General features: G+C 29.1%; 5 protein-coding genes across 8 annotated transcripts in view; 2 read left to right on the top strand and 3 right to left on the bottom strand.

The window, feature by feature from the left end:
* LOC119611774 (ETV5-related protein Ets96B) overlaps nt 1-13,010 on the bottom strand; it is a 20,489-nt gene extending 7,479 nt beyond the window's left edge. The window contains exons 1-3 of the mRNA XM_037967465.1: nt 12,984-13,010; nt 3,028-3,487; nt 2,783-2,965 (exon numbers count right to left, since the gene is read on the bottom strand). Coding sequence (XP_037823393.1) covers nt 2,783-2,965; nt 3,028-3,487; nt 12,984-13,010 — 670 coding nt within the window. The remainder of the gene's footprint in view (nt 1-2,782; nt 2,966-3,027; nt 3,488-12,983) is intronic.
* A 968-nt stretch (nt 13,011-13,978) lies between these two features.
* On the top strand, nt 13,979-18,095 carry LOC119611780. The gene is made up of 3 exons (XM_037967472.1): nt 13,979-14,250; nt 16,785-17,456; nt 17,512-18,095. The coding sequence occupies exons 1-3, from the start codon at nt 14,133-14,135 to the stop codon at nt 18,093-18,095; spliced, it is 1,374 nt and encodes a 457-aa protein (XP_037823400.1). The 5' UTR covers nt 13,979-14,132.
* Nucleotides 18,096-32,720: 14,625 nt separating this feature from the next.
* LOC119611781 (synapsin-like) lies at nt 32,721-70,018 on the bottom strand (the record flags this gene model as incomplete). The annotated part of the gene is made up of 9 exons (XM_037967473.1): nt 32,721-35,130; nt 39,653-41,117; nt 41,180-41,347; nt 41,552-41,648; nt 42,067-42,284; nt 66,986-67,090; nt 67,157-67,300; nt 69,545-69,616; nt 69,858-70,018. Coding segments are annotated over 8 exons (1,412 nt in total), but the record flags the coding sequence as incomplete, so codon positions are not given.
* On the bottom strand, nt 34,748-40,619 carry LOC119611772 (synapsin-like). Its single transcript, XM_037967464.1, has 2 exons — nt 39,653-40,619; nt 34,748-35,130 (listed from the first exon to the last, which is right to left on the bottom strand). Exons 1-2 carry the CDS (start codon nt 40,617-40,619, stop codon nt 34,748-34,750), a joined length of 1,350 nt encoding a protein of 449 aa, XP_037823392.1.
* On the top strand, nt 50,988-66,989 carry LOC119611771 (tissue inhibitor of metalloproteinase). 4 transcript variants are annotated; one of them, XM_037967459.1, is made up of 6 exons: nt 50,994-51,118; nt 51,259-51,427; nt 62,924-63,067; nt 65,864-65,949; nt 66,134-66,352; nt 66,429-66,989. In XM_037967459.1, the coding sequence occupies exons 3-6, from the start codon at nt 62,935-62,937 to the stop codon at nt 66,621-66,623; spliced, it is 633 nt and encodes a 210-aa protein (XP_037823387.1). In that variant the 5' UTR covers nt 50,994-51,118; nt 51,259-51,427; nt 62,924-62,934; the 3' UTR covers nt 66,624-66,989. The 4 variants fall into 4 exon arrangements, with proteins under 4 accessions (XP_037823390.1, XP_037823387.1, XP_037823389.1 ...); XM_037967462.1 differs by having other exon boundaries at nt 50,988-51,427; XM_037967461.1 differs by lacking the exon at nt 51,259-51,427.
* Nucleotides 70,019-72,089: the final 2,071 nt, after the last annotated feature.

Genomic DNA, 72,089 nt, shown 5'->3' with positions numbered 1-72,089 from the left:
TAGAACTGAACTAGAACTGAACTAGAACTGAACTAGAACTGAACTAGAACTGAACTAGAACTGAACTAGAACTGAACTAGAACTGAACTAGAACTGAACTAGAACTGAACTAGAACTGAACTAGAACTGAACTAGAACTGAACTAGAACTGAACTAGAACTGAACTAGAACTGAACTAGAACTGAACTAGAACTGAACTAGAACTGAACTAGAACTGAACTAGAACTGAACTAGAACTGAACTAGAACTGAACTAGAACTGAACTAGAACTGAACTAGAACTGAACTAGAACTGAACTAGAACTGAACTAGAACTGAACTAGAACTGAACTAGAACTGAACTAGAACTGAACTAGAACTGAACTAGAACTGAACTAGAACTGAACTAGAACTGAACTAGAACTGAACTAGAACTGAACTAGAACTGAACTAGAACTGAACTAGAACTGAACTAGAACTGAACTAGAACTGAACTAGAACTGAACTAGAACTGAACTAGAACTGAACTAGAACTGAACTAGAACTGAACTAGAACTGAACTAGAACTGAACTAGAACTGAACTAGAACTGAACTAGAACTGAACTAGAACTGAACTAGAACTGAACTAGAACTGAACTAGAACTGAACTAGAACTGAACTAGAACTGAACTAGAACTGAACTAGAACTGAACTAGAACTGAACTAGAACTGAACTAGAACTGACTAGAACTGAACTAGAACTGAACTAGAACTGAACTAGAACTGAACTAGAACTGAACTAGAACTAGAACTGAACTAGAACTGAACTAGAACTGAACTAGAACTGAACTAGAACTGAACTAGAACTGAACTAGAACTGAACTAGAACTGACTAGAACTGAACTAGAACTGAACTAGAACTGAACTAGAACTGAACTAGAACTGAACTAGAACTGAACTAGAACTGAACTAGAACTGAACTAGAACTGAACTAGAACTGAAACTAGAACTGAACTAGAACTGAACTAGAACTGAACTAGAACTGAACTAGAACTGAACTAGAACTGAACTAGAACTGAACTAGAACTGAACTAGAACTGAACTAGAACTGAACTAGAACTGAACTAGAACTGAACTAGAACTGAACTAGAACTGAACTAGAACTGAACTAGAACTGAACTAGAACTGAACTAGAACTGAACTGAACTAGAACTGAACAGAAGAACTAAACTGAACTAGAACTGAACTAGAACTGAACTAGAACTGAACTAGAACTAGAACTGAACTAACTGAACTAGAACTAGAACTGAACTAGAACTGAACTAGAACTGAACTAGAACTGAACTAGAACTGAACTAGAACTGAACTAGAACTGAACTAGAACTGAACTAGAACTGAACTAGAACTGAACTAGAACTGAACTAGAACTAGAACTGAATTAGAACTGAACTACTGAACTAGAACTGAACTAGAACTGAACTAGAACTGAACTAGAACTGAACTAGAACTGAACTAGAACTGAACTAGAACTGAACTAGAACTGAACTAGAACTGAACTAGAACTGAACTAGAACTGAACTAGAACTGAACTAGAACTGAACTAGAACTGAACTAGAACTGAACTAGAACTGAACTAGAACTGAACTAGAACTGAACTAGAACTGAACTAGAACTGAACTAGAACTGAACTAGAACTGAACTGAACTAGAACTGAACTAGAACTGAACTAGAACTGAACTAGAACTGAACTAGAACTGAACTAGAACTGAACTAGAACTGAACTAGAACTGAACTAGAACTGAACTAGAACTGAACTAGAACTGAACTAGAACTGAACTAGAACTGAACTAGAACTGAACTAGAACTGAACTAGAACTGAACTAGAACTGAACTAGAACTGAACTAGAACTGAACTGAACTAGAACTGAACTAGAACTGAACTAGAACTGAACTAGAACTGAACTAGAACTGAACTAGAACTGAACTAGAACTGAACTAGAACTGAACTAGAACTGAACTAGAACTGAACTAGAACTGAACTAGAACTGAACTAGAACTGAACTAGAACTGAACTAGAACTGAACTAGAACTGAACTAGAACTGAACTAGAACTGAACTAGAACTGAACTAGAACTGAACTAGAACTGAACTAGAACTGAACTAGAACTGAACTAGAACTGAACTAGAACTGAACTAGAACTGAACTAGAACTGAACTAGAACTGAACTAGAACTGAACTAGAACTGAACTAGAACTGAACTAGAACTGAACTAGAACTGAACTAGAACTGAACTAGAACTGAACTAGAACTGAACTAGAACTGAACTAGAACTGAACTAGAACTGAACTAGAACTGAACTAGAACTGAACTAGAACTGAACTAGAACTGAACTAGAACTGAACTAGAACTGAACTAGAACTGAACTAGAACTGAACTAGAACTGAACTAGAACTGAACTAGAACTGAACTAGAACTGAACTAGAACTGAACTAGAACTGAACTAGAACTGAACTAGAACTGAACTAGAACTGAACTAGAACTGAACTAGAACTGAACTAGAACTGAACTAGAACTGAACTAGAACTGAACTAGAACTGAACTAGAACTGAACTAGAACTGAACTAGAACTGAATTAGAACTGAACTAGAACTGAATTAGAACTGAACTAGAACTGAACTAGAACTGAACTAGAACTGAACTAGAACTGAACTAGAACTGAACTAGAACTGAACAAGAACTGAACTAGAACTGAACTAGAACTAGAACTGAACTGGAATTGAACTAGAACTACAACTGAGAATAAAATTGAAGTCAAAAACTCACCATTATATCTTGAATTTAAATAACTTTCCGTCGTACTTTCAATGCCAAATTTACCAATGGAAGAGGCAGAACTACTTGAGGGCAAAGCAGGAGCATACATAACAAATTCATCAGCTAATTGTTGATGAGGATGCGATGGCGTGTGATGGGCATGATGAACATACCATTGCTCTCTAGCTAGATCTAGAAAATAATACTGAAACGATCAAGAACAATTTGAAATTTAAATCTTTCCCTTCATCTACCTGTAGAAGATTGTAACGCTGTTACAGCGCTGGAAGACACTGATGATGATATCGAAATGGGTGTCATACAACAATGGGTTTTCTGTAAACTGCCATTCAAATGTAACTCATCATCATTATTGTTGTTATTGTTGCTGGTGGTCGGATCTATTAGATTGTGTCCATTTGTATTGTTATTGTTGCTGTTGGATGTTTGCAAATCAATGCATTTCTTTTTCTCTTGTGCACTGTTGTTGTTATTGTGCTGCTGCTGTTGGCTGTCTGTTGTGGAGCATATATTTTTATTAGCTGCGGCGGATGCTGAAGAGACATCACTTGTGGTATTCGATGAAAGGGTTGCTGATGATGAGGAATAGGAAGAGGCGCTGATAGGATTAACATTGTCAATGTGACGATTAAGGGTTTGATGTAAATTTTCCAGCACCAAATTGTTGTTGTTGCTCGAATTTGTATAGTCGGTCTGTGAAGGTTTTAGAAATACATTTTATTTGTTTAAACTTTAAAATTATTGATTTTTAGTGAGACATTTTATTTAGATTTTCTTTTAATTTTTAAGCAATTTGTTTGCTTTTTGTTTTAGAAAGGAAATAAATCAATTCGTAACAGGATGTAATCATAAACATAAGTAATAACATTTTCTTAAAGGATATTGTGGAATACCAAGACATTTTTTTTGGCAATTTGTGGGTAAAGTAATAGAGTTTCTATTTTTTTTAAAGGAAAACAACCCTTGCTAGTAAATTAATGCTGAAGATTTGAGTTAAAATTCTATTAAGGTGAGAAAAAAAAACTTGATTAGCGCAAAATTAGAAATAAATATTTTTTGTCGAATTAAATTTATCTTTAAATTGATAATTTATCGAAAATTTTCTAGATTTAAAAATAAAAATTTCTTGGCAAATCTTTAAATAGAGAGAATTTCTCTAAAGAGAAATTTATCAAAAATTCATTGTAAAAATATACTATTTTCAATAAAAAGAAATTTGTCTCATATTCTCCATAAAGAGATAATGTATTGAAAATTTTGTATAAAGAATCCTTTCTATTCTCATATTCTTATCAAAAAGAGTATTAATCGACCATTTTAATTAAAAAACTTTTCTTAAAAAAGAGAATGCATCGAAAATTCTCTTTAAAGAGAGGAAATTTGAAACATTTATTGAAAGAGACAATCTGTAGAATACTTTCTATAAAGAGAGAAAATATCAAAAATTCTCTTTAAGAGAAATTTTTTTGAAAATTCTCTTTAGGAGAGAATATATTAAAAACTCTAAAAATTACAAAAAAAAAATTTCATTATAAAGTGAATGCATCGAAAATTGAATTTAAAGAGAGGAATTATAGATAAATCTTTTGAAGGAGAGAATTTGTTTAACATTATCTATTGAAAGAGAGATATTAGCGAATATTCTCTTTTAAGAGAGAATTTATTGAAAAGAAAGAAAGGAATTATGGAAAATTCTATTGAAAAAGAGAATCTGTGAAACACTTTCTATAAAGAGAAAAATTATCAAAAATTTTCTTTAAAAGAGAATTCATTGAAAATTCTCTTTAGGAGAGAATTTATTAAAAACTCTAAAAAGTACAAAAAAATTCTCTTTATAAAAAGAATGCATCTAAAATTGTATTTAAGGAGAGGAATTATGGATAAATCTTTTAAAGGACAGAATTTGTTTAACATTATCTATTGAAAGAGAGAAATTTGTTCATATTATCTTTTAAGAGAGAATTTATTGAAAACTCTTTATAAAGTGAGACCGATAACTTATCGAAAAATTTTTATGGAGATAAAGTATATCAAAAATCCTCTTTGAGAAAAAATCCGTTTAAGAAAAGAATTTATAGAAATTTATTGAAAATTGTATTTGTAGAGATAGGAATTCTGGAAAAATCTCTTGAAGGAGAGAATTTCTTTAAAATTTTCTATTGAAAGAGAGAAATCAGTTCATATTCTCTTTTAAGAGAGAATTTATTGAAAACTCTTTAAAGAGACTGATAATTTATTGAAAAATTTTTATAGAAACAAAGTATATCAAAAATTATTTTTTAGAAATTTGAGAGAAATTGTTGAAAATACTTTTTAAAGAGAGCATTTATGTAAGTGGATTTACAAAAAACTTGTGGATTATTTACCAAGAGGAAGAGAATTTTTTTTATAGAGAAATTATCGAAAATTATCTTTAAAGTGAGAGTTGTTAAATTTTTTCTATAAAGAGAGAATTTATTGTAAACTTTCTTCAAAGTAAGATCGTAAATTTGTAAGAATTTCCCTACAAAGGAAAATTATGTATAAAAAGAGAGAATTTATTGAAAATTCTTATTAAAGGAAGAAAAACTAGAATTAATGAAAAATTGTCTATTGAGAGAGAGAATTTATGAAAATTTTCCATAAAGAGAGTTTTGGTCGAAAATTCTCTCTAAACTAAGAATTAGAGAGTATTCAAAAATTCTCTTCAAACAGAGAATAAAAGAGTAGTTGTGGGACAGTTCTGTCATATATTAGTAAAATTTCCTTCATTTGTATTAAATTAATTAGCACAACTTTTAGTTTTATCACTATTTTGCACATTCTCTTTCCATCTAGCTATTAGTTGTTGAAACAATGAAGGGTCACCAGATCACCTGGTGTGTGAACTAGTGTAAAACAAACTTGACGACACACATACTACTATTTATATGACATCTCGTAAACCTCCTTCTTTCTTGCTGTTACCAACAGTAGAACGCTGTTGGAAGAAATGAAAGCAAACTTGTGGAATTACTCTGGTGTTTGAGTTCAAGAAAATCGAGTTAATTAGTTTAACAGCTTTTAGATTTTCTAGAACACTACAAGTATTAAACAAATACACTACAAACAATCTGTTTATTTTTGTTAATAGTACTAAACAGACAATTGAAAGCAAAACTAAATGTTTTTGTTGTAAATTATTTGTATGACAAAGTGCTAGAAGGGCCAAAGTGTTGATATACATATATGAATGTATGTTGAGAGTGTGCGAATGCGTTTCTTTTGTTTTGACCTGTTGACGAAGAGTTGGCCAATTAAGTAATGAAGCTTAAAACAAACAATCAAGTTTAGAGTTTTTTTTGTTGTTTTTGGTATCAAGTGGTGTTGAAGAATACGAAGTGAAGTATGTATGAGAAAAGAAGTGTTTTGAAATAGTTGTATTGAAGAACTTGTATGATAAATGTTGAATGAATGAATGGAGTGTCATGTGTAGTTTTAATTGTGTCAATTTAATTGTATGTTTATATTGAGGTTTCAATATCATGACAACTATGTTATTTGTTTGTTTTTTTCTAAAAGTAATCAGGTCCAAAATAAGACGTGGTGGAAGAGTATTTATACCTATATTTTTTAGTTTAAGGGGAACATTTCACTTAACACTTAAGTGTGTGTTCGGTGAAATTTAATTCAAGAGTTAAAAACTAAAAGTAAATTGTGCTAATTATGTTTTTTAAAAAACATATTTAATTTTAATGATTGTTTTAAATTAAATACAATTGTTGTAGCTAAACAAATTAATTAAAGGCAATTGTTTTCATTAAATCTCAAATTACAATTAAATTGTCCGTCTGTGTGTCTTTTAAATTTTGTGTTAAAGACTTTGAAATATTTCATAAAAATGATTTGTTGTTTTTGTTTTAAAATCCAATCCAACCGACCAAAACTAATTCGTGATGTCACTTGATGCATGGTTAAATATTTTTTATTTGTAATTAGGGTTTTAAGTTTTTAGGTACAATTTCTCTATAAAAATACTCTATAGAGCGACTTCAAATTATTTAAAAAAGAGATTTTTTCGGAAATTCTCTATAAAGAGTGAATTTATACAAAATAAGACTTAGAATTAATCGCCAAAAATTTTCAATAAAAAAGATTTTGATTCAATTTTTTTTAATATAGAGATGATTTTTTCGAAATTTCTCTTTAAAGAGAGAATTTATAGAAAATATTCTATAAAAAGTTAATTTTCGCAATGTCTCTTTAAAAAGAGAATATATTGAAAATTAAATGAAAAAAAATTACAGAAAATTTTCTTGAAAAAATTTAAATTTCTCTTAAAAAATGTTTTAGAAATAAATTCTCTTAAAAGAGAGAAAAAAAAAATCAAAAATTTTCTTAAAATCAAGAATTGATACAAAATTCTCTAAGAAAATAGATTTGATTAAAAAATCTATAAAAGGATAGAAATAATCGAGAATTCTCTTTAATTTAACGAAAATTCTCTTAAAAGAGCAAACTTTATATACAATTTTCTTAAAAAGAGAATTATTTTAGTAGAGAGAAAAACAAAAATTCTCTTAAAAGGTAAAATTAATCGAAAATTCTCTTTAAAGAATAAAACTGATCAAAAATTTTCTGCAATCGTGAATTCTCTTTAATCGGAATTTCTCTTTAATGAAGGATTAAATATACAATTCTGTTAAAATAAAGAATTTATCCTAGTTCTTAAATTAAAATTCTCTTTAAAGGAGAAATTAATGGAAAATACTCTTAAAATAAAGAATTTTTCGCGAATTCTTTAATTAAGTTTGTTAGCAATCCTCTTTAAAAAGAGAATTGATCGAGAATTATCAAAAGGCTAGAAATTATAAATAATTTTCATCAAAGAAAGAATTGATCTTTCTCTTTATATCAAAATATCTTTTAAAAGAGAGAATTGATCGAGAATTCTCTTAAAGAAAAAAAAAAAAGCTTTTTAAGGAATTTTTTTGTAAAAGGGGAATTGATCGAACATATTAGTTTAAAGAGAGAATTGCTCGAGTATTCTCTTTTAAAAGAAAACGAATATACTCTTATAAAAGAGTGTAGATCGAGAATTCTCTTAAAAGAAAGAAAAGGAAATTCTTAAAGAGAGATTTGATTAAAATTCTCTTAAAAGGGAGAATTTATTGAAATTATTATGAATTCTCTTTAAAGAAGAAACTAAAAGAAAATTCTATTAAACCAAATAATTTATCGCGAATTTCTTTTAAAGAGGGAATTGAGAGAGAGAATTCTTTAAAAAGAGAAAGTTTATTCGAAGTTCTTGTAAATGGGAGAAATATTTTCTTAAAGAAGTGTAAGAGTAAAATTTGTTAGAAATTTTTTTTAAAGAGGTAATAAAACAAGAATAACCCTTAAGGCTAGAAGTGGTTAAAAATTTTCTTTAAATAAGAGATTGATAATTCTTTTTAAATCGAAAACTTTTTTTAAAAAGAGATTTGATTGAGCATTATCTTAAAGTCTAAAAATTATCGAAAATTTTCTTTTATGTAATCTGTAATTGAGAATTCACTTTCAAGAAGGAATTAATAAAATATTCTCTCAAAATAAGGAATTTATTGGAAATCCCTTATTAAATTTGTGATAAATTCTCTTTAAAAAAAACATTGATCGGGAATTTTTTTAAAGCTAGATATTATCGTGAAATTATTCTTTAAATAAAAATATAAATAAAAATTAATGGAATATTCTTTTAATCGAAAATTTATTGAAATTGAAAATTGATGAAGTATTCACTTTAAAAAGAAAATTAATCGAAAATTCTCTTAAAAGAGATGTTTCTCTTTAAATAAATAATTTGTCAAATATTCTCTAAAGATTTAAATTTTGATCAAAAATTTATATTTGCCTATACTATAAATATGCCGGCAAAATTTTGTTGACCCATGCTAAAAACCCTATTGACATACCAATCGTAATAATAGAAAAAACTGTAATCAAAAATTTTGCAAATTTGTTTTGAATTTTGAAAAAAATTTGCTGATTTATAGCATATTGACATTAAAGCTAATCAACATTCAATTTTTAAACTCATGTCACAAAAGAAAAAAATTAACAAACTTACATCAACTTTGCAAAATTCACTGAAAAAAAAAAACAATTTTACGCTATTGGCGGCGTATCGCAATCGTAACGTAATTTATTAAGTTAACAACTAAATTACAAATAAATACAAGTAATGTAATATTTAATACGAATGTAATACGATGATAATACAGCTTGACAGTTTGCCTGCAATTTAACAGTTACAACATTTTTCCATTTTTCTTGTTTTAAATAGAAAACCGTTTAAGTATTTTGTGGAGAGAAAATTGTTTTGACTCATAAAAAGGTCATTTTCTCACATGCTTTAAAGTTGAAAATTTTTAACCTAGTTTTCAATAAAAGTCATTTCTTTTGAAACAAATTGGTGAAGCACCCTACAACTGTAGAAGGAAGATGGTACACACAAATAAATAATTGGAGGAAGAGTGAATTGATCAAGAATTTAAGAGACAATTGATCAAGAATTCTCTTTTGATTGAGAATATTTAAAAAAAGAGAAAATTGATAGAGAATTCTCTTAAAAGAGAGATTTGATTGAGAATTATGTTTTAAAAGAGATAATTGATCAAGAATTTTGGTTAAAGAGAAAATGTTTAAAGTTTTTTTTTTAAAGAAGAGTTTTAATCGAGATTTTTATTTAAAAAAGGAATTGTCGAGATTTCTTTTAAAAAAAGATCATTGATCAAGAATTTGGCTTAAAGTGACAACTGTTGAGATTTCTTTTAAAATAGAACATTGATTAAGAGAGATTTGATCAAGAATTGTGGTTAAAGAGAAAATGTTTAAAGTTTTTCTTAAAGGAGAGTTTTAATCGAGATTTTTATTTAAAGAAATAATTATCGAGATTTCTTTTAAAATAGATCATTGATCGAGAATTTGGCTTAAAGAAAGAACTGTTGGGAGATAATTGATCAAGAGAGAGAATAGATCAAGAATTGTGTTTAAAGAGAAAATGTTTAAAGTTTTTCTTAAATGAAAGTTTTAATCGAGATATATTTTTAATGAAAAAAATTATAGAAATTTCTTTTAAAATAGATCATTGGTCAAGAATTTGGCTTAAAGAGAGAACTGTTGAGATTTCTTTCAAAAAAGAACATTGATCAAGAGAGAATTGATCAAGAATTCTGGTTAAAGAAAAAATGTTTAAAGTTTTTCTTAAAGGAGAGTTTTAATCGAGATATATTTTTAAAGAAAAAAATTATAGAAATTTCTTTTAAAATAGATCATTGATCGAGATTTTGGCTTAAAGAGAGAACTGTTGAGATTTCTTTCAAAATAGATCATTGATCGAAAATTCTTTTAAAATATACAATTAATCGTAAAATTGAGAATTGGCCTCAAATTATTTATAATCGAATTTTTAATCAAAAATTTTCTTTAAAATGTTTGAAATTAATCCAAAAATATAAGTAGTGGGGTTCGGATCCTGCTATATCTGTCTAGATTTCTAAGATTTGGTGAAGTAAGTGTTTTTTTTTTATTTTTTTTTTTTTTAGAAATAAACCCAGTTTTAAACAAATAATTTTTCACTTAGTCACTTGCATGTATATAAACAATTAAGGGTTTATTATAAAATTTGTATCAAAATGCGTGTGCAAAAAACTATTAACTTTTATTTAGCACTCACTGTAACTGAAGATCTGTATATTTAAGTTTTTCACTTACCTACATGGGAAATTTACCATCTCAGATTGAAGATAATATTACAATGTCTAAAGTTTAGTTTAACTTTTTTTTGGTTTTCTCTCTTTAATGAATTTAATGCAATCATTAAAAACAAAAACATGATTTAATTTTTTTGGCAAAGATTTGCTAAGATTAAGTAGATTTCTCTTATAATGAAATGGAGTAATTATTGTGCAAGTATTAAATATTTTTAAGATCAATTTAAATTAAATCATATTTTACTACTAATCAACCGAAAATAGCAAAAATTTAAAGCTCGAAGGACCTTAACTATTATTTAAAGTTAATTGCTTGGTCAGTTCAACTTCAAGCTAAAAAGTCATCCTAAAGTTGCAAATGTCATTAACGTACGTGCTGCTAAGAGAAACTTCTCCATATATTTTACGAGTGGGAAACGAATTGTATGTAAAACATTACATTATCATTATAATCTTAGCTTAGGTGTATTATGTAGTTTTGCTACTGGTATTTAATATTCATATTTGTATCACTAAGTACAAATTCATATAGTACGCATTGATTACAAAATTCATCACCTTAAAAATTATCCAATAAAACAAAAAAAGACTATTTATTTGGTGAGAGAGTACTACATACACAGACTAATTATAATTTTTATAACTTACACATGTTAGTACAACAATATTTCATTATATTCACATGGAATAATTATTTTTTAAAAATATACACAAACAGAAAATAATGAAGAAAACACAAATGCAAAATAACGTTAAATTTAACAGTTAGAGATGAGTTTAAGGGGGACCCTTAAATGAGGAATTTCTGAAGACAATAATAGTCAATATTCTGAAGTACCGGTAAGGCTTCACATTAGAATATAGTTCGTTCTATACTATACTATATACTACATGTTAGTGTTCAATATACTTAAGGCTATAGTCTGGCCTATTTACTCTACACTATAGTTCTGCGACTATACTCTAGACTATATTCCAGGTTTTAGATATGACAATATCCTAGACTTTGTTGTAGACTGAACTCCAAATTGTAATTTAGATAATATTCTCATAGATCCAAACTATAACCCATAGTTAGAAGTTCTGACCACTAACTAAAAAACGAAAAAAGAACGAACGAACGAACGAAAAAAGAACGAAAAACGAAACGAACGAAAACGAAACGAACGAAATAAGAACGAAAGAACGAAACGAAAGAACGAACGAACGAAACGAACGAACGAACGAAACGAACGAACGAAACGAACGAACGAAAACAACGAAACGAACGAAAGAACGAAACGAACGAACGAACGAACGAAACGAACGAACGAACGAACGAACGAACGAACAACGAACGAACGAACGAACGAACGAACGAACGAACGAACGAACGAACGAACGAACGAACGAACGAACGAAACGAACGAACGAACGAGAACGAACGAACGAAACGAACGAACGAAACGAACGAACGAACGAACGAACGAACGAACAACGAACAACGAAACGAACGAAACGAACGAAAACGAACGAACGAACGAACGAAACGAACGAACGAACGAACGAACGAACGAACGAACGAACGAAAGAACGAACGAACGAACTAACTAACTAACTAACTAACTAACTAACTACTAACTAACTACGAACTAACTAACTAACTAACTACTAACTAACTACTAACTAACTAACTAATAACTAACTAACTAACTACTAACTAACTAACTAACTACTAACTAACAACTAACTAACTAACTACTAACTAACTAACTAACTAACTAACTAACGACTAACTAACTAACTAACTAACTAACTAACTACACTAACTAACTAACTAACTAACTAACCTAACTAAACTAACTAACTAACTAACTAACTAACTAACTAACTAACTAACTAACTAACTAACTAACTACTAACTAACTAACTAACTAACTAACTAACTAACTAACTAACGAACTAACTAACTAACTACTAACTACTAACTAACTACTAATCTACTAACTAACTAACTAACTAACTACTAACTAACTAACTAACTAACTAACTAACTAACTAACTAACTAAACTAACTAACTAACTACTAACTAACTAACTACTAACTAACTAACTAACTAACTAACTAACTACTAAACTAACTAACTAACTAACTAACTAACTAACTACACTAACTAACTAACTACTAACTAACTAACTAACTAACTAACTAACTAACTAACTACTAACTAACTAACTAACTACTACTACTAACTAACTAACTACTAACTAACTAACTAACTAACTACTAACTAACTAATAACTAACTAACTAACTAACCTAACTAACTAACTAACTAACTAACTAACTACTAACCTAACTAACTAACGAACTAACTAACTAACTACTAACTACTAACTAACTAACTAACTAACTAACTACTAACTAACTACTAACTACTAACTAACTAACTAACTAACTAACAACTAACTAACTAGACTACTAACTAACTAACTAACTTGGACATTTTCCCAAAAGGACACCATTTAGTTTTTAAAAATTCTCTTTCACTTGAAAGTTAAAAAGTAAAAATTGATCCAGAATTCCCTTAAAAGGAAGGAGTAATGGAGAATGTTCTTTAAAGAGAGATTTAATAAAAATTATCTGAAAAGATAGAATTTGTTGAGAATTGTCTTTAAGGAGGGATTATTTCTCTAAATTCTGAAGAGAAATTTTGCTAAAATTCTTATTAACTTACTAACTAAAAACTACATTAATATCCAAAATTAATTAATAATGGCCTTTGGTTAGTGTTCTAGTCTATGAGACCGGAGGTGGTGGGTTCGATTCCCACCTGAGGCACTGGTTAAGATGCGAACAACAGGCCCAATAGAGGCCTTGGTGTATTTCTTCGGATTTGATGTATGTATGTACATCCTCCTCTTAATCTAACATTAAATTAATACCCAATTCATCTTCCATTTAAATAAAAACGCTCTAAGAGCCTTCCATGGCTGTTCGTTAGTATTCACCCTTGTTGATAAACTGTAGCAGTAACAGCGATATGGATTGCTATAAATAGGTCAAACCTTAGCGTACGCTGCTGGTTAATAAGTTTTTAAAATATTTAAATTTTAAAAACTTTGAGCTAACAATAAGAAATAAATGCAAATATAAATACTCTGCCCTGGGACACCCTTCTTGCAAATCACTCATGTATGGAAAAACACTTTCACTGACGAACATTCAAATGACACGCTGGGGTTCACCAAGAAAACAGGTGAAGAAGAAGAAAAAAAAACGAAGACAAAGTACTAAAACTAAAACGTCTGTCTTACATTTGTAATGTAAAAGCGTAAAAAAAGAGACGAACAAAAAAACCAAAAACCAAAAAAGAAAACGATCAAAGAAAAGCGGTATGATCATCATTATCATTGTGCTGCCAACAATGATGAACCACTTTGAGGCGCTGGTGTAACAAATGATTTTGTACCCCCAAAACATTCCAACTATAGATGCAGTTGAAGACGGTTTAACTTGGTTGAAAGCTTTTTTTAAAAAAAATACACTACAAATTTTTAACGGAAAGATAATATAAAAGAGCATTTATAAAGTGTTTATATTTTGTTTAACGGAATTTGTTTTTTAGTAATTGTTGTACATGGAAAATGTTTTGTTTAAAAGAATATCGAAAAAATTGTTGTATTTGTAGTAACAATTTTAAATTGTGTTCTGTGAAAAGTGTGTATTTGGTGTTAACGTTGTTATTAATACAAGTTTTTAAAGGTAAAGGGAATAAAAAATAAAATTAAATTAAAGAAAAAAATTTCTGGAAATTTCCTGGAGTGAAAGTTGTTTTTTTGGAACAACAATAACAGTGTGGTTTAAAACTGGTTTTATAAAAGGATACAAAGTAACAAATTTAAGAAAAGAGTTTAAAAGCAGAGATTCTTAAATAATTTAATAACTATGTTGATCGCACATTACTTTATTCCTGAAAAAATTGGTTATCGGTAATATTTACAGCAATTTGGTACCTAAGTGAGCCAAATCCAGACTTTGGGCAGACTTAACTGAAGCATAAATATATAGTTTATATACGATGGCCTCCGTTGGATTAGTGCTTAGTGTTGTAGTCTGTTAGACCGGAGGTGGAGTGCTCGATTTCCACCTGAGGCACTGGTTAAGGTGCGCACAAGAGGCCCGATAGAGACCTAAGTGTATTCTTCGGATTTGATGTATATATATCCTATTTTCAAACAAGCTAACTTACTACGTTATTATTTCAATCTAAAATAGTCTTAAATAATATCTGACCTTTGACCCAAAATGGCCAAAGAGAAATTTCATTCTAAATCGCACTTATACTAAATCATATCTATAATATGAAAGCACAAATCGGCATTAAACAAATCCTTTAGAAATATTGAAAATTCTGAAATTTAGTAAATTTAATTTCGATCATCTTGTGATTTCTGAAAGTAAGTGTTTAAATAAACACGTTTTGTGATTAATTTCATACGATCTTACATCAAATCGGTAATTCTAGAAACGAGAAGATGTAGCCAAAGTCCAGGCATCGGCAAAGATACCTTCTATTTGGTTTTGTTTTATTTTTGTACCCTGCCGGTTACTATCATATAATTATGATGTTTGCAACGTCCAAAATATTGAAGCTACACCCACCTTAGTATACCAATTGTCCATATCTGTTCGTCTTCCCGTTCATCCATTCAACCATGTATTTTTTAAGATAATTGTTTCTCAAATCGAAATATTGGAATCATATCCACTTTCCGCAGAAACGGGAAAAATAGTAGATAAAAAAAGTCCACAGATATTCTCTATTGATGAGTTTTGTTTGGAAAATGACAGCCCACCATTTCACCTTGTTCCCATAGATGTGGTCCACGGTTTAAACTGTTATACCCCAATCGTAAAATATAGCGAAAATTAGGCCAAATTTATCTTTAACATAAATATGTTTCATAAGAATATAAATCTCCCTATAAAATTTCAAAAGAATATTGATCCATATCAGACCTACCCCTTTTACAAAAATTGTGAATAAATCTTTCAAAAATACCCTATTCCGTAAATCACCCTGATATATACCCATTATGCTTTGCTATCCAAAACAAATATAAATAAACACTTTACGATTTTAAAGTTTCTAACTATAATAGTTCACAAATACACGGAATTTTGAATTTAATTCATATGGGAGAAGCGACATCCTCCGCCCATTGAAATACCGCCCATTTTCCTCAAAATGTTCACATGAATGTCAATGTTCTTCAAGTAAGATTTGTAGATTCTTTCTGTAATAGCTTCTCAGATATACGAATTTTTGTATTTAATTCATATATGAGAGGTTTTAAAGAAGACCCCCCCCAAATTGAAATACCACCCATTTTCACCAAAGTGTTCAGAAGGATGTTAAAGTTTTTCGTGCAAAAATTGAGCATTTTAGCTCTGATGTACGACTTGAGCACTTTAGCCCAGATATAAGCCACCCAAATGAAAGTCCTCCATTTTTCACCAAAATGTTCAGATTAATATTAAAGATCTTCGTGTAAAATTTAAAGAATTTAGCTCTATTAGTTTCCCAGATAAACGAATTTTTGTATTTAATTTATATGGGAAGTGCCACGCCTGCATTTTCATCCGCCAATTTATTACCCAAAATGTTTACATGGAGGTTAAAGTTCTTCGTGCAAAATTTAAAGAATTACTATTAGTTTCCCAGATAAACAAATTTTTGTATTTAATTCATATGGGAGGTGCCACGCCCTCTACTGCTAGCCCACCCAATTTTTTTCTTAAATAATCATATTGACACTAAAGTGGTTATGACAAAACATGAGAACTCAGTTATAATTTCTCTGATAAGCTGATTTAATATTTTTTCATATGGAAGATGCAGTGAGCGTTGCATAAGCAGTACTTACGTTCATTTTATCCCCAAATGTTCACACGGATGTAAAGATTGTCCATATAAATTTTGAGAACTCTAGGTGTTGCGGTTTCTAAGATATGTAAATTTTTATATTTATTTTGTATGTGGGCGTGGCATCTTGCCCACAAGTATCCTTTAATTCCTTCCAGACATTTCAACAATATTGGTTCAATCGTTCAAGGCGTCTAATTTAGACTTCAAACTCACTCACAAACAAACAAAGCAGAGTCGGCCGAATACAACTCTTTTCTAAATATTTGAAATTTCTAAATATTAACCTTTCACTCCAGAAAAATCATCAAAAAAAGGAAATTTTACAATTAAAAAATTATTCTATTAATAATCCCTTTAAAATTCGCAGTTTCCTTAGCTCAACCCTATCGCAATACACAGCGCTGTTCACATCGTTTGGAAAATGCACTCGAACACATGAGACGACGTAGTATACAAACGAAATCATCACGATCCTATGTACCACAAACACCCTATTCTCTCTATCACTCTTTATACGGACAACCCGAGGAGCCCGAAGAGGATTTTTATCATCCCTCCAATGATCGTGGTTATTATGCCAAAAATATCAATCGTAATTATAATCAACCCTATTCAAGACTGGATTTTGAAGCTGCTCTATCGCAAACTCAGAATCAGTATCAGAACCAAAGACAGCCACATCGTTTAGCGGTGGCCCGGGTGGATGTTGAGGATTTAAAAGTGAGATTACCCAATGAAAATGCTGCCCGTTGGGTGGAGGTGGATAAATGTAAATTTAGTTCGGAAAATTCTACACTCGATACGAGACTTATATTTCCGGATTTGACTTTAAGCGGTAAAGTAGTATTGCAGCCTGCAGGAGGCAAATGTAATATGATTTTGAGATTACGGCATGCGGGCATAGAGTTTCGCACTATTCCCATAGGTTTTGAGAAAATAAGTGGGGAGGAGTCGAGACGTATAGGAGCTGCCTCGGTACGAACAGATTCTCATTTTGCAGAGCCGGGTTTTATATCAGTGTTTGCCCATGGCTGTCAAGGTGTGTAGAGTTTTATAAAAGTTAAAGAATTCTTTATTTTTAATGATACTTTTAGGACCAACAGGTATAAAAGTAAGGCAAAACTCCAAAAGACGTTATAGTTTTGTGGATGAACAGCAGCCGTCAGCTGCAGCACAAACTCCATTGCCACCAGAGGTTTTATTCGATATACGCAGCGAGGGTTATATACCGCCCAATATGAGAGACCAAGAACTCGAGTGGACTGATAGCAGTTCCCAGGAATTCTACGATCCCAATGGTGATAATTTCTATCGACAAAAATTCCGTTTTAAACGTAGCAATCCCTATCGTCAGGGACGCCAAACTGTGAATCCAGAACGTTTTAATGATGAAATGAATTTCGATGATGATGTACTCAATGTGGCGGATGATAAACTACAAGATATGATGCAACCCGATGCCAGAGCATTTGCAGATATATTCTCCGCTAATACAGGCACCGGCGGTAATATGTTTAATGATCATGAGGAGGTTAATGATGCTATGAGAAATGAATTGGAGAAATTATTTTCCATGGGTGTAAGGGGTCTCTTGACCACTTATATGCAAAGAGCTTTACAGCCAGCCATCAAAGAAACTTTAATGGAGAACATGGGCTATACCATTAGTTATGGTTAAACTTAGTTATTAGTTTTTTGATTCCAAATATTTGTAAATTTATTTTTAAACAATTATTTATTTTAAAATAATAAAAAAAAACACTCTAAAAACCGTACCATTTTTTAAAAACTATTTTTTTAATATTTTTTATATAAATTACACTTTTAATTATTTTTTTTCTGTTAATTTAAAACAATATTTTCAAAATCGAACCGTTATAAGAAAAATCCACGCCGCTACTAAAGTCTTTGAAAAATTCTTGTAGTGTTTTTAGTCTTGCTAAGATTTATTGCATACTTTTGCTTGTTTTAAGATTTATAGCATACATTTGGGAGGCGTTTCTTATTTTAGATGAATTGCCTATTGCGCAGGCTTTAATATGCTGGGGTAGCTGTTATTGGTTGAAAACGTTTAAAACTGAAAGGAGTTGGTATTATATAAACCTTTATATACTGCTTTATATAAAAATTTCGTTATATTGTTGCTTTCAAGTGTTTGTTTTGCATTTCCCTGTCTATAGTTATTTAAATTTCTATCACTTTTTTGTGCAAAATTTTAATTAAATTTTTCATTTAGTTAAATTGTTTATTTTTTTCCCTTTTTATCACAAAAATATTGTTTACATTTTGATGTTGAATTCATCATTGATTTTATCTTTGATTTTGTGCAAAAATAAAAACCAAAGCTGTCCTGGCTACTTGTTGTATTCAAGGTCAGTTCAATGTTCAATCCAAAATCTACGGATATCCGTTTCCGCTAGAAAAATAGGTTAGTTACAGTTATAGCTGCTGTTATTGTGGTTATCACAAAAATTTAAATTCGGTTTTGTGTTAAAGTATTATAAATATAAATAAGTGTTTTTATGTTATTGCTAAAATATTAAGATTTTAAAATTTTTCACAGTAATTTAAATAAGTAAGATTGTTATGGTATTTGTGGACGATTATTGTCCATTTTTAATGCCAAACAAACTAAAAATATTTGTGCAGACAGACAGACGGACGGAAGGAAATCGTCTTAGAATCTAATAGGAATCCAAACGGAATGACAAAAGGAATCAAACGAAATTGTACTTTTTACACCCATTAGTAGTGATATAGGGTGTATATAAGTTTGCCATTTCGTGCGTAACACCAAGAATTATTTTTTATCTGAGACCCAACAAAGTCCGTCTGTCTGTGTAAAACACGCTCACGAATAAACGTGCTCATAGAATTTACCCAAATTCACCCAAAATGTTCTTCATTTTCCTAAATTGTGTGGTACTGAAAATGAGCAAAATCAGTTTACATTAGGAAGAGTTATAAATCCAAATTAAAAAAAAAAAACATTGAAAAATTAAGCTTTTTTTACATATTATAATACAATTTTCACAAAAGCTATGCAGTATAATTCCATGAAAATCAGCACACAATTGTTTCTATACGAAATCTTGACTCCTGTTAAAAATTGTCCCCTTAACTTAACACTGAAACTCACATACATAACTCATTTCCAAAAAAAAAATCCATATTTGGTCATAGTTCCCAAACAACAACCCTTCCCGAAAATCACATAAAAGCACATAACTCATTACTAAATAATAATATATGTACATAAAAATTTTGGAACATATATTCTTTTTATATACAGAAAATACTGTATTTTTCTAAGATCGATCCATAATTGGTCGTAGCTTTCATCCAATTTAGAACCGCTAAATGAAACAAGAAGCATACTGATTGATTGAAAATCTATAAATGTGGACATTCTGGTACTTTTTCGTCATTCAATTGATACTTTTTTGATTTTCTTTTTTATTAAATCTGGATCCTGATAAAATTTGTAAGAGTGAAGTTTTTGGTACTTTTTCACCTTTACCCTTCACCACTATAGTGGGGAGAGTATTATGCGTTTATGCTGATGTTCGTTACGCACAAAAATATTGGTCCTTAAATCACAGAATCACTTTCTGAGTCGATTAAGACAAGTCCGTCCGTCTGTCCGGCTGGCTGTCCATGTAAACCTAGTGTGCAAGCTACAGGCCACAATTTCCAAGATATTTTGAGATGAAATTCAGCATAACTAACCTAATAATAAATCCCTGCTCCCAATTTATTGAGTATCGGCCCATATTTGACCCTAACTCCCATATAAAGCCTCTTTTAGAAATATAGTTTTTAATCAATAAATTCAACATAAAAGTTTCTTTATGAAAAACACATAATTTTTAAAATATACTCATGGTGTAGGGCCATACCCGACTAGACTTTCCTACTTGTTGAATATTAAACATAGAATTAAACACGTATAAATCTATAAAAGTGGACTTTCTGGTACATTTTCGTTTTCCAATTGGTATTTTAAAACCATAATACACTATAGTGGATAGGGTATTGTGCGTTTTTGCTGATGTTTTTAACACCCTACACCTTAAAGTATACAAATCAGCTCAAAATCACTTTCGGAGTCGATTTAGCTTCGTCCGTACGTCTGCCTGTCTGCCTGTGAGCCCATGTAAACCTTGTGCGCACGCTACAGTTCGAAATTTGATGAAATTTGTCAAAATCGGTCCATTATTTCGTATAGCCACCCTAGCTTTCGTATAGCCCCTATAGCTACCGAATACATATTATTACAGTTTTCTCCATTATTAAAGGCGCTACAGCCGATTTTAATTTTCTGAGCTAAAAATCTATTTTTGATGGAAAATTTAAATGATCACAGATTTCCGATATTTTCTCAATTGAAGCGTTATTTAAGGATTTACAGTAGATTCTAGATAGCAGCATTATTTAAAAGTTCTGCAGCCGATTTTTTTCATTTTAATCCAGTTTTTATTAAAGAAAATCTAAGTTATCATAAATTTTTACTATTTTCTCTATTGGACCGCTATTTAAGAATCTACAACTGATGTTACTGGCAGTGTTACCAATTTGACGTTTTGGAAATGACAATTGCGGGAAAAAATACGTTTTAGCGGTTAGCGGGAAATTTGGCGAAAATGGAGTATTTACAAATGTCTATAGCGTATTCTATATTCCAGTCGTGTAGTCTAGTCTAGTCTTGTCTATAGTCTAGTCTAGTCTAGTCTAGACTAGTCTATATAGTCTAGTCTAGTCTAGTCTAGTCTAGTCTAGTCTAGTCTAGTCTATAGTCTAGTCTATAGTCTAGTCTATAGTCTAGTCTATAGTCTAGTCTATAGTCTAGTCTATAGTCTAGTCTATAGTCTAGTCTATAGTCTAGTCTATAGTCTAGTCTATAGTCTAGTCTATAGTCTAGTCTATAGTCTAGTCTATAGTCTAGTCTATAGTCTAGTCTATAGTCTAGTCTATAGTCTAGTCTATAGTCTAGTCTATAGTCTAGTCTATAGTCTAGTCTATAGTCTAGTCTATAGTCTAGTCTATAGTCTAGTCTATAGTCTAGTCTATAGTCTAGTCTATAGTCTAGTCTATAGTCTAGTCTATAGTCTAGTCTATAGTCTAGTCTATAGTCTAGTCTATAGTCTAGTCTATAGTCTAGTCTATAGTCTAGTCTATAGTCTAGTCTATAGTCTAGTCTATAGTCTAGTCTATAGTCTAGTCTATAGTCTAGTCTATAGTCTAGTCTATAGTCTAGTCTATAGTCTAGTCTATAGTCTAGTCTATAGTCTAGTCTATAGTCTAGTCTATAGTCTAGTCTATAGTCTAGTCTATAGTCTAGTCTATAGTCTAGTCTATAGTCTAGTCTATAGTCTAGTCTATAGTCTAGTCTATAGTCTAGTCTATAGTCTAGTCTATAGTCCTAGTCTATAGTCTAGTCTATAGTCTAGTCTATAGTCCTAGTCTATAGTCTAGTCTATAGTCTAGTCTATAGCCTAGTCTATAGTCTAGTCTATAGCCTAGTCTTAGTCTAGTCTAGCTGTCTATAGTCTAGTCTATAGCCTAGTCTATAGTCTAGTCTATAGCCTAGTCTATAGTCTAGTCTATAGTCCTAGTCTATAGTCTAGTCTATAGTCTAGTCTATAGTCTAGTCTATAGTCTAGTCTATAGTCTAGTCTATAGTCTAGTCTATAGTCTAGTCTATAGTCTAGTCTATAGTCTAGTCTATAGTCTAGTCTATAGTCTAGTCTATAGTCTAGTCTATAGTCTAGTCTATAGTCTAGTCTATAGTCTAGTCTATAGTCTAGTCTATAGTCTAGTCTATAGTCTAGTCTATAGTCTAGTCTATAGTCTAGTCTATAGTCTAGTCTATAGTCTAGTCTATAGTCTAGTCTATAGTCTAGTCTATAGTCTAGTCTATAGTCTAGTCTATAGTCTAGTCTATAGTCTAGTCTATAGTCTAGTCTATAGTCTAGTCCATAGTCTAGTCTATAGTCTAGTCTATAGTCTAGTCTATAGTCTAGTCTATAGTCTAGTCTATAGTCTAGTCTATAGTCTAGTCTATAGTCTGTCTATAGTCTAGTCTATAGTCTAGTCTATAGTCTAGTCTATAGTCTAGTCTATAGTCTAGTCTATAGTCTAGTCTATAGTCTAGTCTATAGTCTAGTCTATAGTATAGTCTAGTCTATAGTCTAGTCTATAGTCTAGTCTATAGTCTAGTCTATAGTCTAGTCTATAGTCTAGTCTATAGTCTAGTCTATAGTCTAGTCTATAGTCTAGTCTATAGTCTAGTCTATAGTCTAGTCTATAGTCTAGTCTATAGTCTAGTCTATAGTCTAGTCTATAGTCTAGTCTATAGTCTAGTCTATAGTCTAGTCTATAGTCTAGTCTATAGTCTGTCTATAGTCTAGTCCATAGTCTAGTCTATAGTCCAGTCTATAGTCTAGTCTTAGTCTAGTCTATAGTCTAGTCTATAGTCTAGTCTATAGTCTAGTCTATAGTTTAGTCTATAGTCTAGTCTATAGTCTAGTCTATAGTCTAGTCTATAGTCTAGTCTATAGTCTAGTCTATAGTCTAGTCTATAGTCTAGTCTATAGTCTAGTCTATAGTCTAGTCTATAGTCTAGTCTATAGTCTAGTCTATAGTGAAGTCTATAGTCTAGTCTATAGTCTAGTCTATAGCCTAGTCTATAGTCTAGTCTATAGTCTAGTCTATAGTCTAGTCTATAGTGAAGTCTATAGTCTAGTCTATAGTCTAGTCTATAGCCTAGTCTATAGTCTTGTCTATAGCCTAGTCTATAGTCTAATCTATAGCCTAGTCTATAGTCTAGTCTATAGTCTTGTCTATAGCCTAGTCTATAGTCTAGTCTATAGTCTAGTCTATAGTCTAGTCTATAGTCTAGTCTATAGTCTAGTCTATAGTCTAGTCTATAGTCTAGTCTATAGTCTAGTCTATAGTCTAGTCTATAGTCTAGTCTATAGTCTAGTCTATAGTCTAGTCTATAGTCTAGTCTATAGTCTAGTCTATAGTCTAGTCTATAGTCTAGTCTATAGTCTAGTCTATAGTCTAGTCTATAGTCTAGTCTATAGTCTAGTCTATAGTCTAGTCTATAGTCTAGTCTATAGTCTAGTCTATAGTCTAGTCTATAGTCTAGTCTATAGTCTAGTCTATAGTCTAGTCTATAGTCTAGTCTATAGTCTAGTCTATAGTCTAGTCTATAGTCTAGTCTATAGTCTAGTCTATAGTCTAGTCTATAGTCTAGTCTATAGTCTAGTCTATAGCCTAGTCTATAGTCTTGTCTATAGCCTAGTCTATAGTCTAATCTATAGCCTAGTCTATAGTCTAGTCTATAGTCTTGTCTATAGCCTAGTCTATAGTCTAGTCTATAGTCTAGTCTATAGTCTAGTCTATAGTCTAGTCTATAGTCTAGTCTATAGTCTAGTCTATAGTCTAGTCTATAGTCTAGTCTATAGTCTAGTCTATAGTCTAGTCTATAGTCTAGTCTATAGTCTAGTCTATAGTCTAGTCTATAGTCTAGTCTATAGTCTAGTCTATAGTCTAGTCTATAGTCTAGTCTATAGTCTAGTCTATAGTCTAGTCTATAGTCTAGTCTATAGTCTAGTCTATCTAGTCTATAGTCTAGTCTATAGTCTAGTCTATAGTCTAGTCTATAGTCAGTCTATAGGTCTAGTCTATAGTCTAGTCTATAGTCTAGTCTATAGTCTAGTCTATAGTCTAGTCTATAGTCTAGTCTATAGTCTAGTCTATAGTCTAGTCTATAGTCTAGTCTATAGTCTAGTCTATAGTCTAGTCTATAGTCTAGTCTATAGTCTAGTCTATAGTCTAGTCTATAGTCTAGTCTATAGTCTAGTCTATAGTCTAGTCTATAGTCAGTCTATGTCTAGTCTATAGTCTAGTATAGTCTAGTCTATAGTCTAGTCTAGTCTAGTCTATAGTCTAGTCTATAGTCTAGTCTATAGTCTTGTCTATAGTCTATAGTCTAGTCTATAGTCTGGTCTATAGTCTGGTTAGTCTAGTTGTATAGTCTAGTCTATAGTCTAGTCTATAGTCTGGTCTATAGTCTTAGTCTATAGTCTAGTCTATAGTCTAGTCTATAGTCTAGTCTTATAGTCTAGTCTATAGTCTAGTCTATAGTCTAGTCTATAGTCTAGTCTATAGTCTAGTCTATAGTCTAGTCTATCGTCTAGTCTATAGTCTAGTCTATAGTCTAGTCTATAGTCTAGTCTATAGTCTAGTCTATAGTCTAGTCTATAGGCTAGTCTATAGTCTAGTCTATAGTCTAGTCTATAGTCTAGTCTATAGTCAGTCTAAGTCTAGTCTATAGTCTAGTCTATAGTCTAGTCTATAGTCTAGTCTATAGTCTAGTCTAAAGTCTAGTCTATAGTCTAGTCTATAGTCTAGTCTATAGTCTAGTCTATAGTCTAGTCTATAGTCTAGTCTATAGTATAGTCTAGTCTATAGTCTAGTCTATAGTCTAGTCTATAGTCTAGTCTATAGTCTAGTCTATAGTCTAGTCTATAGTCTAGTCTATAGTCTAGTCTATAGTCTAGTCTATAGTCTAGTCTATAGTCTAGTCTATAGTCTAGTCTATAGTCTAGTCTATAGTCTAGTCTATAGTCTAGTCTATAGTCTAGTCTATAGTCTCGTTTAGAAAATGGTGGAAAATATTGACAACACTGGCTACTGGACTACTTTTTAAGAATGTTAAAAATAAAAACACATTTTTTTATTATTTTTATATTTTAACACTTTATTTTTTATAATATTTTTTAGGTTAGTACATATTTTATTTTGTTTATTTTTCTTTCCTTCTTTTTTTTTTTGTTGTTGTATAATAAATATGATTATTTGAGAAGTTTGTTTATAATAATTTGAGTGAAATACAAAAAGAATCTTTTAAGTAGTAGAAGGAAAAACAGAAATGTGATGATTAGTAAATATCTAGAAGAATAGTAATAGTTTTAAAAAGAAGAGCTTAATGTGCAGAAAATTTAATCAGTTGCAAATGTTTAGTTTTCTTCAACGATTAAATTACATCAAGTTGATTAAAAAAAGACATTGCCCTAAGTGGCTGTCTAACTGTCTAAAAAGATAAGAAATGTTGCAACATTTTTTTTTTTTAAGATTCTGGGAAACTGCCAACTAAGCTTTTCTTTTTTTAATGAAATTGTAATGAATCATATGTTTAGGAATTTGAATAAAAGTCTGTTTTCATTTAAATATAATTTTAGATTTTTGTTGTTTTAGTAAGAATAATAAGAATAATAATAATAATGATGATGATAGTTAATTGTTACATTTGTTTAATAATAATGATGATGATGATTATGTATGATTTTCATTTTATAAGTACGAGTAGTTTGGTTGGGTTTTTTTTTTTTGGTCAATGATATAAATTATTCATTTAAACTATAATTAGAATATAATGACGATCATGATCATGTTGAAAAAACTGTTTGTTTTTGTATATAAGTTTTGTTTGTCGGTTGTTATTTCATATATATTTTTATATGCAGAAATTTTGCATTTTTGTTTTGTCTGTTTTAAGAACAATTAACATAGATTTAGTAGAAGATAAACATTAAAAAGTTTATATATTTATTTTTGTTTTTTTTTTAATATAAATATAGTTTTGTTAGTTACATATAATTTTTTTTCTGTTTAAGACTTTTTTCTTTGTATATCTTTATTAATATTTATGTATTTGTTATAATATATTAATAATTTATTTATTTTGTTTATAACATTTCATATCTAAATATTTAGTTATATAATAATATATATTTTTTTTTGTTTTTATTTTTATGGAAAATAATTTCTTTTTAATAAAATTTAACTAAGCAAAAAAACTTTGTAGAAAAACTTAAACAACATAACAAAATTTATTAAATATATTTTTTGTTAAATTAGTATTTAATGAATATGTTTGTTTTCATATGTGTGCTTTAGTTTTTTTTTTTTTCTTAAAAATTAATAATATTTGATTTTTGCAGTAGTTTGTTTAATTATGTTTAAATTTAGTTTATAATATTTATATTTTTAATGTAAAACAATATTGATTTTAAAGCATCTTTAGTTTAATTAATATTAGAAGCATTTCGTTGTCATTATGATGCTATTGCTTTTAATTTTCACTTTTTTTAAAATTTGAGTTTTTAGCAGGAATTAAAAGGTTTTTATTTTTGAAAATTTTTGAATTTTTAGAAATTTTAAACTGTTTTCAGATTATTATTTCATTTTTTAGGTTTTAACCCTAAAAAACATATTTTTTATAGAAAATTGGAATGATCAGAGATTTTTACATTTTTCTCTATTAGAGCCTTAATTAAGGATCTAGAATCGATTTTATGTTTTTCTAATGATGGATTTTTGATCAATATTTTTTACTATTTTCACAATTAGAATGTTTTTGAATGATTTTAGATTTTTCATATAAAACCATTTTTTGATTAGAGCGTTAAGGTTCTAAAGTTTATTTTAGGGGTTTCATGTAAAATTTTAAAATTGAAGGTGATTTTTGATTTTTCACAAAATCTTATTTTTTATACAAAATTTAAGTGATCACAGATTTTCGATATTTTCTCAATTGTAGCGTTATTTAAGGAATTGAAGCTTTTCACATAAAAACCATACGGATTTTCACTATTTTCTCAATTGATACGTTATTTAAGGATAAACACAGAGGGATAAAACCGGTTGAAAAGTACCGAAATTGATACAATCCGTAGTCAAAAGTGAGCTTATCACGTTTGTTAACATTTTGACAATGGAAGTGTAAAAAATTTAAATAACACCCAGTTATCATTTTGACAACCTCAGTTGTTATTTTGACAACGCAATGTTGTCATTTCGATTGCGCTTTGTGTTATTTCAGCAATGCATTGTTGTGATTTCGACAACGAATCGTTGTCATTTCGACAACGCAACGTTCTGTTTGACAACATAGAGTTGTCATATTGGTAACACATTTTTATTTTTTGTTGATTTGATAACACTGAGAGAAAGATATCAAGACAGAATAGGAATTTAAGCACATACTATTAAATTTTTTTGTTATCGCAGTCCCACCACGAAATATTTAGTAGTTTTTGTATATTATCGACTTTTGCTAAAAAAAAACGTACATGAAATGGTCCGTAAATCAGTCAATAGACTATGAATATTAGCCTAAAGTATTGACAATATGTATGGACCATTGACATAAAGTTGTCAATAGTCTAGTCTTTACACCCGACCACATACTTATTCTTAGACTATTCCAAAGACTAATTCATAGCCTAGAACTTAGACTAGTTATTAGATCCGACCATAGAAAAGTACATTTAATGTAATAATTAGTAATTTGTATTTCAAAAATTCAGTTTTCCATTATTGAGGCAAAATGTGTTCCCGTTTTACCCATTTTAATAAAGCCATTTGAACAGCTGATTGACAATCGAAGTTTTCAAACGACATATGAAACAAAACTCTTTCATAACCCAACGCTGTCAAAATGCCCATAAAAGTATAAATATAACGAATTCCACTTACTTTTGTGAATTACCTTATACACAATCGCCTTGAAGTTACTATGTTGATTCGTCTTTGGATGAAATTTGTACCAAGGTTAGTACTATTGCATAGTAGGCTATCTAAAGTCCTTTCGACAATTTTTGCTAAGACCAATAAGTGAAAAGTTACACTTATTTGAAAAGAGACCCTGTATGACAAAAATGTCCAACTTTGACCCCCTCTAACTTCGACAGTTCTTGACCAATAGATCTGTGTCTGGCCTACTATACAATAGTACTAACCTTGGTGCAAATTTCAACAAAATCGATATTTTAAGTTGAGTGGGACTCAATTTTTGATCTCAGATGGGAATTCAATGTAAGAATGTCGATCAATGTCGGGTGATGACCAATGCTAAGAGACTTTTATGAAGATTGAGTCCATGCAGTTTTATTTCAGTATATGAAATATCAAATGCACTATATACGATTGTAATAGATCTGTGGAATATTGTTTTCGCACTTTGAGAAGGTCCCAGTTGTTGATCTCAAATAAGAACTAAGTGAGTGTAAACACAGCTTAAGTTTCAGATTAGAACTATGATGAACATCGTGTTCTATTTGCGAATTTCTTAGGGATTAAGTTAATGCCGTTTTATCTATTTAATATCAAATACACCATCATAGGATGACATTAATATTGGATATAACAGTTTGGGTACTACCTAAATTATAAAAAAATACATTTTTGGATTTTGGAAAACTTTTAAAAGCCACTTGCTAGTAACAATTAACTTGAATGTTATTCGACATCATTTAAATGTTCAACGGTCTATCAAATATTTGATCATTTTCTTACAAAGTTTAAACATTATTTTTTGGTTTTCGGGATATGATAATTGGTGGCCAGAGATCTGAAGTTAAAATTAAAATTGCATCTTTTTATACCAACCATCTACAAAGGTTTTGTCGTTCCCTTTGTAATACATTGATATTTATTAGTCTAAGACCCCCAAAAGTATATATACATAAATTCTGGGTGACCCATATTAGATTCTAAGACGAACTAGCCATGTCTGTGCGTCCGTTAATCGTCTGTTGAAAACAACGAAAAGAACTAGAGGACTGAAATTTTCCAAAAATATTTTGGTATTGAAAATCGGCCAATGATTTACCTGGACCTTATACAAGTGCTCACCCACACAGAGGGAGAAATAAATATACACGCTTGGTACCAAATAGACACCAAACTGTTTATAATTTTTCAATACCATCCACAATTCGTTGTCGAAATCTAAATTTTATTCACATCCATTGTCAAAATGTTAACAAACGTGGTAAGCTCACTATTGACAAACAATCCGTGAGCTTACCACGTTTGTTAACATTTAGACATATACTTTGACAACGAATGTTATTGAAAAATTATAAACTCTTTGGTGTCAATTTGGTACCAGGCGTGTATAATTCCTTTTTCCTCTGTGCAGGATACAGTTTAAAGTCATACATATAACTGGCTTAAAAATATCAGTTCAGCGATGAAATTCAACAGAAACAAGTTTAATAGGAATCCAAAACTTTTTACAAATTTTATTAAGATCAGTGAATAACTTACCCCCTATTTAAGACCCCCTTCAGAATAGTATTTCAACGCTCATTACTGGCTTAAAAATGCCGCCATAGCTATGAAATTCTCAATAAATAAGTTTTACAGGAAGCAAAATCTCCTTACTTCATTTTATAAGGATCGGTCCCTACTGGGAAGGCCCTCCCTGCATTATAAAGTCACCTTCTGACTAACACTCATTAATGACTTCAAAATGCTGTTATAGCAGTGAATTCGATAAAAATGTATTGCGGATCGGTTCTTAATTGTCCAAATATATAATAATCCCAATATTCCTTTTTTTATACAAAAGTTAAATTTCCTATGTATGGCATACTCTTAACCTACAAAATTTTGAAAAAGTTTAAACAATTAAAAAAAAGAAATCTCCATTTTAATTCCTGTTTTAAAACCAATAAGTATATATTTTAATAGATATTTTTTAATGTTTGTTTATAATACTTTTTTTTTGTTAACAAATATATTTAACTAAAATTTAAAAATAATTTATTTATGTTTGTATGTATGTAATTTTTTGCTTTAAAAAAATAAGCTGAGGAAAAAGAATTTGCTAACAAATATAACAAAAAAACAATTACAACACATAGCCATATAATTTATTTATTTATGTTATACAATAATAATAATAATAATATTTGTAATATAGTTTAATATAATTAATATTTAAGTATAATAAATTTAATTAAAAATTATTATATTACTTTGTTTACCTTTAGTTTCATATGTTTTTTTTTTAAATTACAAATTAGTTAGATGTTAGAAATTATTAAACATTGCTTCGGTTTTTGTTTTGTTTAATTAATGTTTAATAATTTATTTTGTTTTAAATTAATTAATATTATTATTGTTTGTCTAATATATTTTTATTAAATTAGTTTTTAAATATATTTTAAAGATTTTTCTTTTTTTCAGCATTTTTTATTTATATTTTAATCATATTTTGTTGTTGTTTATAATCGTTTTTTTGTCTTTTTTTTAGAGTATATTGTCATGGTATTTTGTTGTTGTTTAATTTTTTTTTTGTTTTAATTTTAAATAGTTGTGTCTCATGTTGAAGTATAATTTGTTGTTAACAATTAAGTGTTTGTATATAATAAGTTTTTGTTGTTGTTGTTTTATTATATAATTATTATGTTTTTAAACTTATGTATGTAGTATTTAGTATATAATGTATTATTGTTTATAATGTTTGTTTGCTTTTAGTTGTTGTTTTATGTTTTTTAATATTTAATATTTAATTAAGGAAATTAATTAGTTTAAAATTTAGCTTGTTAAACGTATTGGTTGAGTTAAGGAATTCATAAAATGTGGCATATTTTTAGGCTTCATAATAAATAAATTTAATTTGTTGAAATGTTAAAAAAAACTTTTAAAAAAGAAAGTTTTTGAATGCCATACAGTGGGACTGGCTAATCAAAAAAATTGTAAAGAAACAAATTCATAAATATTTTCCAGTTTTAGCAGCTGATTTAGAAAAAGATTTTATTTTTTATAATGTGTAAATTATTCTAATGGAACATGATCACAGGGTCAAATTTAGATAGATTTAAGAAAAAGCTTTTTAGTAGTAAAGAGAAGTCGTGTCAAGTCGTGTTTGGGAACTCAGACTACTTTGAATAGATTCCTTAATATTGAAAGGGTTAAGAATCTTTTGCTTTATACTTTGAGTTCCTGTTAACGTGGCTGCTGTGATCGATGTATGTAACTAAATCCAGGGCCATAGAAACGCCATTTTGGTTAATGATTTTATATAGAGAGTAATGCGATTACTGTCTTTCTATAAGCAGAGATAGTTTATATACATTTTGAATAATGTTTGTCAAGTACTTGATCTGTCTTTTTACTATGTCAGAATCTTAAAACGATTATCGTGATCTTTGTTACAGGATGACTTCGTAGCTGATGAGTTGATCCTGATCATATGCTGCAATGATCCTGTGATATGATTCCGTAAAACCTAATGGTATAGTTCGGTTGCTGTATGATAATTCAGATCCTATTTAAATCCTATAAATGGAAATCTTTTTATACGTTGGAAAACTTTAGGAATGACTTGATTTTAGCAATGAACTAGAATGACATTTGACATCAAGGGAACTTCAAATACACCATCAAACACTTGATTATATGTTCCCAAAGTTTGAGAGTTGATTTGAATCCTATTAGCCCCATAAGTATACGTTTGCAAGGACTATAATCTTCTGATTCTTTTTTAAAAATTCTCTAGACTTTTGTACTTGTGGCTAATTCAGATCTCCGAGAGTTTGGGAGGAATATATTGAAGTTAAACTATAGAAATACGGGAATAAAATTTAGGATACTGATATTGATAAAATATGATCTTATTACAGACTTTTCGGAGCATAACTTTTTCCGTTTCAAAGAAAAGAGATAAAGTCAAACATCGAATGCAGGAATTTGCGATTTGACTGCAGATACTGACTCCTTAAAGTGCAAATCTTTCCAGCCGTTTAAAAGCTTTTTAAAAGGCTTGCGACTGGACCGAGAAAATCTGCTATTGAGGTTTGAAATATCCAATATAATCTCGTAATATGAAAATGTCCGTATTGTAATTTAGCTTTTATTGTTTAAACAAAGTGTGAAAAAACTCCATAAACGGAAGCTTGGGATTTGCGATTTGACTGCGACAAACTTAAAGTGTATTGCGGTTAAAGTTCAATACTTCGCGGATAATTCAGATACTATCTAGGTCTTAAAATGTAATTCTTTCTAGCCGTTGGAAAGCTTTTAAAAAACTTTTACTAGTACTTACTAGACTTGGTATGTCTAGTGACTTCATGTCTGACTTTTTACGGCTTGTAATTTACCTTGTTTCGTTTAAACAAAGTGTGAAAAACTCCATAATCGGAATCAAGGGATTTGTGATTTCTCTGTGACAAACTTAATAGAGTATTGCGGTTAAAGTTCAATAATTTGAGGATTCACATACTATGTAAGTCCTTCAATAGCAAAACTTTCTAAACATTGTAAAGCTTTTGAAAAAGACTTCCTAATGGACTGAAAAAATAGGTTACAGAAATTGAAATATGTACCATAACCTCAAAATATTGAAAAATCCTGATGACTTTTTCGTTTTAAGAAAATGTAAAAAAAATAACATCGAATACCAGGGGATTGTGTTTTGACTCGTTTAAACTTATTAATGGATTGGGGTTAAAGATTTATGCATTGCGGACTATTTAGTTACTGTGTATGTTCTTAAAATGCAAGTCTTCTTGCTGAGGCAAAGCTTTTACAGAATACTTGTTGTTAAAGTGCAAAGCTTTCTAGCCGTTAGCAAGCATTTAAAAAGAGACTTACTTGTGGACCCATAATATGACTACTGAGATTGAAATTATGCGATATACACCCTTAATATGGAAAAGTTATTTGCGTCTAAGTAATTGCTCAGATTGAACGCTTTGCAGACGTTTTGTATTCTATAATTTAGAATATAAATCTGGCCAATCTTGGATGTTATCAAGAATGTTAGACATGCTTTAAATTAATAAATCTTTAGATTCTAAAGTTCGATGGCAAACTTGTCAAACTTATTATTTAACTGAGATTAAAGCTTAAGCTGTGAGGTTGATTCAAAAACAAGAATCCTAGATATCTATAAACCAGAAAACCTTGAAGTTTATGAAGTTCCTGAACATTTTATGTGTAAACGAGATACTCTATTGAGAACCTTCTCGAGAAAATGCTTGTTCTTAGTTAAATTAAAGAATATATTGTATTGTAATGTCTATTTTTATAACATATTTAGCTGTTAAACTTAAGATAATTATATTTAAACTTTTAATAAGCCATTTTAAGAAAATTATTACTTAATTTATTGTGACATTTTATGAATTCCTTGGTAATTGTTTTTCTTTTAAATTATATATAAGTTTTATTAAGATTTATTTTAAATTAGTTTCACTTTATTTCAATTTAATTATTTGTTTAAAATAACATTGTCAGGGATAGATTTTTTATTAGTTTTTTTAATGCTAAACACAAAATATTTAATGCTCAACTTAATTATCGCAGTTTTTTTTTTATTAATTATTTAATTATTTTGTGCAGTTCGAGCTAAGTGCGTTTACATTTTTTTGATATTGGTGGTGATTTAAAAACACAATTAAAGCAACGGCCAACAAAATTGTTAGAAACCTAATTTTGTATTTAAATTTAGTTTTAGAAAATGGGCATAAAATGGAGAGGAGATATTTTTTCGGATTAAGAGAATTTGAACATTGAAACATAGTTAAAATTTTAAAGTTTTCGAAAAAAGTTTTTCTTTGCGTTTTTGTTGCTTGTCGCCTTAATTGTGTTAAGCGCTTGGGGGTTTTTGTTTAAGCCAACATTTAGTTTAAGTTGCTTCTTTAAAGAACGCTTTATTTTCTTCTTATTTAGCACAATGATTCCCATTATTTAAGCCAGGATTTTATATAATAAAATATAAAATCCTTAACGTTTTATGTTTCTTTTTTTTATTAATTAATTATATTTTTTTTTCACTATTGTATAACAATTATAAAGTGCAATATTTAACTAAGTTGTTTTTGTCGTTATTCATCAACAATTAATTAAATTATTATGTTATTTATATTTAAATAATTAATACATATACATAAATATTTGTTAAGTTATTAACTCAAGATATAACAAAACATAAAGTTTAAGTATTTTTGCATGAACAAATGTTTCATGAAACCAGGAAACTTTAGAGGCGATGAGTAGTTGCTTCCGTATGAGTTCGAGGGGTAGAGAGAGAGTGAGTGAGTGAGAGAGAAAGAGAGTATATAAAAAAGTAAATAAAACTCTCTTTTAACCAGCAAACAGTAGTAGTTAAGTTGCACAATGAGTTCTCTTTATTTCTGCTTTTAGTTGTACGTGAGTGCATTACTCTTTGCTTTTGGCTGTTTTAGCATTAGTGCTTAAGTGTTGCTTTTACTCTGTTTGCTTGGTAGTTGTTATTGTTTACTCTTTTAAATATATTAGTGTAAGTATGTATATGCATAATAGAGATGTCTATGTTTATGTATGTATTTTTTCGCTTGTAATTATTATTAATGACATTAACAGTAACAATAAAACATTATTTTAATTAATTTTCTTTACTTTTAAATACGCTTAATATTGGTTTGTGTAACATTTCTTTCTTTTTGTTTTTAAACTATTTTTTTATGTTTAATATTTGTATGTTTATTTTAAATCTAAATCATCTTCTTCCTCTAAATGTTTGTTGCTATTTCTCCAACTGTTATACGCTGGTATACTGCTCTGGCTGTCGGTTTTCTTAGCATCACTAAAATCACTAAAGGCAGCATTTTGTATGCCCTCATAGATTTTATAGTTGTTAGCACTGCTATTCGGTTGGCCATAACTGCTGCTGCGATCAGATGTTACACTCATACTCTTGGAAGTACCAAAACGATCGGTCTTGTAGGCGGAACTAGGAGTGCCGAAAATCAATTCAGCATCGGAGAGTGAACCGCCAGAACGGGTAAATTTGCCATTGCCCAAGGCAGGCTGGCTATCGCCAAATATTATATCCAAATCTGAGCTTTTATTCAAGTTGTTGGAACCTTAAAATCGTTGCATAAAAAAAAGAAAAATATTTTAAATTGTTAAGATTTAATAGAAAATTTTAAAATACATTTAAAACATGCTTGTTGTAGGTGCATTGCTTTTTGTTGTTTTTGTTTTATGTTTTATTCTAAAAATTTAGTTCTTTAAATTAAAAAAAAAGTAAATAATTCCCGATTAACTGTTCGCTCTGAGCCTTTTAAGTGAATGAAATATGAGTGAAGGTGAGTGAAAAAAGGCCTCTTGTTAAACTGCTGTTAAGTGTTTTTTTTTTTGGAGCATAATTAATTTTTTGAGTAAGGTGCTTATTTTTTAAATACTCTTTATTTGTTTTGTTAAGCTTTTAAGCTCTTACAGTAAAAGCTCTCATATCAGGACCCTGTACTTACATATCGTACATTTTTTGTAAGAGCGTGCTTGTGTAAGTTCTATTCTATTCACACGTACATCTTCCAGCCATCAACATTTTGCCAACAATATCTGTAGTTTCTGTTTTTTTTAGGTTTATTAATAAATTGTCTTGTTATGAGAGCTTTCACTGTAGGAATATGAATGCATTCAACATAGATACAAGTAAACACGCATACATACACACAACTGTAAGAAATAGTAGACAAAGTTTTGTTGATATTTCTTAAAATTTATTATAGAGTTATTAAATTTAATTGAAATCATATGCATAGGAAGGTTCAGTTGAAAGTTGAGGGGAATTTTTCGCTTCTATACTTGTTCAGAGCGTTAGTAATAGAGGAAGAGTAATGACGGAAGATAAGTCATTAGCGGTATAAGTTTGGATTTAAAAGTTTTGAAATTAATCTAAAATCAATGGAGAATTACGAAAGTTCTTTTAAGTATTTTAGTCCCGACTAAAAAGCTTTTCAGCTACTTCAGACAGTAATAATATCTGAAAAGTATGCATTGGAACTGAACTCCAATGCATATAAAGACAATTAAATTAATATAAGATATTTTCTATATATATTACTGATCTAGCGATGTATGTATATAAAAATCTTAAGTAGACACCAAATATCATTAAACACGTATCTTTTAAATTCAATACAATCATCATGCATCCATAATTTGTATAATAAGAATAAACGAAACTAATGATTTTTAAAGAGGACCCAGAGAAGAAAGCTATAGAAATTTGCTTAGAAAGTAATGGCAATATCATTAGTTCCAAGTTTGCTATACAATAATCTGAAGTGGATATATTTTGCACTCCTTCTAAAGGTACTTAATTTAGAACATCATCAGCCTAATATCTGACGAAAAAAAGTTCTATTTAGGAATACATTTTTCTCTAACAAAATTCAATTTAAAACTCATGCAAAATATATAATCACAGCGCTGATCCTTTTTTGAAATTGAAATGGGGGTCGCTCTAACTTATTTCTTCAGCTTTAGCTTTTAAAAGCTTTAACTACTAAAGTTTGATTATTAGATTCAAAATTATTTTACTTATTAGTGCCGCAGTTTCTACGCCAATTTGTGCTTTAGTTTTAAAATATTTTGATTTTTATATCTTAAGTGCAAAATACAAAAGCATAAATATTTAAAGAAATAGAATAATGAAAAAAATATTGAGATGAGATGAAAGCTTTTTGGTGAATGGGCGGTGAAGTATAAAAGAAATAAAAGCGATTAAATGATAATTTTAATAATAAAAAATAATAAATATCCTAAACAATAGGTATCTCTAAAGATGAAGTGATTAAGTGGTAACCAGTTGAAAATGTCAGATACTTCAGTTTTTAGATGAATGCTTAAAGTTTGCTCCAAAATTAAGTGATCAAATGAGAAGAACTTTCGAACATTGAGTTCTATATATGAATCTAGTATGTGGGAAGCATCAGTAGAGGATTGACACCTTGCATCAACGTTACTTAAAAATATCTTATAATTTGTATTTGTAATAATACCAAACCAATTATAACTGATTGGATATAAAACTGAATTTTCCGAAAATGATTTGTAGTAATGTTTTAAAGTGATCAAAAGTCTCAAAATCAGAACGGACTCTAACATTACATCAACAAAGCTGAACAGCTTTTTTCTCTTCGGTACCCGGACGAAATTCTTGAAAATATGTCTTGAATTACCGATATATATCTAAGAGATGGAAACATTCGAAAGTGATTGAATTATCAATTTAAATTCTTTAATTCCAGGGACAAATCACGTATTTACGATCGTATTTGATTGGTGTTTATAGTAAGAAAATCCCACGCCGTTTTAAAGAACCGAAACCTTTGAATGCTAAGAGCCGACCATCGACAGCTATAATTTCTTAAAAATAAAGCAACATTTCCTATTCTACTTTTGTGTTTTACGGCATTGATCAAGTCTCTTTTGATGATCATTTACTTCAGAACCAATCTGGAATTCGTTTGATTAGATTTAATTTACAAAAACTCTTATAGAACGAGAAAGTACGATAAATTAGTTAACTACACCAAAAGTTATCAAGCTTTGATCGAGTTATCAAACTTTGATCAAGTCTATTTTGATGATCATTTACTTCAGAACTAATCTTGAATTTGTTTGATTATATCTCTTATAGAATTCCGAGAAAACACGATAAAGTTGATGACGACACCAGCGAGTGATCAAGTCTTGGTATATTTAGACTTAGATGATCATTTAAAAACGAAGGACTTATGTGGACTAAAGAAGATAACTATCTATATTGACTTTAATAGAATGATCTTTGCAAAAGCACCTTGAAGTAGTTAATGAGACTGATGTGTTATAAAGATTTGATAGAATTAGACTTGGATAGCTTAGAAACGAATATCTTTATCTTGAGGAAATGATCATAGGTAAATCATTTATGGAGGAGATATCATTAAAAAAGGAATTGATCAAGTAGAAGAAAGAGCAGAACTTTTCGGTACCTTAGGATGACGGATCAGATTACGTATGTGTGAAAGTAAGAGAGCAAGAGGACTCATGGGAGAGCCATATTTTATGATATTGATCTAGTATCGTTTGATGATCATTTAGAAAAGAAAGATGTATGAGATACCGCAAAGTTTTGTTCATTCTTCTTGAATTCGTTTGATAAGACCTCATATTCAACTCTTATAGAACGATCTCGAAGAAAATATTATACAAATTGATAGTAGTAATTGAATGAATAAGAAGTAACTTCGATGTTGAAGATCATTTAGTAAAAGAAGGAATAATGTAGAAGTGGTGTACCTCGGAAACAATCTTGAATTAGTTTGATGAGGTTACATCCCATGCAGCAATCTTCAAGAAAGATCTTTATAAATCTAAAAAAAAAATAAATACTCTCTAAGTAGACAGTCGAGAGCTAAAGCATAGATCCAATTTTTATGAAAATTCCAGACAAACTATTTTATTGCTTAATCTCCAAATAAATTATTTCGATTTTTCCCCTAAATCTAATTGAGATCTTGAACTAATACGTTTAAGTTCTTTTATTTTTTTTATAGTTCTTTATAAATACTTATAAATTTATACATTAAAAGCAGTGATTTAGTGTGATTTCTCATCCCAACGTGCAATGTTTGCAAATGTTATTATAAATATTTTATATAAGTACTATATAATTTAATGTTGTTGTAGTATTTATTGTCTTAAATACATACTGTTTACATATTTTGTTTTTTATTTAAATTTGGATGCAATAATTTTGTATTAAATGCTGTTTTGATTTGCTTTTAAGAACAAATAAAAAAAAATTGATTGAGAGCAATTGTTACAAAAAAAAATTCAATGAACTTACAAAAAATTGAACTAAACACAGTGGATCATCGTTTAACCACTTGTATATATTGTCTGTCTATTGGTCTTTTTAGATATTTGTTTGTTCAAATACTCAATACATGACACTTGACCTTCTACACTTGAGTTCTAAATATTTACGATTTTTCTCTCTTTACAAAAAAACAATTAAAAAATACAATATAGACAAAATTTCAAAATAACGACGCACTCATTGACAATTTAACGAAAATATGTTATGTAAAGAAATGGGGAGTAACAGAATATGATGAATGGCAGGCAGGCTGATCGGTTGGTTAATTGTCACCATTAATTAATTGATTTATTAGTAACACGATTTGGGAATTTTCTTTCATGCGATTTTTACAAAGAAACACATTCTTTTTTTTTAGGTTAACAAAGACATTTTCAAGGTTCATGCGTTGGAATAAAACGTTTTGAAGACTTTGCTTTAAAAAAGAGGAACTATTATACGCGATTTTTTTATACTCCAATTAAAGGAGCTATTGAGCTATTGAGATTGTATGGTTCGGAAATGAAAAAATTTAAAACAGAAACAAGGATGGATGGTTTTCGTTTATGGATCAATGCGAATGATGTTGTATAATAATGGTGATGATGATCGTGATGATGGTGGTGGATGTTGAAACGCTGGTTGAGGGTTGAAATGAAGATGTGGACCTATATATTTGAAGTTATGGATGAACATTTAGGATTTTCGTAGTGTAAGGCTGACCAGCAATACACCCACGGCTAGATAATTACCATTGCTTTCGGATCTTGAGTACGAGGGTCGTGTGTACGACGGCAAGTCCGTAGCGGCATTATAACCATTCGAAGCGGCCGCAGTAGATTGAGTATCTTCGCTGCCGGTAGCTGGTACGGTGACCGCAGCTGGTGCACTGTAGACACTGGCCGAGCGGGTGCCAGTATTCAATGGAGCTGTTATAGCAGTTCTCCAGTCTGTGGTGGTGTTTGCTGTATCATTTCTTAATTTGGTGTTTGCCGTACCCTGACTGCTCTGGCCCAGGCTGGTGGAGGCTGTGGCATTGCTTACCGTATTACCGGTAGCCGTGGTAGTGTCCATGCGTGTTATGGTTTCGATGGAAGTGGAACTGCCATAGATATAGCTGGTCTTGTCCTTGTTAGAAGCAGTCGAACTCTGATAGGTGGTACTGGAGTTGGTAGCAATCGAGGCATTTTGAGGAGGTGGTGGCGGTGGTCTAGATGGTGGTGGCGGCGATTTAAAAGTACTGTCCGTACGAGCATTTATACGCGAAGAAATAGATGACGAAGAAATCGAAGATGAAGATGTGGTGGACACACCTCCAATGGTTGTGGTGGTCGTGCTGGTTTTCATGGCTCCCTTATCGAAGGGATTGACACGCTCTTGTGGTTCAAAATTGGTGACTGGTTTGTATTTAGACTCTTGATCGTAGGTGTCTAAAACGCTGGAAGAGGGCTTGCTGCTGGAACTAACACTGCCGGCGGTCAGTGTGGAAGTGGACGAGGTGTCCGATCGAGCATCAACCGGTTTCTCGGCGGGTTTCGGAGAGGGTTGTGTGGAGATCACAGAATCACCTAGACCCGAAGAGGCAGAAGTGCTCGATTTGCCAGATGTAAACGAGAATTGTTTGCCCAAGAACGAGCTACCGGCACTGGTGAGTCCACTGACGCTTATGCCACCTACGCCTGTGGTGGGGGCACTGCCACTACCGCTCTCACCAGTCATGCTATGACCCGATTCGCTCGCTGTTCTTCCGCGTTTTTTGTTGGCTAATTCCTACATGTCACCAAATATGCCCGCAAAGGTCTTTCTAAGGTTCTTCATGGTGTCCTCCGCATCCTCAACTACTGAACTCTGAGTTTGCGGAGGACGTTGAGTGCTCCTGGAAGCCGATGAAATATTTGAAGCCTGTGATGTTTGAGAATCACGTCGTGGCAGACCACCAGCCGGTGCACTAGTGGTAGAAGCACCATTCTCTTCGGGCACTTCGGAAATACTGCTGCGGCTGCTGAGACGTCCAATAGAGCCGACAGCTGGTGAAGTGCGTTCGGGTATTGGTGGTGGACCGCCCATGGGAGCTGGCCTTGGTCCAGTGGGTGCTATGGGTGGAGGACCCATTTCATCGGTAGGACTTTGGCCACGAGAAGACACCGATGAGCGTGAGGGTAATTTACCATAGTTACCTCCAGTTGTTTGCTGATTCATGCCTGGGCGACAGACATTCTAAAAGGATTTGAAAATGATGTCAAAACAATTTTTAAATTAATATAATTTGCTAGAATCACCTGCATGCGTGAAGTAACTAGATCAGCAATTTGTCTGCGATCATCTTCTTGAGAATCTCCCATCAAAGCAAAGGTGCTGTCTGAGGCTTTGATTATATACTCGCGACCATCTTTGCCCACAACAACGGAGACACCGCACACTTCCATGCCACCAAAGAGTTCAGAGATCTAACAAGAAAATGGAATTGAATTATTGAAAATATATTCGTAAAACTCCTGTTGAAAGATAAAAATCTGATTTTTACAAAAAAGATAATTTAATCATAATTTTCAAAAATATCTGAAAAATTAGTTTAGGTAATGAGTGAGGTAATCACCATTCATTACTAAAGAATATATATTGCAATGTGAAGTTGTAAAAGTTCTACATACCTCATCTACCCAGGTTTTGTATTTTTCAGTTAGGGTAATTTGCTCCAGCATGGCTGAACCCTGATTAGTTTTCCAATTACCAGTAATAGATTTGCGCCTAAAAGATAACGAAATGAAAGGATAAGAAACGGAATCTTTTGGCATTTCCAATAAAATGTATTATGAAGGGTATAAGAAGGTACGACTTGAATTTACCACTGACATTTTAGTAAATATGTTTGTGGACAAGTAAGATCAATCAACATGTTATTTGAAAGTGACTAAAGCAAAAGGATTAAGTCACATGTAATTAAGTGATTACTTTAAGATTCTATTGACATTATTAAGTGCACTGCCATTGTATATTTGTCTACTCTTCATTAGATTAAGTATCTCGGCCAAATGTCAAAAACGTTTAAGACCAAACAAGTAATAACAAATTGTTCTTTCTATTCATCTTAACAACAAATAAGGGAAAATTATCTATATAGTATTTTAAATGTGTCTTACACATTCATTACTCATATCCAACTTACATAAATGCCTTGTAATTGTTGCCAATCTTTTGAATGTGCACATCGAACTTTGCATCAATGTATGGTTCAATAGTGCAATAGCAATGGCCTTCAAAACCGGTGCCAGTTACAAGGCCGGCTGCATCTTGCAGACCCATTTGATTTTCAAAACGTGCCGTAGCCATACCGCCATGACAATGGCCTGCCTTCAAAACACACGGGAATTTTGTCCAATTTAGCTGGAAATAGATAAGAAAGAAATGTTGTAAAAAACATTATGGCTGATAAAAAGGGAGCAATTAGTTCAACTTTTGTTTAAAAATTACACTCGCTCCAAAGAGTACACACTTAGTTTTTTTGTTGCTTTTAGTTCTATTTTATGGTTATTAATATTTTGGCTAAAAGCCAAAATAAATCCTAGCAAGTGCAACCGAATATAAACAAGAAAATCCAAACAGCAAACAATAATCGAGTACATCATCATCATTATTATTGAATGAGCTGGTTGTTGGTAAGAAATTGTATTGTTAATTATTCACCATCATGGAATGATGGGACGATAGATGGATGGGTGATGGTACGGTTATGGAATTTAGTGTTTGCCAATAAAATAATTATTTCCATTATTTCTATTACAACCGAGTCAACAAAACAACACCAGGGACCTATTATTTCACACAAGTGTTTTAAATAATGTTAAAAAAAAAATTATTATAAAGCTGTAATTTATATAATGGAATTTAGAAAAACCTAAGTAAATATTGAACTTATAGTCGGTGTTGGGAATATTAGAATTAGATATTAGATCTAGTCTATGTCTAGTCTAATCTAGTCTAGTCTATGTCTAGTCTATTTCTAGTCTATGTCTAGTCTATGTCTAGTCTATGTCTAGTCTATGTCAAGTCTATGTCTAGTCTATGTCTAGTCTATGTCTAGTCTATGTCTAGTCTATGTCTAGTCTATGTCTAGTCTATGTCTAGTCTATGTCTAGTCTATGTCTAGTCATGTCTAGTCTATGTCTAGTCTATGTCTAGTCTATGTCTAGTCTATGTCTAGTCTATGGTCTAGTCTATGTCTAGTCTATGTCTAGTCTATGTCTAGTCTATGTCTAGTCTATGTCTAGTCTATGTCTAGTCTATGTCTAGTCTATGTCTAGTCTATGTCTAGTCTATGTCTAGTCTATGTCTAGTCTATGTCTAGTCTATGTCTAGTCTATGTCTAGTCTATGTCTAGTTCTATGTCTAGTCTATGTCTAGTCTATGTCTAGTCTATGTCTAGTCTATGTCTAGTCTATGTCTAGTCTATGTCTAGTCTATGTCTAGTCTATGTCTAGTCTATGTCTAGTCTATGTCTAGTCTATGTCTAGTCTATGTCTAGTCTATGTCTAGTCTATGTCTAGTCTATGTCTAGTCTATGTCTAGTCTATGTCTAGTTGTCTAGTCTATGTCTAGTCTATGTCTAGTCTATGTCTAGTCTATGTCTAGTATGTCTAGTCTATGTCTAGTCTATGTCTAGTCTATGTCTAGTCTATGTCTAGTCTATGTCTAGTCTATGTCTAGTCTATGTCTAGTCTATGTCTAGTCTATGTCTAGTCTATGTCTAGTCTATGTCTAGTCTATGTCTAGTCTATGTCTAGTCTATGTCTAGTCTATGTCTAGTCTATGTCTAGTCTATGTCTAGTCTATGTCTAGTCTATGTCTAGTCTCTAGTCTCTGTCTAGTCTATGTTCTATTCTAGTCTATGTCTAGTCTATTCTAGTCTATGTCTAGTCTGTGTCTAGTCTATGTCTAGTCTATGTCTAGTCTATGTCTAGTCTATGTCTAGTCTATGTCTAGTCTATGTCTAGTCTATGTCTAGTCTATGTCTAGTCTATGTCTAGTCTATGTCTAGTCTATGTCTAGTCTATGTCTAGTCTATGTCTGGTCTATGTCTAGTCTATGTCTAGTCTATGTCTAGTCTATGTCTAGTCTATGTCTAGTCTATGTCTAGTCTATGTCTAGTCTATGTCTAGTCTATGTCTAGTCTATGTCTAGTCTATGTCTAGTCTATGTCTAGTCTATGTCTAGTCTATGTCTAGTCTATGTCTAGTCTATGTCTAGTCTATGTCTAGTCTATGTCTAGTCTATGTCTAGTCTATGTCTAGTCTATGTCTAGTCTATGTCTAGTCTATGTCTAGTCTATGTCTAGTCTATGTCTAGTCTATGTCTAGTCTATGTCTAGTCTATGTCTAGTCTATGTCTAGTCTATGTCTAGTCTATGTCTAGTCTATGTCTAGTCTATGTCTAGTCTATGTCTAGTCTATGTCTAGTCTATGTCTAGTTCTATGTCTAGTCTATGTCTAGTCTATGTCTAGTATATGTCTACTCTATGTCTAATCTATGTCTCATATAGCTCTATTCCATAATATTTCCTTTTTAATGTTTTCAACAATTTCATACATAATTTACATAAAATGACTCAATAAAATGCAATGAACTGAATTAAATTTATTTAAAATTTATGCCTCAAATAAATAACCCATTATTAGTATTTTTGTCACCATTCAGTGCACACCCATAGTGCATTTGAAAAACGTGTGAAACAACTATAAATTTTATTTATATTTTTAATTAGATGGCGTTCTGAGAATGTGTCGGCGGTGTATACGCCGCCGCCACTTAATAATTTTAATATTGTGTTCAATTAATTACTTTTAAAATTTTTTTTATTGATTTAGTTAAGTGCTGAAAATATATTTTAACATATTTTTATAATTTTCTTAAGTATTTATTTTTTTAATGTTGTTGTTTTTTGCTCTTATTATTTTGTATATTTCAATAGAATTTCCTCGAAGTAAAATTGATTCATATTTCAAAAATAACGTCAGTGTGTAAAATTAAATATTATTTTTACGTTTTTCGCAAAGAACACACACAACTGAGATGAATTTTATTCAATGAATAGCAATTTCAAAAAAGGAAATTTTTCTTTTTATTTTCTTTAACACATCATCATATCGCAAATATGTAAGTGAAAATGTATGAATGTATATAAAAATGTGTGTGTAGGTATTCCTACGATCTTGGCAATGAAATTCCACTTAGATGGAAGGAATGCAAATATAGACATACATTCATTTAGAAATATTTACAAATTTGAAATAATAAATTTAACCTTAAGAAACCAATACCACTATTAATAAAAAATATGTTAAGTAGTCAGAATTTTACCAGGAAACGAAATTTTTTTTAAATAAAATTTAATTGTGAAAACCTGCAGATTCAATTTGTTTTATAATTAAAGGAGAAAAAGGATACGTGGTGCTATCTTAGTACCTTTTGTAGCTTATTAACCGTTTGTGGTTTAAAATTTAAAACATACACATTCCTTTAAATCAAACGCATTTGTCATTTTTTTTGTTCTGTGCCCACATTCATAATCTAAATATCCATTTACGAGACTGTAGACGGACTGACGGACAGACTGGTGTGATTCGTATGTGTTACGTTTCTGTTTTATTTTCATATTTGATGATGTCATTAAATTGCTTATAAACATTGCATTTTGTATTTTGATATCAATAAGTAAACTATGACGCTAAAGCAGTGGGGCAAAGGTGGGAAAAAATATGATAAAATTGTATTTTTAATCTACTTTCAATATTAAAAGAAAATAATTTTGAGAATCATCTATGTCTTGTCTATGTCTTGTCTATGTCTTGTCTATGTCTTGTCTATGTCTTGTCTATGTCTTGTCTATGTCTTGTCTATGTCTTGTCTATGTCTTGTCTATGTCTTGTCTATTTTGTCTTGTCTTGTCTATGTCTTGTCTATGTCTTGTCTATGTCTTGTCTATGTCTTGTCTATGTCTTGTCTATGTCTTGTCTATGTCTTGTCTATGTCTTGTCTATGTCTTGTCTATGTCTTGTCTATGTCTTGTCTATGTCTTGTCTATGTCTTGTCTATGTCTTGTCTATGTCTTGTCTATGTCTTGTCTATGTCTTGTCTATGTCTTGTCTATGTCTTGTCTATGTCTTGTCTATGTCTTGTCTATGTCTTGTCTATGTCTTGTCTATGTCTTGTCTATGTCTTGTCTATGTCTTGTCTATGTCTTGTCTATGTCTTGTCTATGTCTTGTCTATGTCTTGTCTATGTCTTGTCTATGTCTTGTCTATGTCTTGTCTATGTCTTGTCTATGTCTTGTCTATGTCTTGTCTATGTCTTGTCTATGTCTTGTCTATGTCTTGTCTATGTCTTGTCTATGTCTTGTCTATGTCTTGTCTATGTCTTGTCTATGTCTTGTCTATGTCTTGTCTATGTCTTGTCTATGTCTTGTCTATGTCTATGTCTTGTCTATGTCTTGTCTATGTCTTGTCTATGTCTTGTCTATGTCTTGTCTATGTCTTGTCTATGTCTTGTCTATGTCTTGTCTATGTCTTGTCTATGTCTTGTCTATGTCTTGTCTATGTCTTGTCTATGTCTTGTCTATGTCTTGTCTATGTCTTGTCTATGTCTTGTCTATGTCTTGTCTATGTCTTGTCTATGTCTTGTCTATGTCTTGTCTATGTCTTGTCTATGTCTTGTCTATGTCTTGTCTATGTCTTGTCTATGTCTTGTCTATGTCTTGTCTATGTCTTGTCTATGTCTTGTCTATGTCTTGTCTATGTCTTGTCTATGTCTTGTCTATGTCTTGTCTATGTCTTGTCTATGTCTTGTCTATGTCTTGTCTATGTCTTGTCTATGTCTTGTCTATGTCTTGTCTATGTCTTGTCTATGTCTTGTCTATGTCTTGTCTATGTCTTGTCTATGTCTTGTCTATGTCTGTCTATGTCTTGTCTATGTCTTGTCTATGTCTTGTCTATGTCTTGTCTATGTCTTGTCTATGTCTTGTCTATGTCTTGTCTATGTCTTGTCTATGTCTTGTCTATGTCTTGTCTATGTCTTGTCTATGTCTTGTCTATGTCTTGTCTATGTCTTGTCTATGTCTTGTCTATGTCTTGTCTATGTCTTGTCTATGTCTTGTCTATGTCTTGTCTATTTGTCTATGTCTTGTCTATGTCTTGTCTATGTCTTGTCTATGTCTTGTCTATGTCTTGTCTATGTCTTGTCTTGTCTATGTATGTCTAGTTGTCTATGTCTTGTCTATGTCTTGTCTATGTCTTGTCTATGTCTTGTCTATGTCTTGTCTATGTCTTGTCTATGTCTTGTCTATGTCTTGTCTGTCTTGTCTATGTCTTGTATGTCTTGTCTATGTCTTGTCTATGTCTTGTCTATGTCTTGTCTATGTCTGTCATGTCTTGTCTGTGTCTATGTCTTGTCTATGTCTTGTCTATGTCTTGTCTATGTCTTGTCTATGTTGTCTATGTCTTGTCTATGTCTTGTCTATGTCTTGTCTATGTCTTGTCTATTCTTGTCTATGTCTTGTCTATGTCTTGTCTATGTCTTGTCTATGTCTTGTCTATGTCTTGTCTATGTCTTGTCTATGTCTTGTCTATGTCTTGTCTATGTCTTGTCTATGTCTTGTCTATGTCTTGTCTATGTCTTGTCTATGTCTTGTCTATGTCTTGTCTATGTCTGTCTATGTCTGTCTATGTCTTGTCTATGTCTTGTCTATGTCTTGTCTATGTCTTGTCTATGTCTTGTCTATGTCTTGTCTATGTCTTGTCTATGTCTTGTCTATGTCTTGTCTATGTCTTGTCTATGTCTTCTGTCTATGTCTTGTCTATGTCTTGTCTATGTCTTTAGATCTATAGCTTAGTGTATGACTGAGTCTATGTGTTAATATTAATACCTATGTCAAAATATATATCGATGTCAAAAGAGAAATTATTCCTAAATTAAATATTTTTTTAAATACCGAATTTAATGCCATCAAAGGACACTGTTGTTTTCTCAACACCCCACTGATCTCCCTATTTGTTTGTACTTTGTAGGTGATAAAAATTGAGAAAACAAACAACAAAGTGATGATGACAGCAGAACGTTATTCTCGCAAATTATCGGCCATAAAAATAAAGCAAAACAAAAAACTCAGAAAATCCGCTTAATGTGACAACACACATGCTCAAAATTGGCAAAACAAAATATCTTAATACGACAATAAACATACGAACAAATGCATAATGATTATGATCATTTAGAAAAACAAAATACAACCAGTGTCAGAATCGACGACTATCAGTAAGATAGACTGGCAGTTTCAAAGACTTTTTTGTCCATTAGTCAGTCACTGTTTAGGCAGACAGTATTTACAAACAATTTTCATTTTACTCACGAAATGAGAGTGAATGTTGTTGCTGTTTTTGATACTAGAATAAATGCAGTTTGTTGTATACTGAATGCATAAATATACACTTTGAAAAAATAGCTTTGCTACTTTAACAGTACCTGCATATGGTCTCTTCAAACTATGATAGTCTTGATCAATTTATAAAACTGTTAGAATCAAAGTTATTAAATGTAGGATTCCAGTTTTGATATGAATATTCTAAAGATATCTATTGAGTAGATTTTCTCAGTGTATTTCTATTACGAGAAAAAAAAAAAACACAACAACTGCAACTTCTATAAAAATGCATCAATTAGCTATTAAAGCTTTTATGCATATTTGCTTTTTTTATTTATGTTGTTGATTTTTTTTTATTTGCTCAAAGTAGCAAATCAACTATTAGTTTCACTCACTGAAATCGGCAGATTTTGTTTGTGTTTATGCCGATTTCTATTTAATAACAAATCGTTTTGATGGTGATGATGATCATAATCTTCGGTGAGTTTGTCGTCGACGATCAATGCTAACGACAAGCATTTGAAAATGTATATATTATTTTTCTTATGTTGTGCTCTGCTCTGCTCAATTCGATCATTTCGTACTCTTAGAAGTGATTTTTTTTGTATGACATGTGAGAAAAAACAAAATCATTTAATTGCGTACGACGCTAGTTGGCAGACGGATGTTTGTTATTGGTTTGTCTCCCCTTTTGATTTGGGGAGAAATTATAGGAGGCATAGCTTCAAAGGTGTTTTTTTTTAAAGAATTTCACAAATATTTAGAATAATCTTAAATTTTCAAGAAAATTTTATTCTAGTTTTCGAGATTTTTGAGATTTTTAAAAATTCTTGTAAGACAATTTTCTATAATTGTATTTTTATGAAAATATTCAATAAAATTCTTTTATTGTAAAGAGTTTTTTATAAAATTCACTTTTTATAAAGAACTTTGATAAAAATTTACATTTTGTATGAAGAAAATTCACGATCAATTCTCTATTTAGAGAAAATTCGCGAGATCTTTACGTTATAGAGAAAGTAGAGAAAATTATCCATCAATTTTCTATAAAGCGAAAGTTGACAATCAATTTTCTATCAAGTATAAAGAAAATTAACGATCAATTCTCTAAAAGAGAAAATTATCGATCAATATTCTTTAATAAGAAAAAAATTACGACTAAATCTCTGTATAAAGACAATTCACGATCGAATCTCTATATAGAGAAATATATATATTTCTATATATTTTCTATAAAATAATAATAAATATTTCAATAAATTTGTTAATAAAAAAATCTCGATCTATTTTCTATATAAAGAAAACTCACGATCAATTTTCTATAAAGGAAAATTTCTCGATACATTTTCTATGAAAAGATAATAATAACGATCAATTTTATTTAAAGAAAGAAATCACGATCAATTAATTTTAAAGAAAAAATTCTTGATCAATTTTCTATATAGAAAAATTCACGATCAATATTCTTTAAAATGAAAAAATGACGATTAAATCTCTATATAAAGAAAATTCACGATCAATTCTCTATATAGAGAAAATCTTCGATACCTTCTCTATAAAATAAAATTCACGATAAATTTGTTTATAAAAAAATTTCGATCTATTTTCAATGAATAGAAGACTCACGATCAGTTTTCTAATTCACGATTAGTTTTCTTTAAAGAAAGAAATCACGATTAATTATTTTTAAATAAAAAATTCTTGATCAATTTTCTATAAAAAGAAAATTCAGGATCACTTCGCTATATAGAGAAAATATACAATAAATTTTATGATCTCTATAGAGAAAATCCATAATACTCTTTTATGAAAAAGAAAATTCACGATCACTTCTCTATACAGAGAAAACTTACGATCAATTCCCTATATAAAGAAAATCCATAATACTTTTTCTATAAAAATAAAATTTACGATCAGTTTTCTATAAAGTAAATTGACAATATGTTTCTATAGAAATAATTCTAGATCCATTTCTATAGAGAAAAAATCACGATCAATTTTTTGTAAAACGAAAATTCATGATCAATGTACGATCAATTTTCTATAAAGAGAAATTTTACGATCAATTCTCTATATAGAGAAATATTACTTACTCTATAAAAAGAAAATTCACGATCACTTCGCTATATAGAGAAAATCCATAATACTCTATCTATAAAAAGAGAAAATTCACGATCACTTCTCTATACAGAGAAAATTTACGATCAATTCCCTATGAAGAGAAAATCCATAATACTTTTTCTATAGAAATTAAATTTACGATCAGTTTTCTATAAAGTAAATTGACAATATGATTTTATAGAAATAATTCTCGATCCATTTCTATAGAGAAAAAATGATCATGATCAATTTACGATAAATTTTCTATAAGAGAATAATCACTATGAATTTTCTATATAAAGAACAGTTTTTGATAAATTTTTTCTATATAAAGAAAAATTTGGATTAAGTTTTTATTTAAAAAAAAATTCTCAATTAAGTTTAAAAATTAGAATTAAAGAAATTTTCAATAAATTTTTATTTCATTACTCCCTAAAAACTTTTCAGACTGCCCTCATTTAAATGAGTAAATAAAATTGTCTTTGGTAGCTTGTAAGAATTTTTTGTTTTTATATTTTTTTTTCAATTTTTTTTAACCAATATGAGTATAAACAATGAAACAGTTCATAATTTCATTCAGTCGTGAATTTCTTATAAAACGGTCAAGTCTTCGCGAACACAACAACATTTTGAGGTTGTTGCTGCCGCAAAAGTTTTTTTTTTTTTCAATATTTCGCTCTTCGGTTTTCCTTGCTGCTGTATTGCGTGTGTATGTGTTTTTTTTTTTTTTTGAAAATCTATAAAATATTTATTAGATTTTCTTTTAAATATTGAAATTATCTATTTCTAAATTGAAAATTTAAATAAATGTGCATACAGTGAGTGTTTGTTGTGTCTTGTCAATTTTAGTGTTTAAATTGGGGGAGAAAAGCTGCCTTCAAAATAAATGAATGGATTTAAATTGATTTAAGAGTGATTTAAAAATAAACCAGAAACAAAATAAAACATTTTTTAAAAACATATAAAAAATAATAAAACAAAACAACAAATCGAAAACTATTAATTTTGTTTGATTGGGGTAAGTTGTTGTAGAGTGAAAACACACACTCACTTTTTTTTGCGTTAAAGTGCGTGTGTTTTATTTCATTTGGTTTGAACTGTGAAATTGAAAGTGTTGTTGCTTTGATGAATGTTTGTTGTGGGTGATTTGAAGGAGTGTTTTCATTTGTATGAGAAATAATTGAAAATATGTATGAGTGTTCTTTTTGTAATTCAAAAAAAAAAAAAAAAAAATTCTTTTTTCGAAGATAAGAATTTGTATATTAAACAAATTGTATGTTTTTTTTGGCGTTATTAACAATATGACTAATTTTTTTAAATTTTCGACTCAAAAAGTGTTTTTATGTAATATATTTTTAAATTAAAAAAAATATATATTTTATTTATTAAATTTTTACCACTATATAAACAAAATTATCGATCAATTTTCTGTAGAGAGACAATTTATGATCTATTTATATTATTAAACTTTCACTATTTCACTATATAGACAAAATTATCGATCATCGATCAGGGAAGTTTTTCATCAATTTTCTATTTCTATTCAATATAAATTTTCCATATCGTGAAAATTTTCGATAATTTTTGCAGAAATTTATAAATTTTCAATAAAGAAAAACTTCTCGATCTGTTTTCTGCATAGAAAAAACACACGATCAATATTCAACATAGAAGAATGTTCACGAAATATTTTTTGTTATAAATAAATTTCAAGATTTTCACGATCAATTTTTATATAGCAAAAAAATTTTTGATCAATTTTCTTTATATGGAAATGTCAAGATCAATAGCCAATATAAAGATATTTATATAGAGAAGATTAACGAAACATAATTCTCGATCAATTTTCTGTATAGAGAAAACTCACGAAGAATTTTTAGTATTGTGACAGATCTCGATAATTTGTTTTTTATATAAAATATTCATGATCAATTTTTTAAAAGGAGAAGATTCAGGAAATTATTTTTCTGTAGAGGAAATTTGTGATCAATTTCTCATAAACAGATATAAATTACAATGAATTATTCTTATAGAGAAATTTAGTGACAGTTCTCCTTTAATATTCTTTATAGAAAAAATTCACGATCAATTTTCTTTATAGAGAAAATTCACGACACGTTTTTAATATGGAGAAGATCACTATAACATATTTTGTAGACAAAATAGATGATCAATTTATCATATTTACCGTTTAATTTTCTATATAAAGTTTTTCACATATGGAAAGTTCTCGATCAATTATCTTTATAAAAGAAATTAACGATTAATTTTCTTTGCAGAGAAAGTATACGATTACTTTTTAATATGAATGCTTAAGTAAATTTATGATTTTTCATACAAATATAATTTGCGATCAATTATTTGAATAGAGAAAACTCACGATCATTTACAAATATAGTTAAAGTTCACCATCGATATTCTTTAAAGAGAAAATTAACGATAAATGTTTAATATAGAGATCACTATAAAGTATTTTTAAAGAAAATTGAGGGTCAATTGCCAGATACGATCAATTCTCAAGATAAATTTTCCACATAGAGAAAGTCCTCGTTCAAGTATCTTTTATAGAAGAAATTCCCGATTAATTCTCTATATAGGGAAAGTATACGATAAATTTATATTATTGTGTAGAGAAAAATCCATGATTGATTTCTCATAAAGTCATAATTCACGATCAATTATTCGTATAGAAAAAAGTTATAATCAATATTCAATATAATGACAGTTTCCAAAAGAATTTTATTTTTAGAGAAAATTCGCGATCAATTTTCTATATAGAGAAAATTCACAATATTTTTTTTTGTATTAAAAACATTTGCGATCAATTTTAAGTATTGAAAAAATTCACAAACGAATTTCTATATAAGGAAAATTCTAGAAATTCGAGATAAATTTTTAATATAAAGTTCTCGATCAAATTTTTTTATAGAGAAAATTCAATGTTAATTTTCTTTACAGTGAAAATTCAAGATCACTTCATGTTCATTTTATATAGAAACAATATACAATAACTTTTTAGAAAACTCACGATCATTTATCAATATAGTGAAAGTTCACCATCAATATTCTTTATAGAGAAAATTCACAATAAATTTTCTATATAGAGAAGATCATTATAAAATATTTTGAAAGAAATACATGTAGGTAGACACACATGATCAATTTCTCATAAAGTCATAATTCACGATCAATTATTTGTATAGAAAAAAGTTACGATAAATTTTCAATATAAAGGCAGTTTCCAAAAAGATTTTATTTTTAGAGAAAATTCACGATCAATTTTCTTTATAGAGAAAATTCACAATAATTTTTTTGTATTAAGAAAATTTGCTATCAATTCTCAGTTTTGAAAACAATTCACGACCAAATTTCCATATAAAGAAAATGCTCGAAATTTGGGATAAACTTTTAATAGAAATAACATTGCTAGCTGTCAAAACTAAAATTTGCAACATTTGACCTTTTTTTCTATGTGCATTGCACTTGTTGCAATTGCATTATAAACGATAGAATTCTATTAAAAACTGTCTGTCTGTAAGTGTTAGGAAATATGTATGGGAGTGTATGCAAACCAATGTGTGTTCGACTATACATGATGTGTGCCTACATCTATATGTCAATGGTCACCGAAATTCTTGTTCTTGTAATTTGTTACTCATCTTCATTTAGCTTTTTTTCTTCTTCTTCTTTTGTACAGATTTTGAGTGATTAGTCGTCGTCAAACTTTTTGAAAAAAATGTTCGTTCGGCCATACAAAGGGCGGTTGTTGACGTTGTGTTTGTGTTGTAGCTTGTTCACTTTTCTTTTTTACATCATGTGTCTGTCTAATATATATTTTTTTGTCCAAATTCAAAACAGCCGAAGAAGACAACCTCGAAATGGCTCATAAATTTGCCACTCAAACAAATGTGCTGTTTTGTATCTGTTTCAGTTGTTGTGGATTTTTTCTGTGTTTTCCAATTTGATTCTTAAACATTTTCATAGTAAAGTATTGAATATTATTGTTATGGTTGAGTTTTTATAGACAAACATACATATAAACATGCAGTGAGAAGGAAAAATAAAAAGGGAATTTTTAAAAATTTTGAATTTTTTTTTTTTATAAAAGTGTTTATAAGAAAACTCCCGATCAATTTTCAATATGCATAGTGAAAACACTCCTTTAAATTTCTTTATTGAGAAAACTTGCGATTTAGTTTCTTTTTAGACTAAATTATCTATATAGAGATATAGATTCTTGATCAATTTACTTTTAGTATAGAACTGTCGATCAGTAAATTTTTTTTTTTTTAAGAAAAATTTCAAAGATTTCTCTTTTTAATAGAAAAGAATATTCCGTTTTTAGAGAAAATTTTACAAAAATTTATTTTTTTATAGAAGATTGCGAAAAATTTTTCTTTTTAAAAATTAATTTTTTGAAAATTTAACTTTTTTATATTTCTATAAAATGAAAATTTTTCATTTTATAGAAAATTTCTCCTTTAGAAAATGTTTAAAAATGTTTTTATTGACAATTTTCTCAATTTTTTCATAGAAAATTTTCGATAATTTCACTATTTTTATAAAAATTTTTAGAAAAATTTATTCTCTGTTTTTCAAAATTTTCCATTTTTTTTATAGAAAATTTTTAAAAATTTTTCTTTCTTAAGAAAATTTTTCTTTTTTTATAAAAATTTATCTTCTGTATAGAAATTTTCCTTTTTTTATAGAAAATACTTCAAAATTTTCTCTTTTTTACAGAAAATCTTTCGAAAATTTTTAAAAATTATTCTTATAGAAAATTTTCATTTTTTTATAGAAAATTTTCGAAAATTCCTTTTTTTATAGAAACAATTTCCAAATTTTCTCTTTTTTAGGTCAGTTCTAGTTTAGTTCTAATTCAGTTCTTGTTCAGTTCTAGTTCAGTTCTAGTTCAGTTCTAGTTCAGTTCTAGTTCAGTTCTAGTTCAGTTCTAGTTCAGTTCTAGTTCAGTTCTAGTTCAGTTCTAGTTCAGTTCTAGTTCTAGTTCAGTTCTAGTTCAGTTCTAGTTCAGTTCTAGTTCAGTTCTAGTTCAGTTCTAGTTCAGTTCTAGTTCAGTTCTAGTTCAGTTCTAGTTCAGTTCTAGTTCAGTTCTAGAGTTCTAGTTCAGTTCTAGTTCAGTTCTAGTTCAGTTCAGTTCTAGTTCAGTTTTCTCTTTTCATCAAAAATTTTGAAAATTTCTCTTTTTTATAAAAAATCAATCGAAAATTTATCATTTATTTAGAAATTGCCTTTTTTTTAGAAAATATTTCGAAAATTTATCTTTTTTATAGAAAATCTTTCGTAAATTTTTAATTTTTTTAAAAAAAAAAATTTCAAAAACTTTATTTTTTTATAAAAAATTTCTGTTTTTAATAAAAAATTCAGGAAAATTTTACTTTTAATAGAAAATCTAAAAAATGTATCATTTTTTAAAGAAAATTCTCAATTTTTTTTTTAATTATTATAGAAAATATCCCTTTTTATAGAAATTTGCCTTTATTAAAAAAATTTCGAAAATTTACTTTTTTAAAGAAAATTTTTGAAAATCTCTTTTATAGAAAATTTTAAGTTTTTTTCCATATTTAAAGAAGTTTTTCGAATATGTAAATTTTGTAATATTTTCGTTACGCTCTCTTTTATTCTGATAGACACTGTACAATAAAGCTCCACATAAACTGCCAATAATTAATTGTCTATTTTTAGTGTAAAAACATTTGTTGTTGCTGCTGTTGTTGTTTTTTTTTTTATAGGATTAGCAACAATTTGTATAAAAAAGCAAAAAGCACACAGTTTGTGTTCGTTGTTTATTATTTTGCTGTGACAATATTTCTTTTGGTTTGTTTGTTTTTTTTAACGTAATTTTCGGCGTAAATAAAAGAATGACGAAGAAATGAAAAAGTAAACATTATGGTTTAATTTAAATGAATTAAAAAAGAAAATTATTATAGCAAAATAAAAATAAATATTTACACACCAGCAACATGCCAGAAAACCGCAAAATTTTTAACATTTATCTTAAAAAATTTTAAAGAAATTTTAAATATTTGCTTGTTACTCATACGTCTTGGTGGCGGTTATTTTCAAAATACAATAAAATAAAACAAATTCAAATATGTAAATGTTTGTGAATGTGTGCGCGTGTGATTCTATATGTTGTTTTTTTTAAGTGTTGACTCAATTTTGTTGCCAATTTTGAATAAATTTTGTTTTATTGAGCTTACGTTTTAATTTGGAACGATTTGTATTATTTATTTATCTGTTTTATTTGTCTAAAATTTTATTTATTCATTTATTTATTCAAGTGTTTTTCTCATTGCTATTTAGTAATCGTTTGTATTTGCAATTTTTTTATTTATTTTTTTTTTGTTTTGTCTTGGTTATTGGTTTTATATTTATGTTTTTATATACAATTTGTTTTCCTTTTTTATGGTTTTTTCTTCTTTTTTTCTTTCTTTAGTTTACATAATAAATCATATTCATAATTAGTCAAGCCTTAATTGCTTTTGTGCTTAAACAATTTATGGTGTAGCCAGCATTTGAATTTGAATTTTTATTTGTAAAAAGAGAAGAAGGTATTTTTTAAATTAATTATATTTTAAATTAAGCACATGTTCTTTACACATACGTAGTATGTCTGTTTCAATATTTAACTTTCTAGTGAAATTGTTAATGCAGTTTATGGAATGAATCATTATTGTATCTTTAATTATTACAATTTTCTTTAAATATTTATTGTACATACACAAATTACTTATTTCCTTTAAATAATGGATTTTCTGAATTTTTAGTATTAATTCATTAAAGCAAATATTTGAAATTATTTCTGGGAATTTTTCTGAACTAGAACTGAATTAGAACTGAACTAGAACTGAACTAGAACTGAACTAGAACTGAACTAGAACTGAACTAGAACTGAACTAGAACTGAACTAGAACTGAACTAGAACTGAACTAGAACTGAACTAGAACTGAACTAGAACTGAACTAGAACTGAACTAGAACTGAACTGAACTAGAACTGAACTAGAACTGAACTAGAACTGAACTAGAACTGAATTAGAACTGAACTAGAACTGAACTAGAACTGAACTAGAACTGAACTAGAACTGAACTAGAACTGAACTAGAACTGAACTAGAACTGAACTAGAACTGAACTAGAACTGAACTAGAACTGAACTAGAACTGAACTAGAACTGAACTAGAACTGAACTAGAACTGAACTAGAACTGAACTAGAACTGAACTAGAACTGAACTAGAACTGAACTAGAACTGAACTAGAACTGAACTAGAACTGAACTAGAACTGAACTAGAACTGAACTAGAACTGAACTAGAACTGAACTAGAACTGAACTAGAACTGAACTAGAACTAGAACTGAACTAGAACTGAACTAGAACTGAACTAGAACTGAACTAGAACTGAACTGGAGCTGAACTAGAATTGAAAATTCGAATAAAATTTTAGAAAATTTCTCATATTTATGAAAAATTTATAAAAAATTTTGTTTTTCTTTTGTTGGGAAAATTTTCATTTAGTTTTATAGATGTTTTTCAAAAATTATATTCTTTAAATGTATGCACCTCCAAAAATTTTCCATTTTTCGAAAGTTTTATAATTAAAACCACCCATTACTTGACAACTTCTGTGTAATACATGTCTTTATAAAATGGTTGCTGTTTTTCTTTTCTCTTCGTTTCCATCACAATAAAATTAATTTCCTTAGAAATCAAGTTTTTTTTTTTTTAATGCTTACATGTTTCATAACTTTATTCTCTAAAGGCTCATAAATGTACAATTAGCTGCTCCTTTAAATTAAATTTGAAACAATTTACTTCATTAAAAACTGCTTACAAATCTTTAACATTTTAACTGACATCGTAAAAGCCTACAATATTAATGAATTTTTAGCAGCTAATGTAAATTATATTTTACATTCTCCTGTTCCTCCCACTAAACACATACATAAATACCAACATAATGGAACCAACCAAAAAAAAAAAAAAAAAACAGCCACCAATTATGTTTTCCAGCTTAATTATTTAATATGAAAACATTATTTATAATTTCCTACACAACAATAACAACAACAATTTAGTGCCATTCATAGATCAAATTACCACAATTAGGAGGCTCATAAAGTTATAAAAAAAGAACATGAACTGAACTTGAATATTTTTATAATACATTTACTAATTTTGTGATAAATATAAAAGAGAAAAACATTAAATGAAACCAAAAAAAAAAAAAAAACATTGATAAACAGCATAAACAATAATCAATAAATATCATTGGCAAAATTAAATAGCCACAAAACTACGACTGCTCCCCTTTTTAAATGCTGACCAGGAGCTGCTATATAAAAGTATCATATGGCGTTTTAATGTTCATTTATTTGGTTAAACAGCCCCCGTTGTTAATTGTGCAAATTCTGTTTATGTTGGGGACAATATTTTAAACAAAAAACACATGCAGACATTTTGTTTATTTTTTGTTTAATAAAAAGTTTTTGCTTATAGAATTAAAAATATTAAATTTTAATAGACTTTTGTTTATTTATATTTTGTTTTGGGAATTATTTTTTATTGGTTTTGTTCTTTAAACGAGCTGCCAAAAACACCAAACAACACGTTTAATCGTTTATAAAAAAAAAAACTGTCATAAAACAATCAAAATATTTGCCAGATTTTAATAAAAGATTTCTGGTTTAATTTTTTTTTTTTTTTTGGCTTTAAAGTCTTATTAATTGTTGTAAAACAACTAGGGTTTTCATAGCAGGAATTAATGGAACAAAATTTCCCATTTGGTTAACATTTACATTTAGTAAAAATGTTTAAAGAAGTTTTTAAGACAAAATTTTCCTTTTTATAAAAGTATCGTTAAAAATTTAGTTTTCAAACATTTCTTTATTTAAGAGAATTTATTTTCTATTCTATTTTTTATAGAATATTTCCAAAAATTAATCATTTTTTCTAGAAAATTGTTATAAAACTTCACTTTTTATAGAAAATTTTAAAAAAATTCTATTTTTAATAGAAAATTTTCAAAACATTCACATAAAAAAAATCCACTTTGTATAAAACTTATTCAAAAATTACTTTTTTTATAGAAAATGTACAAAAAATTCTTTATTTTATATTTTTTTTTAAATTTTTAAAAAATTTTTTTTATAGAAATTTTTTTTCGAAATTTTCTCTTTTTTATATTTTTAGAGAAAATTATTGAAAATTTATCTTTTTTATAGAAACTAGAACTGAACTGAACTAGAACTGAACTAGAACTGAACTAGAACTGAACTAGAACTGAACTAGAACTGAACTAGAGCTGAACTAAAACTAAACTAGAACTGAACTAGAACTGAACTAGAACTGAACTAGAACTGAACTAGAACTGAACTAGAACTGAACTAGAACTGAACTAGAACTGAACTAGAACTGAACTAGAACTGAACTAGAACTGAACTAGAACTAGAACTGAACTAGAACTGAACTAGAACTGAACTAGAACTGAACTAGAACTGAACTAGAACTGAACTAGAACTGAACTAGAACTGAACTAGAACTGAACTAGAACTGAACTAGAACTGAACTAGAACTGAACTAGAACTGAACTAGAACTGAACTAGAACTAGAACTGAACTAGAACTGAACTAGAACTGAACTAGAACTGAACTAGAACTGAACTAGAACTGAACTAGAACTGAACTAGAACTGAACTAGAACTGAACTAGAACTGAACTAGAACTGAACTAGAACTGAACTAGAACTGAACTAGAACTGAACTAGAACTGAACTAGAACTGAACTAGAACTGAACTAGAACTGAACTAGAACTGAACTAGAACTGAACTAGAACTGAACTAGAACTGAACTAGAACTGAACTAGAACTGAACTAGAACTGAACTAGAACTGAACTAGAACTGAACTAGAACTGAACTAGAACTGAACTAGAACTGAACTAGAACTGAACTAGAACTGAACTAGAACTGAATTAGAACTGAACTAAAACTGAACTAGAACTGAACTAGAACTGAACTAGAACTGAACTAGAACTGAACTAAAACTGAACTAAAACTAAACTAGAACTGAACTAAAACTGAACTAGAATTGAACTAGAATTGAACTAGAATTGAACTAGAATTGAACTAGAACTGAACTAGACCTGAACTAAAACTGAACTAAAACTGAACTAGAACTCAACTAGAACTGAACTAGAACTGAACTAGAACTGAACTAGAACTGAACTAGAACTGAACTAGAACTGAACTAGAACTAAACTAGAACTGAACTAGAACTGAACTAGAACTGAACTAGAACTGAACTATAACTGAACTAGAACTGAACTAGAACTGAACTAGAACTGAACTAGAACTGAACTAGAACTGAACTAGAACTGAACTAGAACTGAACTAGAACTGAACTAGAACTGAACTAGAACTGAACTAGAACTGAACTAGAACTGAACTAGAACTGAACTAGAACTGAACTAGAACTGAACTAGAACTGAACTAGAACTGAACTAGAACTGAACTAGAACTGAACTAGAACTGAACTAGAACTGAACTAGAACTGAACTAGAACTGAACTAGAACTGAACTAGAACTGAACTAGAACTGAACTAGAACTAGAACTGAATTAAAACTGAACTAGAACTGAACTAGAACTGAACTAGAACTGAACTAAAACTGAACTTAAACTAAACTAGAACTGAACTAAAACTGAACTAGAATTGAACTAGAATTGAACTAGAATTGAACTAGAACTGAACTAGAACTGAACTAGAATTTAACTAAAACTGAACTAGAACTTAATTGGAATTGAACTAGAACTGAACTAGAATAGAACTAGAATAGAACTAGAATAGAACTAGAACTGAACTAGAACTGCATTTTTGAAATTTACAAAAAATTCTCTTTTTACAAAAAGTCATTGAAAATTTCTCTATAAAAAAATTGAAATTTAAATGTCTTTATTTATAGTTTTTGGATTGATCTGCTGAATTTTAGAAAATAACCATTTGTATTATTTTAAAAGGGTATTTAGTAACTTTATAAGATTTTTTAAAAAAGATGAACTAATGTAAAAATTTTGCTCAAATTGTTTAGTAATCTAAACATTCTTATCATTTAAATAATATAAAAATAAAAACAAAAAGGAAACTAATCTATTTGTTTAAATGTAATCTTTACTAAACATTGCACATTTAAAATTCTTGATAATTGTAAATATTAAATGACATCATGTAAATTAAATATGAAAATGTTAAAGTTAATTTTATTTGAGTGCAGTTTTAGTTTTGGTTTATTAGTAACACATATTTTATGTGGAAATTATATTGCAGAAGGTAATTATTATTATTATTATATTTATTCATCAACATTATTAATCATGCAAATTACATGTTTTGAAAAAAAATCATACAAATTGTTAACAAGTCAGTGTGTTATAAATTTATTTTGTGTTTTCAAATCTTTAGCATTTGTAAGAGATTTATCATTTGGTTTGTATTTTATGGTGGGTGTTTGAAATATTAAACAGATTTGTAATGTTTTTTTCAACTTTGGGGCATTGAGCTTTTTATTAAAAAAAAAAAACAACTGATTTATAATTAATTATTGTTATAAATTAAAATATGTTTAAAGACAGTTTCAAACATGTTTTAATAAATAATGAAACAAGTTGTGTATATTTTTACTGTTAACCAGATAAAGGTCAAGAACATGTAATAAACGGGTTAGTTGGGAGACCTGTTACAAAATGCCAATAAATCCCTACCAAACTTTAGCTTGATTAATGAACGGTAGAACTTCTTTATGTAAAATGTTTGAATGAGAGGGGGTGGAGTAACCCCCAAGAACTAGTTATAGAACTAGTTCTGTAATATCAGCTAAATCTGTTATAAAAATTTAATTCATTAGAAAATTGTCCTCTTCTGGGAATTTATGTCATAAAATTTAATGATTCCACTGATTAAAATAACAACCAACTATTTCTCATAAAACCCTTACGTTACACTGTGCTAATGTAACTCTTAAAACCTCACTACACACGTGAATTTCTCAAATAGATTTTAAATATTTTCCGTCATTTGATTTTTGCTCATTTAAAAACCAAAAGTGTCACAATTTTTATTATTATTCGTTTTTTTTTTACATTATTTGCATTTTTTTACAATTTTTGTTTTCTTGTTAAGTGATGTGAGAAGATGCTTTTAGAAAACTACAAATAATAAATGAACTAAAACTAAATGTTGTTTGTTAATAATTTAGTGCAAAATACATTTTTTGTTTTAAACAAACAGCCAGACGGACAAGTTAAGTTTACAAGTGCATTTGAATTATTTTAAACAGTTTAATTAACACAGTTTTTCTGTTTTCTGCTAACAAGTTTGTGTGGGTTGATAAATTTATACAAAAAATATTAAATTTCTTTAGCATTTTGTTATTGTTGTACTAAACAAAAAATCTTAAATTTAATTTAAAAAATAATATAATTTCTCTTATTTCCTTTTTTTGTAGTTGCTGCCATTATGCATTTTTCCAAATATTTAAGCTTTTTAACTTTGGCCTGTCTGGCCGTTTTGACATTTTATTCTACCCCCTCTATGGCCTGCTCCTGTATGCCGGCTCATCCTCAAACCAGCTATTGTAATGCAGATTATGGTGAGTAATATTAAACTGTTTTATTTTATTTATTTATATTGAAATTCAAAATTTTGATTGATGTACTTTTTATATGATTGAATAATTATATTAAATATTAATTTATTACTATAAATCGTTTAAACATATAATTGATTAAGAGTAATTGTACCAAACCTGTTTGGTAAGTAATCACTGTTATTGGTTAAATGATTTTATAGATAATGACAGATGTTAAATGATATTTGCGGTACAGCTTTAATTTTCAATAACCGGTCGAATAGTGACGAAGTAAAGATACTCTTTTCATACCCTACATCACTATAGTGGGCAGGGTTTTATGCGTTTGTGTTGATGTTTGTAACGCCCAAAAATATTGGTGCTACACCTTACAGTATACCAATTCGCTCAGAAACAGTTTCTGAGTCGATTTAGCTATGTCCGTCCGTCTGTGTGTCCATGTAAACCTTGTGCGCACTCTACAGGTTGCAATTTTCAAGATAATTTGATGAAATTTTTGCACATACTCTTCTTATGACGAAGCCTATTGAAAATGGTTAAAATCGGTCCATTATTTCATATTGTCCAAAATTACTGTCTCTATAGAACATATCTCCTTCTATAGAAAATATTAAATAAATTTCTCTTTTTTATAGAATGTTTCACAAATTTATAGAAATTATCGACAATTTCTCTTTTTATAGAAAATTATCGAAAAATAAAGCTTTTATAGAAAATTTTCAAAAATTTCTCTTTTTCATAGAAAATTTACGAACATTTCACTTTTTATATAAAATTTACAAAGATTTTCCTTTTTTTTATAAAAACAGAAAATTTCTCTCTTATTAAAGAAAATTTTCGTAAAAAATCTTTCTTGTAATAAATTTTCAGAAATTTTTTTACTTTTTTTATAACTCACCTTAGAAAATTTCGAAATACTTAGAAAAATTAAAATTCACTTTTTCTTAGAAAATTTCAATAAAAACCTATCTTTATTAAATAAATCTTTTTATGCAAAATTTTTTAACATTTCTATTTTTAGAACTTTTTAAAAAATTTTCTTTTTTAAAATTCTTATTTATATATTTAAAAAATTTTATTTAAATTTAAATATATTTAAAAAAAAATTAATTTTTAGAAATTTTTACGAACTCTTTTTTCAAAATTTTCTAAAAAGTCTCTTATTTTAAAAACATTAACTTTTCTATAGAAAATTTTCGAAAATTGTCTATAAAAAAGTGAAATTGTCGAAAATGTTCTATAAAGAAGAGTAGTTTTCGTAACTTTCTATAAAAAAGAGACATTTTTTTGGACAATTTTCGAAAATTTCTATTAAAAAAATTTTTACTTTTTTTATACAAACATCTCTTTTATACAAATTTCTCTTTTTTATAGAAAACTTTCAAATATTCCTCTTTTTTATTATAGAAAATTTTCGAAAATTACTTATAGAACATTTTCGAAAATTTATGTTTTTATAGAAAAAATTTTTAAAATTTCACATTTTTATAGAAAATATTCAACAATCTCTTTTTTATAGAAACATTATTTTTCTTTTTTGTATAAAAAATTTCTCTTTTTTATAGAAACTTTTCGCAATTTTTTCTTCTTTTATAATTTTTTTTTTCGAAAATTTCTCTTTTTTTATTGAAATTTTTATAAAATATCTCCTTTTTTATTAAAAAAATCTTTTTCGAAAATTCCGTTTTCTTACAGAAAATTTTCGAAAATCTCTCTTTTTTTATTAAAGAAAAATTTCGAAAATTTCTCTCTTTTATATAAAAAAATCTCTCTTTTTTATAGAAATTTTTTCTTAAATCTCTCTTTTTTTATTAAAAAAAATTCGAAAATTTATTTCTTTATAGAAAATCTTCGAAAATCTCTCTTTTTTAAATAAAAATTATAAAAACTCTCTTGTTTATATAAAAAAATCATTCTTTTTTTCTTATAGAAAATTTTCGAGAATGTCCTTTTTTCTTATAAGAACTTTTTGAAATTTTTTTTTTCAGAATTTGCTATTTTTTGACAATTTTAATAAATTTTTTAAAAATTACTTTTTGTCTAAGAATATTTTGATAGTTTTTAGAAATATTTAAAAAATTCTCTTTTTTCAGAAAATTTTGGAAAATTCTCTTTTTTTCGGAAAATTTTGAAAAATTCTCTTTTTTAGAATTTTTTTTAGTGAAAAGAAAATTTTTGAAAAATTTTCTCTTTTTATAGAAAATTTACGAAAAATTTATCTTTTTAAGAAAAATGTCCCTTTTTATAGAAACATTTTTCTTATTATAGAAAATTTTGGAAAAAATTTTCCTTCTATAGAAAATTTTTTGGCAAATTTCTCTTTTTATAGAACATTTTCGGAATATTCCTTTTTTTATAGAAAATTTTTAAAAAATTTCCCATTTTTCAAAGAAATTTTTTATAGAAATTTATAAGAAATTCTCTTTTTCTTGAAATTTCGAGAATGTACTAAAATGTCTCTTTTTTAAAAATTTTCTTATAGAACATTAATTCAAAAACTATTTTAAAAAATTGTTCATTTCAATTTCTATAAAACTTCTAAACTAATATTAATAGATCGAGTGACCAGCAACTAATTCGAATTAAGATTCGAAACTACTGTAAATATCTATTATAACATTGACGTAACTCAAAACATTAAAATACAAGGAGTATAAGTATAAAACTTATATTTAATTTAAATAAAAAATGAGAAAAAAAAACTTTGAACTAAAATTTTTTACAAGCCCTTTGAATAATGTCAGTTAAAACCAACTTGTTATCTCTTCTTTTTTTCTTTGATTCTCCTATTTGTAGTTGTGGTTGTACGTGTCCTGCGCAAATCTACACGTTTGGTTAAACATCAAGCCGCCTATAAAGTGGAAATAAAAAAATCCTACAAGGTAAATAAATCAACACGCTCAATAGTAGTTGTAGACTTATACAACTTACACTACTAGTAATCTTCATTATATACTATTTATAAGAGAACTTCACTTGTTTTTAAGTTTCTTTATTTAAGTTTATAATCCCAATATAAAATGCTGATAATCTTTTTATCTTTTTTTTCATATTTATAAACAACAGATGACACCCGAAGGTCATAAAACATTGAGACATGGTCGTGTACTTACACCGCTCGAGGACAGTATGTGTGGTGTTAATTTGATATTGGGCAAATTGTATGTTATAGCCGGTCGGGGAGCTCAATTGAGTTTATGTAATTATGTCAAAGAGTATCAGAAAATGAGCATTATAGAGAGAAAAGGATTCTCGGGTGTTTATCGTAAGGCATGTGGTTGTGAGGTAAGTGAAAGAATATTTATAGAAATGTTTTAATATAGAGAATCTAAAATTTGTGTTTTTGTTATATCTATTTTAGGTTAAAACCTGTTTTGGTAATAGCTGTTTGGTTCATACCGAAACCGATACCGGTTGCAAATGGTCTCCTATGGCTAAGTGTGAAACTGAGTTTAGTGCTTGCATGCCTTCAACATATCGTACACCTGAGGGTCCTATTAGACAATGTCGTTGGAGAAGAACGCCTTTATATGATGAATGCATGTCAAATCCATGATTTCGTTTTTTTTGGGAATTTACAGTGTCATATATAATCTAATACCGTTGTATTTTGTAAATTTTGCTCGAAGTTAATTATTAATTTATGTTTTAGTTGTAAGTTAAATTATGTATATTTACTGTTAAAATAGTTTTAAGTTTAATTAAGTTTTAAGTTGTTTGTTTTAATCACAGATTAATGCCGTTATTCATAAATGTTTATTAACTATTTATAAATGGTTTATGGAAGGAACATAAAAGTGCTTAAGAAACCATTGTTACCTTTATGATTAACGGATTTGATATGTTATTATATATGAACTATATATATTATGCGATTTTATCTCTGTTTTAAAAATAAAGTTTAAATTTAAAACTTACCAAATATTTGGCTGAAGGAAAGAATGATTGTTCGATTAAAGGAAAAGCATCTTTGCCCATGCGACGTTGTAGTTGTTGCAAATGAGCGAAAACCCAAGGTTTATCCTTTAAATAAAAGTGGTTTTATTAATATTTATAAAATAACATTGTTTAAAAGTTTATTTTATTTACCTGGAATTGATAGATGGAATGCAATGAATTAATACTAGGCACTCCTCCATATTTCAAGCCCAAAATTGTTGAACGATAATCGTTGGATCCATCACGCGGTGGTTGACGTATGAGTACAAAATCTGGTCGAAACATGCGAGGAATCTGTGAAGGAGTTGTTAAAAGTTATAAGTGACATAAAGAAGATATACTAACTAATCCATAGAGTAGTTAATAAACTAAATCGTAGTCCATAGACCAGTTAATGAAGTAGTTTATAGATTAGCCAAAAGGCTAGTCCATAGATTAAACAAGTGCATTTACATTCATATATGTATGCACAAGACTAGACCATATACTGGACAAACTAGTTAACTTAATAGTCTATACTATTAACTAGTCAATAAACTAGTCCAAAACTTTTCCATAGACTGTCAATAAACAAGTTCATAGATTAGCCGAAGGACTTGTTTAAAGTCTCGTCCAAAGACTATAAAGTAGTCCATAGACTGGTCCTTAGACTAGTCTTTGGATCAGACAATAGACTATTCTCTAGATTAGTAAATAGACTAGTCAATATACTAGTCAAAAAACTAGTCAATATACTAGACAAAAGACTAGTCAATAGTCTAATCCTTAGGTTAGTCAATAGACAGGTCCTTAGACTAGTTAATATATTAGTCTCTAGATTAGATCATAGACTAGTCAATGAATTACTCCATAGACTAGTCCCCAGATCAGTCAATAGGATAGTCCATAAACTAGGTCATAGACTAGTCCTTAAATTAGTATATTATCTAGTCCTTAGATTATTCAATAGACAAGTCTATAGACTAGACATGAGACTATTCCATAGGCAAGTTAATAGAGTTGTCAATAGAGAAGTCCATTGACTAGTATATAGGCTAGTTATTAGATTAGTTAATAGACTAGTCCCTAGACTAGTCTCTAGATAGTCAATAGATAAGTCAATAGTCTAGTCAATAGACTAGTTAATATACTAGTCAATATACTAGTCAATAGTCCAGTGAATAGACTAGTCAATAGACAAGGCCATAATGTAGTCAATAGTCTAGTCAATAGACTAGTCAATAGATTAGTCCATAGATTAGTTTCTAAATTAATTCGTAGACTAGTTAATAAACTATTCCATAGACTAGTCCCTAGATCTGTCAATAGGATAGCTAGGTTAGTCCTTACATTAGTCAATAGACTAGTCCATAAACTAGTGCTTAGACTAGTTCATAGACTACTCCATGGACCAGTCCCTAGATTAGTCAATAGGCTAGTTTATAGGCTAGTTCATAGACTAGTCAATATATTAGTCCCTAAACTAGTCTCTAGACTAGTCAAAAGATAAGTCAATAGTCTAGTCAATTGACTAATCAATTTACTAGTCAATAGACTAGTCCCTAAACTAGTCTCTAGACTAGTCAATAGTCTAGTAAATAGTCTAGTCAATAGAGTAGTTAATAGACTAGGCAATAGACTAGTCCATAGATTAGTTTCTAAATTAGTTCGTAGACTAGTTAATAAACTATTCCATAGACCAGTCCCTAGATCTGTCAATAGGATAGCTATTCCTTAGATTAGTCCATAGGTTAGTTCTTACATTAGTCAATAGACTAGTCCATAAACTAGTGCTTAGACTAGTTCATAGACTACTCCATGGACCAGTCCCTAGATTAGTCAATAGGCTAGTTTATAGGCTAGTTCATAGACTAGTCAATATATTAGTTCCTATATTAGTTCATAGACTAGTTAATAGAGTTATCAAGGCCATAGACTAGTTTCTAGATTAGGCAATAGCCTAGTCCATAAATTAGACTCAAGACCTGTCAATGGATTAGTCCTTAGACTAGTCTATGGACTAGACCATACACTAGTCTAGACCTTAGACTAGTCAATAGACTAGTCGTTAGATTAGTAAATAGACTAGTCCATAGACTAGTCCCTAGATTAGGCTAAACACCAGTCAATAGACTTATCTTTAGAATAGTTCTTTGACTAATCAATAGACTAGTCCATTGACTGTTGCTTAGAGTAATAAACAGACTAGTCCCTAGATTAGTCCATAGACTACTGCATATACTAGTCGCTAAATTAGTGCATAGATTAGTTTATAGGCTACTCCAGAGACTAATTTCTTGATTAGTCAATAGGTTCATAGAAGGGTAAATAGTCTAGTTCACAGACTATGCAATAGATTAGACCACATATTAGTAAATTGTCTAGTACATGGACTAGTCAATGAACTAGTCCATAGACAAGTCAATGGGTTGGTCCATAGACTATTGAATAGACTTGTCAATAGAAAATATAGTCGAAAAGTAATTTAATACGTTTAATCCTAAAAAAGTACTCTATTTTAAAAGTTATTGTTAGAAATGTAAAATATTTTCAACTTACCCTTGAATCACCTCTATAAACTTCCATTGTTACGACGGGACCAGATTCAGCACTAGCATGTAAAGTGATATCCTTAAGGAATAATAAAAATATTAACAATTAATAATAAAACAAATCCATTATGGAATATGTATGTTTATTAAACCTATGTTTATAAAGTCAATATATATTATAAGTAATTCTTTAAAACCTTACAAAATATTTATAATTTACATATGTATGCAAGTTGTATAACTGATATGTATTTAAAGGCAACAAATGCCAATATCCACTTGTTATTGTATACATTATTGTTGTTATTATTGCAACTTACCCTAAATTCAGCTTGTTCGACACGTATATCATAATCGCCATGTAAACGTTTACCACGGAAATATTTCGACCAGTCTGTATTGTGGTCATCCAGTACCAACAAAGTAAAATATTTATCTTTGTTGAATGCCGGCGAACGTGTGGCACTTTGAACAGCGGCACCTTTTGTTTGTTATATTTTTTTACGATTTTTTTTTAGTTTTTGATGTTGTGTAGAAAAAAGAAAATTTTTTTCGTTAAACATTGATTTTTATAGGAATGTGAAATAAAAGAAGCTTTTTTTATTTTCTTTTTGCGCGCATTCAAAAGGAAATTTAATTTGTATAATTTGTTGGTAGAAAAAGAAAATTTTAAGTTTAACAGTTGTGTACAAGATAATAGCAGTATTTTTTTTTAAATATTTCTTTTGATGAGAGAGAAATGGTAATGAGAAATTGGGTAAAAATAGAAATAAATCAACTTTGCCATCTGCCCAGATGAAGCCCGATTTTGAGAATATTTTCCTTATATATTTAATACAGAATTAAAGTATGAAATTTATAGTAACAAAACAAAAATTATAACATTATTATTGCTCATTTTCTAATAAATTATTTATTATTTTCTTCTATTAAAAAAAGTGTCACTATCAATTTAATTAACCCACCTTTACACCTTTTCAATACGTAGGGCATTTCTAATTGAAATGTAAAATATATATTTTTTTTATTATATTTCACAAAAAAAGCAAAATGATTTTGTCACGATTTTAAATATTTATCTAAATATTAATAACTGCAGCAACAGCAAAGCTATAGTTATTACAATAACAACAAAAAAAACTTAATAAATATTAATATGTATCTGCATTTTATGGTAATGTGTTTTGTACAATTTATTTTAAATACTCGTCGTATGATTAGAAAAATTTTAATATTTTTTTTTTTTTAGTTTAATGTACATTTTTAGTCTCTCAGTTTTATAATTGCATTTTTTCAACACATCATTAAAAGTATTTTGTTTTACTTAATTGGTGGCAATTAAAAATAAATGTTTATTTTGTTGTGATAACTAAAACGATATGGCAACGTTACCAAATTAAGAGGGCTTAATTAAAATATTATTTTATTTAAATGTTTTCATTTGAAAAGTGTGTACATATACATAGAAATAAATCATGTAGAATCGTTAAGATATTAAAAATTCTTTACTTTGTAAAGGTAGTTAGGTAGGTATGAAATCTTAATTAAAAGAATAACTAAATGAAGTGAAGGTAATCAAATTAAAATGGAATTAAGTTTAAATTATTTTGTCTACGTATAAAAGTAATTATTAATTTAAGGACTGGCAACGAATCAAATTTCGGATCACTGTTGTTTTAAAATCAGTTTCATATAATTAATTTAAACCGTGTTTGAATACAACTCTTATCAACTCTTAAATTTAATTCAACGATTTATAAGGAAATCTTTTTCTGTAGAAACCTAAGCCGACCAGACTTCCTAAACAAGTGCAGCTATGCCGAATCTAAAGTAACATTCACCTATAACATGTCGAATATGTATAGAAATGTAAGAATCTTGTTTATAATTTGCAAATAATGGACCGAATTTTATTTCGATTTAAGTATTGAGGTCCTTTCATGGAAGCTATGATCAGTTATGGGCCTACAGCAAATTATATCCACAGAATGATTCTAGTCGAATTTTAGCCCGATTTTCAGGTAGACCGGATGTCGTGGGTTTAATTCCCACCTGAGGCACTGATAAAGGGCTAACTAACTAACTAACTAACATAACTACTAACTAACTAACTAACTAACTAACAACTAACTACTAACTAACCTAACTAACTAACTAAACTAACTAACTAACTACAATAACTAATACAACAACTAACTAACTAACTACTAAATAACTAACTAACTACTAACTAAACTAACGAACTAACTAACTAACTAACTAACTAACGAACTAACTAACTAACTAACTAACCTAACTAACTAACTAACTAACTAACTACTAAACTAACTAACTAACTCCTAACTAACTAACTAACTAACTAACTAACTACTAACTAACTAACTAACTAACTAACTAACTAACTAACGAAATACTACTAACTAACGAACTAACTAACTAACTCACTAACTAACTAACCTAACTAAAACTACTAACTAACTAACTAACTAACGCACTAACAACTAACATACTACTAACTAACTAACTAACTAACTAACTAACTAACTAACTAC

This window comes from Lucilia sericata, unplaced genomic scaffold, assembly GCF_015586225.1.
Source record: "Lucilia sericata isolate MDLA Ls3-8-SP2 unplaced genomic scaffold, ASM1558622v1 Contig001529F_arrow, whole genome shotgun sequence".
NCBI lineage: Eukaryota > Metazoa > Arthropoda > Insecta > Diptera > Calliphoridae > Lucilia > Lucilia sericata.
This window is presented reverse-complemented; position numbering and strand designations above follow the sequence as displayed.

Bases quoted from the DNA above. Each gene is read 5' to 3' on its own strand.
- LOC119611780 (XM_037967472.1), top strand. From the start codon at position 14,133: ATGTTTTGTTTAAAAGAATATCGAAAAAATTGTTGTATTTGTAGTAAC. The intron at 14,251-16,784 runs GTAAAGGGAATA...TAAAATTCGCAG, and splicing joins ATTAATACAAGTTTTTAAAG to TTTCCTTAGCTCAACCCTAT. The intron at 17,457-17,511 runs GTGTGTAGAGTT...TGATACTTTTAG, and splicing joins GTTTGCCCATGGCTGTCAAG to GACCAACAGGTATAAAAGTA.
- LOC119611771 (XM_037967462.1), top strand. From the start codon at position 62,935: ATGCATTTTTCCAAATATTTAAGCTTTTTAACTTTGGCCTGTCTGGCC. The intron at 63,068-65,863 runs GTGAGTAATATT...TCCTATTTGTAG, and splicing joins CTATTGTAATGCAGATTATG to TTGTGGTTGTACGTGTCCTG. The intron at 65,950-66,133 runs GTAAATAAATCA...TATAAACAACAG, and splicing joins AAATAAAAAAATCCTACAAG to ATGACACCCGAAGGTCATAA.
- LOC119611772 (XM_037967464.1), bottom strand. From the start codon at position 40,619: ATGACTGGTGAGAGCGGTAGTGGCAGTGCCCCCACCACAGGCGTAGGT. The intron at 35,131-39,652 runs GTAATTATCTAG...AACGATTTTAAG, and splicing joins CTCAAGATCCGAAAGCAATG to GTTCCAACAACTTGAATAAA.